The sequence below is a fragment of the Rhagoletis zephyria genome, unplaced genomic scaffold (genome assembly GCF_001687245.7).
Source record: "Rhagoletis zephyria isolate East Lansing unplaced genomic scaffold, Rhagoletis_zephyria_1.1 Rzeph_scaffold_00789, whole genome shotgun sequence".
NCBI lineage: Eukaryota > Metazoa > Arthropoda > Insecta > Diptera > Tephritidae > Rhagoletis > Rhagoletis zephyria.
Window position 1 is genome coordinate 1 of NW_016157873.1, and position 65887 is coordinate 65887.

The following is a 65887-nucleotide window of genomic DNA, read 5'->3' on the forward strand; positions in this document are numbered from 1 at the left end:
AAGCAATGTGGAATATATAAACATACTTATGTTTTCATGTGCATAGTGCCATATGTCCTTACTATATGAATTGGAATTTATATGCGATTAAATTACGATTTACTTGATTACAAAAATTCTGATCTATTTTGAAACTGGTTAAAAAATTATTGCATAGTCACTTCTAAAGAATCCTTTGGAATACAGAGAACTGAGATTTTTACCCCAACAGCTGGGCTCCTGAATATCTTTTTTGCATCTATTAGCTGAGGGGACGCCAATAGCTCTATGTCACTGCGGCTCCAGCTCCATTACTCTTCATCTCTGTTGACAAGAATTTCTATCTACATAAATTTCGGCATATCATTGATTCATTGATTTGGATATTTCCTTCATCATATGCTAAAAAAGACACACTAAAGGAAAATCTACATATTTCAGATTGGGATGCGACGAGAAGTACTTTACGAAAAAAAATCCTCTAGATGCCGCTAGAGTCGGAGATATTCATAAAATTTTTATTTACTGTCCGATTTTGATGCAATTAAAAACGTACTTTTCAGGCTTGTTAAGGAATAATTTTACGAACAATAGATCCGGTAGATGGCGCTAGGATCGCGTTATTTCGCAAATTTGTATTAATGGTCCGATTTTCATGTTATTCGAAACGTGTACAGGGGATGCGACGTGTAATAGTTTCACGAAAATTGAAACGCTAGGGGCACAGAAAATATGTATTTATGGTTCAAATCGACTGTTGAGTGGAAGATCGACCTATCTCGGCAGCCAGTTCGAAAAGAAAAGGCCCTATCTCAAAAAAGTCGATAGGTTCGGACCAAAGCGGGAGGGGAATTAGCTGAAAGATATTGAGCTGAAGAGGTGGTTGGTGTCGTGGCGTGAGTCTCCACATGCTGGGCGCTCATTGGGGATATTGGGGTCGAGTCTGGACAGGTAGCTGTGAAGATGGCTATAATATCCTGACCGTAACTCTCGTGGTAGTTGAAGCTCCAAGTCTGCGATTGGTGGTGACCGACTCCCTATGAATGCCGTTGAACACTCGTTGTTGTTGTTGTTGTTGTTGTAGCAGCATACAAGTTCTCCAAAGGGTTTTAGGGGAGTGTTGCTGGAGTGACAGTCCTTGGCCAAATATAAATCTGGGTCGTTTCGGTTACGTAGACCCGACTGTCGCGGGAACGTCGTCGGGTGCAGTGGTTGGTCGATGTATGTCAGGACCGCGTCCATGTACTCGAAGCGATGCCTTCTAACGTGACACAACGAAGGCTCTGTTGGGGTGCTCACGCCTGTGGCATCCCAACAGAAAATGCCTGCTGAGCATTTTGTTATGCTCCTTTACGGCAAGTATTTGGGCCTCACTGTATAGGTGGTACTCAGGCGACATCAGAAGGCATCATGTCGTTGTCCGCTATTCCCCGGCGATCAGGCAGGCTTAGCATAGTTCGGAACCGGACGGACTGAGTCGTGCGTATCAGCTAGTAAGGAATAAAAATAAAATAATTGCAGCGGAAGATCAATTAAAAGTCTCTAGATCTACCGGTTGTCTGGTTCCCTTACTTATCGACTCTTTTTAGCTGAAATAGGTATTCATTAAAAGCTTATGTAGTTATGTATGTATCTCCCCGCTAACTCCACATGAAGTTGTGCGAAGTTGCTTTTAATTTTTATTTTATTTTTTTATTTTTTTTTGCAAATGAGTTAGGCGTTTTCCAGCAAACTTTCAAACTAGAATTTAGACAGATTTAATTCTTGACCAAATATTAAGGGCTGCTCCAAAGTATTGACTCTTGTGATGTTCGGTAAACATATGTACTTCAATACACACTATCTTGGTAAAGTATATAAATACATTGTACATATGTATCTAAGCATGTACAGTGCGCTTTTACCTTACGCTTCAGCGTTTTTTTACGCTGCGCTTAAAACAAGTTTTCGGAATTTTCTGTTATCCATCAAAGCCTGCCGAGTGAGCGCAGCATGTGTGTGCGTCCTTTACGTACACACACACACTCAACATACTCGTACATGTGAATCTACATAAATTCAAAGCCAAAGGATAAACGGGCTCTAACTTGCCAACAGCCAACTGTGCAAGGCGTAACTTCTACTACTTTAGTAGATGTAGATGTAGGCAAATACCCTGCAGAAAAAATGATCAATTGATAAAAAATAACCAACTTAAAGTTAGCTTTTTTTGCGGGATATCGATAAATAACTAGCTTTTAATTAGCTATGTAGGAGTCATGCAGACGTTGCCGGGAGTTGGGTTTCTCTAAGCAAGCTTCTATTTAAATATCCTCATACAAATTTTACTTTGAATACACTTTTTTCTGCACTTTGAAGATGCTTTTTCGAATTCAGGATAAATAAAGTAAAGGTCGAAATTTTATATTATCATTTTGATGTTATGTCTGATGGAATTCAAATATGGGACTTACTAAAGCACATATGTAGTGAAAGTATGTAATGTTAAATAGAGTAAATAAATAAAAATGTAAAAAATTAAAAAAAAAAAAATTAAATATGTGTATATATATATATATATATTTTAAGTCCTAAAGTAGTTAGCTACAAGTTAGCCGGTGTCTAATGCAGAGGAAAAGTAGTTAGTTACGACCGAAGGAAATAAGAGATAAAAAGGTACAACTGACTGCTGGCTAGTTATAAGTTAGCTATAAACTAGCCCCGTTTCCTGCAGGGTATGTATGCATATAATATTACTTGAGTGTTTGAGTGTTACTGTTTGTGTGGTAAATGGAATTTGTGGTACGTGCTCTTTGCGCAATGCTTTTGTGGCCATGTGCACTTAGTATTTCCAGCCAGCCATTGCCACAGCAACAACAAAGACAAACCAGCATAGCATACCGTGTATTTTTGTTTGTGTGTCAATTATGGAAATTATTCTGTTTCATTTTCCAATTCTATTCTTTTGTTTGTTGTTGTCGGCGGTATTTTTTCTCTTATTAATTCCCTTTTCCTTTACTTTTCATAGTTGCATGTGTGTTGCCATCGATAAAATGGAAAATACGTGTTTTTCTTGCTGCTACTAGTAGAATTTGAATTTGAAATTTTAAACTCCACTCAGCTGTCGTAATTATCCTTGTTGAAGTGCGTCGTCCTTTCTGAGTAAGGTCTATGTATGCCCACAATTAGAACACTTGGCCTTCGTTTTTTCTCTAAATTTTTCTGATAATTACGGGTACAAACAAGATGCCGCGCACGCCACAACTACATAATTACTTGCAACATTTGAGGTGCGTTTGTAGTCTTGAAACGATTGCTTTTTGCGACAGGTGTTTCTAGCTTTTTGCGGGCAGTTGCTTAGATGGGAGTTAGCGTCGTAAATAACTGGCTATAAAGCGGTTAATAATTGTCTTGGAAAAGTGACCCAAAAGTTTTGGTATAAATTTTATAAAGTGGGAAAGTATCATGTCAAGCACGGATCTCTAACCTTTTTGTTTCCTTGGGCCACATTAGAAAAGACATGGTGTTTGGGCCGCGGATTGGAACAGGTTTGATGTAAATTTACCAAACTGTAAAAAAGTTGCTACTCATGGTGGAATTAATACAGGTGCAGTAAAAAGAGCTGGAAGAAATATTTTGACACTGCCTTGTTAGAGAATTTGCCTTTAAAATGTCAGAAAACAAAGCGAGAAAGCTGTTTTCTTATTTACCTCACTTGTTTATTGGGACCGTAAAAATGCTCAGCATTGGTTGAATCTTCTGCAAGACGAAGGTTTAAAAAATTTATGAATGTTGTTTTCTCCTTTTCCTCTTTTTGTGTTTTTTGCAGGGGCCGAAGTTTTGATCCCAAGAACGCTTAAAAACTCACCCGAAATCAGAACAAAACTTCAGAGAGTGTTTTTTTTTTCAAGAACAAACGTGAGAACAGAACTATCGAGAACGTTCTCAAAGGGAATTTTGTAAGAATAAAACTCTGGGGAACCTTCCTAAAGTGGAGAAAATGTGAACAATACTTTCGGGAACATTCTGGTACAGAATAAAACGGGAACAAAAGTCTCTGGAACGAACTGGCAAAGAACAAAAGGAGAACAAAAGTCTAAGGAACTTTCTCTCGAAGAACAATTTGGTAACTAAAGTAAGCAAAGTTCTGACAGGGAACGAAACGGGAAACGGGAATTTTCTCTGAACTAATCGCGAAGAATGGAGGCGAGAACACAATTTTTCCCAGCGCGCTGCATTAGCATACAATTTGTGAATATTGAAATAAATCAAAAAAGAACTGAAAGATAGTTTATACAAATTAATGGCCTTATTCATAAAAAATAATGTAGCTTTATAAAAGGTTTATTAATTGAAAAATGTATGAAAACGTCAATTTATAAAGCTCTTTAAACCTACTTTATTTTTTATGAATAAGGCCATAAGTCAACGAATTGTTCCATAAATGTACAGTTCACCCTAATGATAAACGATCTGGAAGTTAAAATGATCCAGATTTCGTCTGGCTTAGAATTAAAAATCGTGGTTCTCACTGAAAGCATTTTTCATCCCAACTCGCAGACGCCTCCCTCATACTTAACTTTAAGTTCTCAAAACTTTTGTTCTCTAGCAGACTTTTGTTCTTATTTGATCCTCCTTGAAAACGTTCTCGATACTTTCGTTCTCATTGGAAACGTTCATGAAGGTTTCGTTCTCATTTTGGTTTTCTTGAGAGATTGGTTCGCATTTTGTTCTTAACGGAAACGTTCCCGAACCGTTTGTGTTCATTTTGTTCTCGTACATACTGTTGTAAATAAGTTTGTTCGTGGTTTTTTGTGGTGTTCCGGTTTTTTTTTATATATTTTTTTTGTTTTTGGTTTTTTAGTTTTTTGTAACATATATTTTTTGTAGAATTTTTAAACTTTCGTTGATTTAATGTTTGTTCTTTTATCTTTACCTTTTTTTTTTGTTTTTTTAGTTTCTTTGTTACTTTTTTGCTCTTGTGTTATTTTTGTTGTTGTTTTTTATTTATTTTTTTATTATTATTTTATTTTTTTAATTGTTTTTTTTTTTAGATATTTTTAATTGTTTTATTTTTATTTTTTAATTTGCTTTATTTTTATTTTTTAATTTGTTTTAATTTTTTTATAGTTTTTTATATTTCTTATTTTTTAAATATTTTTTGTTGTTTTTTATGTTTTTTTTTGTTTTTTTTTTTGTTTTTTTTTTTAGTTTTTTATATTTTCTTGTTGATTTTTTACTGCGTATATAGTTCTTTTAATATTTGTATGCTTTTTTGAACTTTTCTTTATTAAAAATCCTTTAGTTAGGTATTAGTTTTTTGCTCAATTAACCATTCGGGCCAAATCCTTTAAAAACGAACGAATTTTACTTCCCAATTATTTTATAAACCAATTAGAATGCTGAAAGAATGTATCTTGAAACACTTAACCAATCGATTTAAATTGAGTGGTTAAGTTTTTTTCAGAATAAATTCTTTCGTCATTCTAATCGATACAAGATCGATTCACGTTCAAGTCATCTTTAAATCAAACCGAAATCTTAGTGGTTAGAGATGCACACTGCCACCCTGCATAGTGGGGTCCTGCTTCCTTTTCTTGTATAATAGCGGGCTCTCCTCTGCAGGCAATAACAAGCCTCCGAGTGTATTTCTGCCATAAAAAGCCTTCTTAAAAAATACCAACCCCCTTTCGAAGGCGGCGAATAACTCTAGCTTCCACCATTTACTTTATATTCGACCGTCTCAACAGCAACCGATTTGAAATTATGAAACCATGTTTGTGGTTCACGTAAGTTTGCGATATAAAAGTTGAATAGAAAAATGTTTACCATTTAGAAGATGGAGCCAGGCTAATAGTGCATACAATATGGCATCTCTAATTTTACTACGTTCCACCATTTTCATTTTATGTTTCTACCAAATAATTTGTGTAATATTTAATCTTCCTACCGAATCTAATCCAATTCCCCAATGTCTGCCATCTACTCATATTTGTCTAGCCAATCATTCAAGCATTTAATGTGAGTAGTTAATGTTCTTGCTTCTTTCTTCTTTCCACTGCACATTAAGCAAAATCCCATAATTTCACTAAATCATCAACTGTGGCAGACAATCAGCGATGCTGCAACAACGCCATTATTGTAATACGTTTTATTCCTATATTTTTTTGTATTCATATATGTATTGTGATTGTTATCCGTTTTTTCATCCAACAATTAATATTATACTATTTTTTATGACGCTTTCATTTTGCTATCTTCGAACTATCACAAGTCCGTGCTAAAATGTTATACGCTCCTGAATTCATCACGGTGGATATGGTTTTCGCAGGCATGCAAAGGAAAACCAAATAATTGTATTACATGTGCATATACATACATACATATAACACACATACATATATCTTCTCTATTCAGACTCTGCACGAGTCACTTGCCGAACTAATGTCTGGAAGAACAAATAGCATTAAAAATGCATAGACTTTGTATGTGTATGTATTTACTACTTAATGCCGCTTGTATATAGATGCTGAAATATTTTTGGCCACTCTGCTTCGCCTGCTAATGCAAAAATCAAATTAAATCAGGTAAACGTATTAGGATATGTGTATTTGTGCATTCGATGGAAAACGGGAAAGGCAAACACATTAACAAATACACCTAAATGAAAGCAATATGTATGTATATTTGTAAAATTTATACAAAAGTATGTAGGCATGTAACCTTTATGCACCACCCCGTTGTTTGTGGCAACTGCAAAATTCGGTTCGGCAAATGTCTGACTGACGTCGGTACACTACAAGTTGGGCACTTCCTGCAAATACACGTGCAAAAATCCTTATAAGTGTTGGAAAGGACCTTGCATGCTTGTTTTGAGTTTCTTCAGCTGAATTTCATTGCCTGCAATTGCAATGAGTGATATATTGGCGTTGTGATTTTGATTCTCGCAGCAGCTTGAATACTTAGTATTAATATTTTCGTGAATAATAGTACGGCGCAAAAAAAAAAAAAATGGTTGCATGTACTGTTTATGTATGTCTTGTAGGAGAGATGGTAGAATAGATCTAACAAATAATTTTGGCATTAGTAGAATCTCAAATATGTACACCGTCAAAATCAAAACTGATTATCGGGATGTTGGGTCAAAAACTGGTTATGAATTGGACAGTTTTCAACGGATTCTCATAACATCGTGCGACAGTAAATTTTACACACGAAAAAAAATCAATATGTTCATGTTTACAACGATACCAATTTTTAAAAAATCAGTTCAAAATTGTTTGAAATATAAGGTTTTAAATTTTTTGAAGACCCGATTTTTGACTCCTTGTATCACCTATAATATAAGTTTGCACCATAAAAGTTATAAACCATTTAAATAGTACTACGTCAAACAATTTTTGTCATCTACTACATTAGTGTAGGTGCATTCGCACAGTAAGTGCCTGATGGTCTCATGATGGTGTCATTATGGGGCACTCCCGACCGCTGTGGTTCTCTCAAGAGTATGCGGCTAGTAAGTATTCCCTTGCCTAACGATATTTTTCTGCTTTTCAAGCATAGAAGCTCTCGCGATTCGCTCATGTCCAACTCTGGCCACATGGTTGTGTTATATGTTCTTGATTTTTCCGCCTTGTACACGCTTCTTTTAGGATATATTCTCTAATCATGAGCTTGGTTTTCGTTATAAAAAAACACAATCCCCGAGTCTGTTGTCAAGTTTGGAGCCATCCGTACAAGTTAAAAAAAGAAAGGGACTTATCAAACGTTTGAACACAAGTGAAGTTCATTGGAACCTGAACTGAAGTAATTTCGCAAAGGAAAAAATATATCTGCATTGGGGTACTAGAAATCGCCACGCTAAATTTCTATCGCTAAGAAGCTCTAAATGATCAAGGCTTTTGATTTTAAAATACAATGCTTACGATTTTATATTGAACCCCTTCCGATTTCGCGTCAAATATTTTTAGGCTCCTACGTTTCATTTAGAGATTTAGAGAGAGTGATAGAAATTAAGCATATCGATTTTTATAAACCCACTAATGGTTTAGTTTTTTGGTCTCGAATGTCGAAGAGTCGCATATAAAAATAATAGAATGGAGGTCTATACGTACTTTCACAAGGTTTTACATGCAGAGGCTGGAAGAAACATTTACTGCGTCATTAACGTTCAACACCATTTCTAAATTTTTCTATTATTCTATATTTATTTTTCTGCTGACCCAACTTGCTTGAGTAAACTTCTCTAACGTATGTACATATGTATGTCTTTATGTAGCAAACAAGCTGAATCAGTGTGACGCCGCTTTAGTCACGACTCACTCGCACGTTTTATTGGTTTACCTCGTTGGTTGGGTGACAGCAACCTTTGGCAAAGGATTAGGTGTTTGAAATCAAATTGGCAACCGGATGCTGCTTTGCCATTGGCAACCAATTTTTTATTTTTTTTTTGGTTTGTTTGTTTGCTCTTTATTGCCTTCATTGTTTGATTTTGCATTACCAAGTGATCACTGCTTTATAAAGCGTTTTTTTTTTCGAAACTAAATTTGCATTTTTTGTGTGGTATGCAACCTTACGTCTGCTTTTAAATTCTTTCCGCTTTATTTATTTAGTCTCTTTTTTCATGTAATTAATTTTTGTTTGCTCTTCAAAACTCCTATGTGCATACATACATATTAACATAAATACATAGTAAGTATGTACTCGTAAGTATTGTATGCACTTAAGTTCGTTGCAATGTCGGGGACCTATCGTTCATTATTCCTCACTTCCCTTACATACATATTTATTTATCACACATTTTCTGTTTATATTCTTTTATATACATATCTGATGCTTTTTGTGTATGTAGAGCGCTTGTTTGTCGGCGTTTCTATTTGATTTCAGATGCTCGTAATTTTCGCACACATTTTCTGCTTTCTATCCGTAGGCCATATTTTCGTATTCCTGTTCGTTTAGCATTATCCGTATGTATGCTTTGTCAATATTCATTGTGCTGCTCGGCAGAAGGACATTGCTTCCTTGCCGACTCTTGTTTCACTCATTTCGCATATTCCATTGAGTCGTTGCTCGACCGTGCTCCGCTTGGTTTCGTTTCCACTTTGCTTGCTTCGCTCGGTAATTGTGTATGCGTGTGTGTGTGTGTGTCGTTTTCCTGTTTGCATATCCGCCGCCTCCTTTAAACTGTTACATTGCGCGTCTCCGCTCTGATCCTGTGTTTCGTTCTACCGTCGTTCACTCGATTTGGGTTTCGACCGCTTCAGCAACCCCAGCTCGTTTTAGTTTACTCGCTGATCTCAAACACGCCAGAGCCTTACAGACCAGTACTCGTAGTGGGCTTCTAGGCTGCGGGCGTTTGGAACAAAAGAAATAATAAGAATACAAGCGACCGAAATGAAAAAGCACATTCAATTGTGAAAAAAGTGTATGGCAAAAAAATTTGCATAAAAAGAATTTCTAATTGAATTATATGTGGAGTTACGGGCTGTAACGAAAAAAAAGTGAAGTTCAATCAAAGTTTCGCATTTTTAGTGCGCATAAATTTTTACTTGCTATATCTATTAGTATATAGTATGCATGTATGCATTCTGCTTAAAAATCTGTGTATGACTAAATCAAGCTCAATCTTTTTGGGCGACGTTTTGCGCATTTGAAAAAGGTTTGCGGTTTTTACAACTTCAGGAACTACAAGAAAATGTTTTAAAAAATTGTATAACAGTTTTGAAACTTAAAAACAGCAACGTTGCAGCTTTGGAATATCTCGAAAGTGCAAACTCTTGGTGTGTCGTGCAATAGTCTCGCCGAAAACTAAAGCGAAAATTGCAATTTGTGAAAAAAATTAAAAATAAAAATCAACAAAAGGGAAAATTGCACGCAATGCGCTGCACTTGAGCTTCCTCCCACACAGTCATTGGCGCCTACTCAAATCAAAGCGTTGTGCATCATACACACAAAACAATACCAAACCCTACCGTTTGCTGGCGCATACATATCATGCAAAAGTTTTAGTGAAGAAAGCAAAAAAAAAAACAAATTTTTGAAAAAAATGTGCAATAAGCAGCAACAATTGCGCTATTAATATCGGTAGTCGCAGCCAACCAGGCAGCAAGTTTTTAGTTGCAAACAATCACAGCAAGGATTTTTCGCGAAAGCCAGAGCGCGCAGTACTGCAAAAGGATTAACGGAAAAGATTTGCGCAAATTGGAATTGAGTCGATCGCAGCACAAAATTTGCAATATTCGACGCCTGTGAATATGCATTAAAAGTGAGTTTCATAATAAACATTATTTTCTTAGTACTTATATGTATGTTTGAAATCCATGGAGGAAAAATTTGTAAATGAAATAGTTTTTTTTTTGGTGCTGGCCAGATACACGCTCGTCAAAATGTAACTAAAGGTGAAAACCCTACTGGAAAAAAAAATAAAAAAAATTACACCGCCTGGTCTCTGAAATAATCCTGTCATAAATATTCTAAACAAATAAGTTCGCATTTCCAAAAATAAATTACACCCATCCCCACGGAGACGACTTCCTTCTCCCTACTGACATATGTACTACGTATGTCCCATGTGTGTATATTTTAAGTATCCGCCTCATTGGCCCTCTATTAGAACTCGACAACTTGCTTCTCGTTCAGCTCACAGCCCAAATAGCGTTCTCTTTCTCATTGTATAACTCTCCTTTTCTTGCGTATATCTCTATGCTCTCATTTTTTACGTCCGCTCTCGCACACATTGCTATATACACCTATGGCCAAAATGATAGAAACACGACATACATTTTTTTTCCTTGATTAATGCTTGTTAATTTTTTATCAAAGTGTTGCTTATTATTACATGACATATACATAATATACAAATAAAAAATTTCAAAATTTATGCGAAAATTACAAAAGTTTAACAAATTTGCATGTTCAAACATTTTAAAGGGTATTTTTAGAAAAATTCTTGGTATGCAGTTTTATAGCCCATAAAATTTTAGTAAAGTTAAAGTGCAAGTTTAAAGTATCTAAAAAATCCTATTGATTTTTGATTTATTTTCCTGATAGTGTTGTGAAGTTTCTTCCATATAAAAAAAAATAGACGAGCATACTTTGTTTGGAAGAAAACACTGCTAACCAAAAAAAAACTAAAAAATAAAGAATTGCATAAAAGCAACGGGTTATCAAACAGCATTCCAAAGATTATTCTAAAAATTTGTATTAAAAAGTTTGAAGTTTTGATGAAACTTTGTTGAGCATTTTTAATTTTCCTATAAAATTTGATATTTGAATTTTTAAGTTATTTATTTTAAAATGAGCTAAACTTTTATAAAAAATTTACGATCATTAAACAAATAGATAGCTCAAACTGTTCAAAAATAGTTTCCGACCGAGCGTTCTGTTTCGGTTACCGAACGGTTTGGCCATGAAGTTAGGGTTCGGATTCGGTTCGAATTTTGGCCATAATTGGCCGAGAAATTTGGAGACAATTTTTACAAACTATGACTTCTATTTATTTATTTTTTAATGCCTCTGTAGCGTTTCTGGATTTTAATTTTTTTTTTACTTAATTTTTATGGCAATTTTTCATTTTTTCTTGTCGCTTTTAATTACTGCCCGAAGTTTTGATGCCCGATGCAACTTTTGGCTAGTTAAATTTTCAAAATTGTATTGATTAAAGCAATTTGAAAACTTTACTTTTACATTCTTCGCATTGCAGTGAATAAAAGTACCGATTTTTCCATGCTATGTAATTTTTACTCTAAAAAGTTCGGGTTCAGTTCGGTTTCGGCCGAACTTTAAGAAAAAAGTCGAGTGTTTGGTTCGGGTTCGGATTCGGCCAAAAATTAGAGTTCTGTCGGACACTAACCAAAATGTGATCTTATTATTTTGACGACTGTTGTATTCATGCTGCTTCCTCTCTCGTTTGTTTTATTCTCCAATTCCATTTCTTCACATATCCTTTTTTAAATCTATTCACATCCTTCATGAGTATATTTCTTTTTCAAGTAGTGTTTCTGCCGCCACTCGCCATTTCATATTCCCTCTTTGCTTTATTCGTTCTTGGGCTGGCTCTTCTAAGTACAACACTTTTTGTAACGAATTGTTGGCATTGTATCCTTGTTGTTCTTACTGCTGACTGCTGTGAGCACGAGATGACTATGAGCGTGAGCAATTGGGAGCATGATGACGATTCGATATTCACGATGCTTTGAAAACTTGCCAGTTTTTTTTTATTATTATTGAATTTCATCTGAACCTTCTATGCTGGTTAGCATTGTTCTCGTTGTCGTAACTTTTGTTGTAGTTGTTGCCTCCAGTGTTATTGTTGTTTTTGCTCGCCAATCTCATTGGGTGGTTGGTACAGTTTTCTTGGTAAGCTATTTGTCGTTCAATCTGCCTCCTCTATTCATAATTGTCTTCTGCAAACTGCAGTTGCTTGCGCGCGTATGTGTGCGTGTGAATGGCCTGCAAGCAGGTCCAACTTATCAAAAAGGATATGCTTTATGCTTTTATTTTTGATGGCAGTTTGATCAATTTCAGTGCAAAAAAAAAAAAAAAATGTGCGCATTTTTTAATTTTGTGCATTTTTAAGTTTTGGTTAACTGGCAAACGGGAACTTATTCACATAGACTATGAAATCAAAACTCTGTAAATTCTGTGTATCCAAAAACGTTGAAATTATGAAATCTTTTTTGGTTACCCCTCTTCGTTTCTTTTCAAATGTTTAAATTAAATGGAGCGTTGAGAGAGTCATGCAAATCAGATAAAATAATTTAATATATGTACATATACGTACATATGTATGTAGTTGAAAGTTCCAGGGCTCTTAAAGAATCCTTAGTTCTATCTTTGATCATTGGGCCGAAAGTCCAAAAATCTAATATATTTTGAACTTCGAACATACAGATAAAAGTCTAGTTAGTCTAGACTTAACTTAATTTACGTAAGAAATCGTCAATGATTACTCAACACGTCAAATTAGCCAGAAGCGAAAATATTTTGTTTTTGTATTTATCTTTTCAGCTGATGATCACTTTGCCGCCTATAAGCCACATCAAAAAATTCCTAAACAAAAATATATTGCGTTGGCTAATATATTAGGTTAGGTTACGTAAATTAAGTCTAGACTCACTGGGACTTAAAACTAATCAAACGAATATTTCGAAATTTTCGAACATAAAAATATTGCTAAAAATTGTGGTTTTTGCTTGTTTTTAAAATTATGGAATGCATAGCCAGAGTATTTCGTATGCGATTTGCGCTTTTATCTTGTGTCTCAATAATTTATACTACATTATAGAGATGGGCGCTGGATATCGGGACCTGCGGAACCCACGTTACTGATTTCAAATTGGCCGGGATAGGCGGTATTGGGAAGGTCTTAAAATTTTGTGGACGGAACGAGACCAAAATCCTTTCCCGACACTCCCGATAAAACCTCAAGCTCAGAAAATCTTCCTTAGAAACGATGTATGAAATATGCACTTTTTTATGTTTTATTGAGACGAACACGAACAGTAAAGCAAAACAAAATAATCTTAGCTCTAACCCAGCGAACAATTACATAGGAACTTGGACCAAACCAAACAAAAACAAAATAATCGGAAGATGGCAAATCTCTCATTATATTTTATTAACATGTAAAATTAATTTGAAAGACATGTGAATTTTTCTTAGTGATAGATTTCGGGCCCACAGAACCCGCGGTATTTAGTCCCGTGCCCATCTCTACTACATTACCGCCTATTCTTCTTCTTCTGTATTGGCCACTCTTGTCTCCCATATAACGGTAGTTTTCTTTAGGCGGAAAATTAGAATATTATAAATTTTTGGGAAATAGGTGTAGCCAGGCCCACTTATGATTACATGTGTATATCTCGGTAACCGCTTCATCAATTTCTCCTAAATTTGGCACAGTTGTAGATCCTGAAAAAACATACCAACCATCTGAAAAGTTTTAAATTCGGACAATAACCTCGCCCTCTTCCCATATAACAGTAAATAAGAGAAGTACGAAATCTTCTATAGCTCAGTAAATACTGTAGCTAATTTAATCAACAAAGATGTTTGCAATAATTCTTTAGCAAAAATACGTTTATAACAAAATTTTGAAAAATGGGCGTGGCACCGCCTACTTGTAACTATGAATATACGTTTATGTTTATCTCATTAAGTCTAACTGAACTTACTAGCGAAGATGTGTGAAATAGGGATAAAACCACCCCGCTTACCATGTGACGGTAGTTTTCGGAAGCTGAAACAACTTTTTTACTCGTTCAACAAGCTTTGTTACTTTTTCATGTTGTTTATTTTTAAGTTCCTTTACCTTTCATTTAGAGAATTTTGGTGACGAAAATTCATCAAAAAAAGTGTTTTTTTTTCAAAAGCGGTTGCCATCGGCAGACAATGGCAAACCGCCGAGTGTACTTTCCGAGCTTTCTTCGGATATGGGGTAAAAATGTAGATCTCTCCATTTGTGTCACAGCATCAAGGAGCAGAACACGAACTGGAGGAGAAGCTCTCGCAAACACGTAGAAATCGTTCAAGCGCCAAACATAAATTTGTTGGAATCAAATATGAAATATTTTTCATTCCCAAATAACCTGGGATATAATTTTAAAATTAGTCAGGGTTTTCCCTTAGACGGCTGTTTCCAGCTCTCGAGAAAAACGAAAAATTCATATAAAATGACGCACAAGAAAGAAATTTTCTTCTATCAAAATTTCTGAAATCAGTTTGCAGCTCTCAAGAAAAAATTTCTCCTATATTTTTTTTTCAAGCAACAGAAATAATGAAAAATATTTCTGCATTCTAAGCTTAAACTGAAAAAGCCTAGAAAACTTCGAACAACTCAAAAAATTCATTGAGTGGTCAAGATTTTTATGAAATGAAAAAAAAAACGATTTTCGATATTCGAAAAATCAAGATTAAAAAAAACGCCTATAAATATCAAAAAAAATAAAAATTAAAAAATAAAAATAAATAAAAAACCACGGGCGAAACCGGTTTGGAAAACCCGAGTCAATCGCCCTTGTTGAAACGGTAATTTGTTGATATAATTTTTGGCTACAAAATATAGAATATACTGATAATAATTGAACACGTTTTCGAAATATTTCGAGAATCATAAGTTTCTCAAATATTTTTTTATTCGAATACCCTAAGCCGGCTAAAAATAAAGTAAAAAATAAACATTCAGCGCATGCACTTTTGCTAAGTTTTTACCCCAGCTTTTTCTTCAAATTGTGGTCGGCGCCTTAATAAATAAACAAAGTATTTTAAAACGGTCAAATTGCTTCCTTTCCTTGCGTTCAGATACTTTTCAACAATTGAATTAATTTTTCTACTTTTAAATTATATTTTTTTCGCGCATAAATATTGCTTCAAGCAAAATTTTCAAACCTTGTGGCTGGCTGGTTGCACAATACAGATTAACTTAAATTGTTTACTGAAAATCTTTAGTTAGCTGCCGATTGCGAGTTAACTTGTCAGTGTACTTAAGTCGAACAGTTTTTGAACGAAAAACAATTAAAATTTAGCAGCTAGACTTTATATGAAAAGAAGAAATCAAGTATTTAGCTATCGCATACCTGATTACACCTTTTGTATTTTATGAAATAATTCCTCGTATTTAGGAATTCTCCAAAATGTATAGTAGTACACTCGTGAATTCCTCGCAAATTAGTAACCGTTGAACGATTAAGATTATGCCAGCTGACTGGTTTGATGGCTGCATCAATCATTATTAACATAGAAAATAATAGCCGACATGGAACTCTCCTGGTAGGCACTCAAGAAAGAAAGCGGCTGCAGCCAGCTATGTTCGTAGGTAGACGAAGGACTGGGCTGCCATGCACGCCAATAGAGCCTGCTTGGCTGAACTAAAATGTACACATCGTGAGGCACTACGGGCCGTCGTCGAGGAGTGCTTCGCTCTAGTGCGCAGACAATCGCAACACGAATAACAATAACAAATCATGAAAGTACTAACCAGCGTTGCCGCTTTGGTAATTTTTAACCAAAATTGGTAACTTTTTTCTTTATTTATCAAGTTTGGTAATTTGGTAATTTATTTTTCAGTTTGGTAACTTTTTCTATTCGGACTTATGTACATGTCAAATAGGTCAATATAGGATCTGATTCCACATTAGGAAGTGGTCCGTAAGCGTTTCCTTTTATATAAATAACGAGTAATCCCGAAAGTTTCGCAAGACGAAAAGTTGATCCAGCGTTCCTTGGCTGCTAGAATGGTGTGTTCTTTAACAAATCCACCGTGTCCTTTCCTGAAAGATTTTGGGTGGTCCTACCATTCCTTGTCAGTTCGTCAGCTTTTCATTTATCATAATTTTTCCGGCGTACCCGGCAATCATATATATGAATAGAGAATTTTTTTGGTTAAAGGTGTTTCACGTTTTTTCCATACAAAGTATGTCGACAATTTTCTTTTATATGGAGGACACTGCCAGCAAAAAAATTGCCAAAAATCAACGGAATTTTTTAGCCGCTTGAAACTTGCACTTCTTCAGACTAGAATTGAATGTGCTACAAAACTGCATACCAGAATTTTTTCTAAAGATTCTGATTAAAAAGTTTGAAATTTGGGTGAAAAATTGCAAAATTTTTATAATTTTTATACAAAGTTTAAAATCTGAATTTATATGGTGTTTGTTGTATAGCCAGCTAGGCTTTTATAAAAAAATAATAAACATTAAATAAACAAAAGACAAATAGCCAAAACTGGTCAAAATATCGCACTCCTATTATTTTGTGGACAACTGTGTGTACAGGCATAAGCCCTAACTGCCAAAATAACGTAAGCGACATTTTTTCAAATTTTGTTTTTGATGCAGAAAGGCATCTAGATGCTCTAGGGATATTTCTGCATAAAAAGAAAATAAAAATAAAAAATAAGTTGAGTGATTTTTTGTTGAATTTGGTAACTTTTTCAGGTGATTTTGGTAAACAATAAAAAGATTTTGTGGCAACACTGGTACTAACACACCGGTGCAGAACTCATTGGATGAATAATGGTCGGCGAAGGCAACGACACGGTTGGCGGTGGCTTGCAGCTGCTGCTATTATTTTTGGCGATTTTGGTTTTACTTTTTCGACAGTCGAAATACTGCGATGCGATTAGGGCAATGCGGTGCACAAATGTGAAGTGCTCTCCTTTTTCGACAAGAATGTGAATGCGCGCGTGTGTGTGTGTGTGTGTGTGTGTGTGCATGTATTTGGTGTGTCCTTTTTGTAACTGTATTTGGGATGTAGTCCTCGTTTTTATTTCTTTTGTTGCTTCTGTCATAGCTGATTTTCCAGCTGCATACCTACCTAGTATATACAGTATATACATATCTACATACATACATAAGTCATGCACTTGATAAGGTTTTTCCATTTTCAAACAACGAACAGCCAGCGATTCGAGTGAATTGTTGTGTTTTGTTTTTTTTCGTATGCTAGTTGCTATTGCTTCTACAATTTATGTAGGTACTCGTATTTGTGTGTGTGTTTTGAAGTGCGCCTGACCCAGTGTGCATGTGCGCACGGTATGCCCACTTCGTTGGCTTCTTTTACCAATATTTTGAAACAAACTTGTAAGGCTGATTCATATACATACATACATATATAAAATGCGAACAAACGGTTTGACGTTGAAAAAGGTGCCGAAAAAGAAATGTTTTCCTTACCTTTTTCTCTTACCATTTTTCTATTGCAGCTCTTTAAATAGATCAAAACATAACAAAATAACCGTTTTTATAACGGTTATAGCACTTGTTCGAAAAGTATTGCCCTAAGTTCAAACGCAACGCAGCGAAAACAAAATGTCCTCCTCCAATACAGATGTGCCCCGTATTATGGTCTTTCGACCAACTTGGGAAGAGTTCAAAAATTTTCCCAAATACGTGGCCTTCATGGAATCTCAGGGCGCACACAAAGCTGGTTTGGCGAAAGTGGTGCCACCACCAGAATGGGTACCACGTCGAAGTGGTTATGAGGATTTGGATGCGCTCAAAATTACTATACCGGCGCCGATTTGTCAGGTTGTCACCGGCAAACAGGGTCTCTACCAACAAATCAATATACAAAAGAAGCCGCTCACAGTGAAGCAATTCAGTGAGCTAGCATCCACGGAGCGCTATCAAACGCCCAAACATTTTGATTATGAAGATCTCGAGCGTAAATATTGGAAAAATATTACGTATGTGGCGCCGATCTATGGTGCGGATGTTAGTGGTAGCATCACAGATACGGATCAGGATGTAAGTATGCTTAAAAAATTAATAATAATTTGGATCTTCTTATCAACTCATACACAAATGTATGTCACTCACTTATACTCCAAAGAGCTGGAATATAAATCGCCTTGGCACAATTCTCGACTTTGTCAACGAAGATTATGGCATACAAATTGATGGTGTGAATACAGCGTATTTATATTTTGGCATGTGGAAGACCACATTCGCCTGGCATACTGAAGATATGGATCTCTATTCAATAAACTATTTGCACTTTGGCGCACCGAAAACGTGGTATGTCGTGCCACCCGAACACGGTCGCAAATTGGAGAAGGTCGCGAATCAATACTTTCCAGCGAGCTATCAAAATTGCAATGCTTATTTACGGCATAAAATGACATTGATAAGCCCGCAAGTGTTGAAGCAGCACGATGTGCCAGTGAGTAAAGTAAGTGATTTCGCGTGAGATTTTGTTTTTGGTAAAAAACTGGCTTAACTGGAGAAAGGGTGAAAGTGAAAAATTTCATATGTTAAAAAAGTATTTTACTTGAAATATTGATGGAAGTGAAAAAATTTAGATGAATTCAATAATAAAACTAAAATAACCTAAATTCTTAAATTTCCGGTTTACTAGAATCTGAGATATCCAAATTTCCATAAGCTCTAAATGTACTGTTTCGGTAATTCCCTTAAACTGGAAAAAGTGAAAACATTAAAAATATTTTCTATAAATTTTGATAGTACAATAACATTTTCATGTCTTTCCAGGATTTTCATAGTTAGAAGGAAAATTTTGCTTACATTCGGAATAAGTACATTTCAAACTTTTTTCGTTTATGTGAATATGTATGAAACAACTTAAAATACATATAATCCCGAAATATATCCAATTTCGAATATAAAAAGAATTAAAAATTTTTTCGAACATTCAATTATACTAATTTTTTTTTGCGAAAATAATTGCACAATATGTAAAACTGGNGTATTTTACTTGAAATATTGATGGAAGTGAAAAAATTTAGATGAATTCAAAAATAAAACTAAAATAACCTAAATTCTTAAATTTCCGGTTTACTAGAATCTGACATATCCAAATTTCCATAAGCTCTAAATGTGCTGTTTCGGTAATTCCCTTAAACTGGAAAAAGTGAAAACATTAAAAATATTTTCTATAAATTTTGATAGTACAATAACATTTTCGTGTCTTTCCAGGACTTTCATAGTTAGAAGGAAATTTTTGCTTACATTCGGAATAAGTACATTTCAAACCTTTTTCGTTTATGTGAATATGTATGAAACAACTTAAAATACATATAATCCCGAAATATATCCAATTTCGAATATAAAAAGAATTACGAATTTTTTCGAACATTCAATTATACTAATTTTTTTTTTGCGAATTAATTGCACAATATTTAAAACTCATAAACACAATTGCTAAAACGAATTTTCCCAATTAACCTAAGTTCGAAAATTTTCGTATAACTGCTTAAAATTATTTCGAACGTCGAAAAATATTTGAAGCTTAATTCGTTCTTATTTAGAATATATCAACTTAAATTAACAAAAGAAAAATGCTTGTGAACGCTAATTCGAAAGTTTTCGAACATACAAAAATTTCAATATTCTATGCGAAAATATTTGAACAATTTCTGAGAAACGATATCCACAATTGTGAAAACGAACGCAAATTACGAATAAATAGAAGTTCGAAAAATGTCGAACATACAAATACATACGTGAATAGTTGAAGAATAAGTGAAATATGATATCCACAANTAAACACAATTGCTAAAACGAATTTTCCCAATTAACCTAAGTTCGAAAATTTTCGTATAACTGCTTAAAATTATTTCGAACGTCGAAAAATATTTGAAACTTAATTCGTTCTTATTTAGAATACATCAACTTAAATTAACAAAAGAAAAATGCTTGTGAACGCTAATTCGAAAATTTTCGAACATACAAAAATGTCAATATTCTATGCGAAAATATTTGAAAAATTTCTGGGAAACGATATCCACAATTGTGAAAACGAACGCAAATTACGAATAAATAGAAGTTCGAAAAATGTCGAACATACAAATACATACGTGAATAGTTGAAGAATAAGTGAAATATGATATCCACAATTGCCAATAAGTAAATTTAATACCTGCATAGTTGCAAACATAACACAAATTTACAATACATTTTAACAAGACGCTTCCCTTGCTCCAGTTACGTATGCCGTTTTCTATCGAAAAATACATTTATATGTAACTAAGTAAAAAAGAATATACCCATTCTATACACATCCAACTTCATATATGTATGTACAGATAACACAAGAGGCTGGTGAGATAATGATCACATTTCCTTTCGGCTATCATGCGGGCTTCAATCATGGTTTCAATTGTGCCGAATCAACGAATTTTGCCATGGAACGATGGATAGAATATGGAAAACGTGCCGTTCAATGTACCTGCAGGTACGAATTCGCCCACACGCATGCATACATACATAAATACATAAATGAAGTACATAAAAATATAATTAAAAAAAAAAAAATATTTTCCATACAGCAACGACATGGTTAAGATCTCCATGGATACATTTGTGAAACGCTTCCAGCCCGAACGCTATCAGGCGTGGTTGGAGGGCAACGATGTTGGCAGACATCCCGAAGATCCGCCTAGTGTTATAACCGCCGCACCATTGCCCTCACATGTAGATGTTATTTGCAATAAGAAGTAAGTGTATCAGACGCTCATCAAGGCGCATTTCGTGCTTTCGTTCCCTTGCTGTTGGCGCTTTCTAACATTTTTCTCTCTTTTTCAACAACAATCACTGCCAATCGCGGCCCTCAGTTATGGGGCTGACAATTTACCTATGCACGTATTACAAAGAATGAAGAAACAATGCAATCCGACAAAGAAGAAGTCCTTCAAGGAGCGTAATCCAGATTTGAATTTAGAAGAGATCCAACAGAATCCTAATATACCCGATGAAGTTAAGGCTGTGCTAAAAGAGAGTGTACTAACACTGGAAGCTGAGGACGAGGAGCCAGCCATAATCGGCGATGGCGAAGCTGAGGTGTTGAGTCAATTAAGCCCAGCCAATTTGAAAACGAAAAAGGAATTGTTAGACTACATCGATGATGGTACAGGTGGGTGCCATAACTACATATACAATGGCATACAGTTTTTTATATTATTATTTTTTCCCCATAATTATTTCTATTTAGACGAAGACGAGGAGGAGGAGTTCCGTAAACGTCGTCATAAGCGCAAATATCATTCCGACTATGATGACGATTGGTTTGCCAGCAAGAGGCGTGCAAATTCGCGCAATAGCAGCAAAGGTCGCAGTCCGCGCAATAGCAATAAGGATGATCGGTCCATATCCCCGGCGTCATCATCATCGTCATCGTCGCGCGCACGCCGTCAACCATGCACGACGCCCGGCAAAACGCCGCGTAAGACGCCAAATCGTAGAAAGAAAGACAATGGTGCTGCATCCGCCGCAACAACACCTAAAGCCGCTGCAACAACGCCTAAAGCCGCTGCAACTACGCCTAAAGCCGCTGCAACGCCGCCTAAGGGCACTGCAACAACGCCTAAAGCCACCGTAGCAGCGGCTTCTGCAATAGCAGCAGCACCAGAAGCAGTAGCGAACCTGCTAAAGACCGCTGCTGCAGTTTCACAGNAAAGACAATGGTGCTGCATCCGCCGCAACAACACCTAAAGCCGCTGCAACAACGCCTAAAGCCGCTGCAACTACGCCTAAAGCCGCTGCAACGCCGCCTAAGGGCACTGCAACAACGCCTAAAGCCACCGTAGCAGCGGCTTCTGCAGTAGCAGCAGCACCAGAAGCAGTAGCGAACCTGCTAAAGACCGCTGCTGCAGTTTCACAAGCACTGCGCAGTGGGCGAAGTAATGGTATTAATGGCGTCGGCGATGGCAATAGCAACGGCGATGGCGATGGTGATGGCGGCAGCGTGGGCGTGGGCGTCAGTGTCATTGGCAACATCTGCACCAGTGACAACATCAGCGAGAGTTCACCTACGAGTACAACTACTATCAATGAAACGGCAGCTGATGAGGCGCCATCTGTGGCCGTACNAGCACTGCGCAGTGGGCGAAGTAATGGTATTAATGGCGTCGGCGATGGCAATAGCAACGGCGATGGCGATGGTGATGGCGGCAGCGTGGGCGTGGGCGTCAGTGTCATTGGCAACATCTGCACCAGTGACAACATCAGCGAGAGTTCACCTACGAGTACAACTACTATCAATGAAACGGCAGCTGATGAGGCGCCATCTGTGGCCGTACCTGTGGCAGCCGTAGTAGCTGCTGCTGATGAGGCGCCATCTGTGGCCGTACCCGTGGCAGCCGTAGTAGCTGCTGCTGATGCGGCGGGAGGTGAGGCAATTAGCGAGCTAAAGGAGCATACAATATTTATCTCACCTGCAAATGGCTACAGCAGCAAATGAACAAATTCCATCTCTCTCCCATTAAAATGACACAAATCATGCTTTTGTTTTTAACTGCTTTTTATGACTACAATCACATTTATCTATATTTATTGCTTTTTTTTTAATTTTAACAAGCATACATACATACTAGCTAACAANTGCTTTTGTTTTTAACTGCTTTTTATGACTACAATCACATTTATCTATATATTGCTTTTTTTTTAATTTTAACAAGCATACATACATACTAGCTAACAAACATACATACATACATGCGAACAAGGCAAAAAATGATGCGAACGAAACCAGGATATTTGCGCATTTTCGGCTGTATTACAACAAACGCGGCCGAGCATGCGCAACTATTTTTTAATGCAATTTTTTGAAGTCACCACATGCATATGCAGCTTTTCACAACATTTTATTAATTTATTTTTTAATACATTTTATTATATTTTAATGTTTATTTTATATGAGCAATTTTAGAAAATTCATTCTTTATTTTATCTAACGTTTTATCATTTCAAAATAATGTGTACGCTGTAAATATACATACATACGAGCCTTACACATACATACATACACACGAGTGAAATCATATATGAAGAAATTTAATGCCATTATATTAAAATATTTGCAAATGACGCTAGTTCAAAGGCAATTGCGCCAGAAAAAAAGAAGATGAAGAAAGCATATTTTTTATAATTATGAGAAGTTTCCCGTTTCTCTGTTTTGTATCCTATTTTCATTTTTCTGCTTTTATTTTTTTTACATTATCCTAATGGTTTATTAATTTTTTTGGAAACATAATTTTCCACTTTATGATTTTNCGTTTCTCTGTTTTGTATCCTATTTTCATTTTTCTGCTTTTATTTTTTTTTTACATTATCCTAATGGGTTATTAATTTTTTTGGAAACATAATTTTCCACTTTATGATTTTTTTAAGTGATCTCCAATCGAACATATGATTCTCATTTTTTTTTTTGTTGGGTCGCCCACATTTCCTTATAACTCTATAATTCTTAGCAAATTTAGTATGTACTACATATATGTTTGTATCTGCTGTGCATTGTAGCGCGATTGTGTGTTGCGCGCATATGTAGATTTTTCNTTTTTTTTTTTGGGTCGCCCACACTTCCTTATAACTCTATAATTCTTAGCAAATTTAGAATGTACTACATATATGTTTGTATCTGCTGTGCATTGTAGCGCGATTGTGCGCATATGTAGATTTTTTTTTGTAGAACTGATTTGATGATGAATTTGTCAACTTTCTAATTTGTTGATCTCATATGCTCGTCGGAAAAATATACTTTAAGTGTAAGCGAAAACCTTGTTGTTTGGTCTTTTTCTTTCCTATGTGGCCCTTTGGAAGATTTGGCAAAATTTGTTGTTTTTTTTTTTTTTTGGTAATGGATATTTGACAAAATTTCTGCTCATTTCGTTGTTGTTCTAGTTGTGGTTACTTTGTTTGTGGGCCGAAATAGTGATTCGATTCCTTGAACTGACTTCCTCAGCGCTTTCGACCAGAAGTTGTAAATATAACGCCTGTTAGGTTTTGAATATTTAAAGTGACAACATCTACTTAATATGGCTTTGTGTCTTACGCAAATGTTGGTATGAATTCCAATTCGTTGGGCACTTAGTGTATGTACATAAATATAGCAACCGTGTAGTAGCAGTGCGTCTTCGTTATTTAAATTACAGCAATTTCTACACTAAGCAGTTCCCTTTTGAAGGAAACCTGTATTATGTGGATCTTTGCTTGAAATCATATTGGGCTTGTGGATGTGTTGTTGATTGGCAACAGTGTATAAGACGAAAAGTAAATAACACCTAGAATTTCTTCCTCCTTCCACTATACCACTTTTCCTACCCCATCACCATTGCACCCTCATCCTCACTCAATATACATTTCGACTTGCCACGTTTATGAGCGTGTATCTAACCAGCAACAAAAAAAAAACGAGTAAATTAGCAACAGAAAAAAAACATTTTTCATTACATCATTCGAAACCAATAAAATAAAAACAAAAACCAGAATCCTTGTACAAAATTTTACAAACGAAAAAATATAGCGAGATTGTAAAAATTGTACAAAGTAAAATATCCGCTTGAAAATGTGAGTCTTCATGACTTTATCTGCCGATTGTCAAAATTGATTGCATATTTTTGAACGCTTTTTACAGGTAACAGCAACGCAACAGCAACAGCAATTGATTACACTAAAAAATACAAGTCAATACCAGCATCCGTCATACAAGTGGTGCCCCAGCTAAGCAATCAGTTGTATATCGGCAACACAATAACCACCCACAGTTATAACAACAACGATCTACGCTCGTTGCAACCGCCAGTGTTGCATTTTTTGCAACAAACACGTAAATTCGAGGGTAAAATACCAAAAATCAGTCAGCAGCAAGTAAATTTGCAACACTCAGACCTGATCATAATGCCGCCAACAACGAACGCTGCCGCTGGCGCCGCCTCCCCAGCTGTTGCTAACACAACCATAAACGCTACAACAACAGCGACAACATCTAGTCAACAACAACAGCAACAGCTGGATCACGAACAGCAGCAGCATCAGCATCAGCAGCGACCGCAACAGCAGCAGCAAACAATCGTTTATACGACAATGTTACCTGCGGCGAGTACCCTAAATGGCATTGTTGCTGGGCAACAGCAACCACAACAGCAAACACAATACATTACTATACCCGCTTCGTCGGTAGCATCAGGTGGCAACACTACAGACGGCGCTGTCTATCAGCTGCAAAGCGAAATTGTTTGTGATGCGGCAACATATCAACAGCATCAACAGCATCAGCAACAGCAGCAACAACAACAGCGACAGCAACAGCAACAACAGCAGCAGCATGAGCAACAGCAGCAACAACAACAACAACAACAACCGCAGCAATTGACTGCTCAAAGCATCAATGGCAATACAATTGCTGTCACTTCGTCAGCTGCAGCGCAAGGTAGGTCCTGCCACACGCTTTGCCGTGTTGTCGATTTGCGTATCTTCTAATTAGCTAGTTGTGTGTGTGTAGATTAGTTTAAGTTTTTAACATTTTAATTTTGTATTTTTGAAATGTAGTGATTATGCTTTGAGTAATATTTTTTCAAACTTCATTTACATACGTTTGGCATTTCTTTGGTTTAAATTAATCAATTTACTAACACTGCATATCGCACGACATTATATTTATTTCTTTTTGTTTCAAAGACAGTTGGTTTGAGATTAGAAATAGGGTCATATGCGACTTCCCATTTTGTTAATTCAAAGAACTCTTAGAGAAAAAAAATTACTTAAAGAAAAAAATATGCTTAGCAAAAAAAAATTGTACATATTTTCACCAAAAACAATATCCTTGATAAAGAGTAATTTGTAAACAAAAAATAATAATCAAAAGCAATTTGTAGTTAGAGCCAAAAGAAATTGCGCATTTTTCTTACGTCTTCAAAGTCATTTGTTCATATAAAGTACAAAGAGTACCTATCTATGTATTATCGTTCTCATCCTTCGGTGAATTTCATAATTTCGCGTTCGTACAGAGCCCACTCAACAAGGTATTAGTTTCAAGGCCAAAATTATTCCACGCAAGAAGTTTTGATGTGAGCCAAACAAGTGGAAATTTCCCGATTCAAAGTCAGGTAAGTAGTATGTTGATGTTGGGTATGGATTGCAGCACATACCATTTCAAATCCAAGAACTTTGAACGGGAACATAATTCCTTAACGATGGACCAGCTCCGAACGTGTCTGGATGACAGTTCATTCTAACTATCAAGTTACCGATAGTTCTTATCCGAATAGATTATTGGAGTTCAATAAAAACCAAACCCTTCCAATACCACCGCATTAAGAACATAATTTCCCTTTGAGGCAGTTCTGCTTTTGAAGTCGTTTGAAGCAATTCATCACGTCTAGATCAAGGTAGTTGCAAAGTATAATCAAATTATATATGCATTGTAAAATGTGTAAAACCAACTGTCATTGAATTAGGAAATTAAAAAAAAAAATGGGTTAATTCGGTGCATCATTTAATTCCTAAATGCCTTCTTTTGGTTTTTCAATTTAAATTTTTCTATTATGTATTCAATTTAATTTTTATATAGAGAACAAAGTTCCTACTAAAGTCCACTCCATTTTTTTCAATTACTTTCATAAGCAAATCCATGCTGCAAAATAACTTACTGTTTCTTAAATGTTTTCAATTCATTACACTCTTTCTAATAGGAAAAATTCTTATAAATTCTGCGTTAAAAAAATTGTTTTCGAAGAATTTCATAACTAACCTTAAAATATTTATTTGTATAACATATTTGCTAGTTTAAAGTTCACATTTTTAATAGTTTTTTATACGCAACAATTTTATTTATCTTGAGGCCGTTATTAAATGAAAAGTGTTGTGGAAAAGAACAGTTATTTATAAATATATAATTTATAATTATTTATAATTATAATTATTGATTTTTTTCCACATTACTTTGAATTTGTTGTTATAAGGCCATAAATAGCAAAAAAAAATAAAGTTTTTTATACGTTTATGAGCTTCCGCTACAACATTCTTTAAATTCTTTTCTCACGGTTTTCCTCATTTTAAGTATAAAATTTCGCAAACAACGTAAAAAATTATAAATTTTGTAAAATGTTTTTTTTTTTTATCTCCCTTTTGCGCATTCTATATTCCATTTACTTTCATTTTCTAAAAAAAAATAATTTTAAATAAAGCTTTAATCCGACAGCTGATCAGTTGCAGAAATTCGTAAGTTAAATAGTTACAAAAATACACGATTTTTTAATTTGCGTCAATAAAATCAAAAATCATAGCAACTGAGTTAATTTAATATTAGCCGGCTGCTGTCACACTTTTTTAAACAGTAGTACAAAGACTTTTATATCATAAAATCTGAAATTACATGCATACTACACACAGCAGTTTTCATGAAAATAACAGCCTACATATTGACAAGTTTTTACAACTTTTATTTAATTATTATTTTTTTTGTATACAAAAACATAGATAATTCTACAAAAAAAAAGCCGATTTGTAAGTTTCAATCTTTCTAAGAAAATTAAAAAAAATCCACAAATCTTTACCAAACTTCGACATTTTTACCAAAATTTAAAAATTATTAGAAAAACTTTAGGTATACAGAATCCGCTTTGATTCTTAATAGATATATATATATATATATTTTTTTTTTGCTGAGAGTGCAAGCTGTATTCTTGCATATAAAAAAATTATTATATGGGAAAAAAGCGCGAGACCTTCAACAAAAAAAGAATTCTCAAAATTTAAGGCGGATTCTGATAAAAAGTTGAACTTTTATAAATTTTGTTGAAAGTGTGATACTTTTGATTTGCATGGTTTTTGTTGTATTAACTGTATTTTATTAAAAAAATTATTAAAATAAAACTGTCAAAACTTGTCAATACGTTGCGCTGCTATTTTCGGGAACACTGCTATATCTATTATAGCAACAGTTATAAACAAGCACTAAGAAAACACCTTTGAAGACTGAAAAAACATAGAGAAATATTTTTTTTTTTTTGTATATATCGAAGACCTGACACATCCACCGCACCTAAAAGTAGTTTGAAATTGTATGCATTATTTTGCGACTATTTAGTCTACTTTTGGGCTGCCTTCGAAACAAACTTTGATATTGAGCAGCAACTTTATAACAACAAAAATAAATGAATGGACATTCGTTATATTTTTAAATTAGTTGTAATTCACTATATTTTAGTTTAATTTGTTTTTAGCAGTGCAAATAGTTTTTGTGCATTATTATTTAGTTGTAAAGTTTTCTATTTGATTTAGAACATTTTAGTTTAAGTAATTTTTGGTTAAACTTTAGACCAGCCTTATGTTTTAAGTAGATTTCGAATTGCCAAACGTTTTGCTCTTTCACTTTCTATTATTCAAACTTTCCTTTTTATATTTAGTAAATTTCAATGCAACGAAAGCAACTTATTGTCAAGCTACTAGTATTCCTTTTATTTACCAACAATCAATGAAAAGAAAATTCACAAAGAGTACTAAGAGAAGGAGATTTTAAAATAAATTACACTAATTGTGGTTTCTAATTCACATCGGGAATTATGTGATCCTTTTATTTGAAAAACGCCGGCACACCAATCAAAGAAGAAATGAAGAAAAGCGGAAATAGCCAGAAATGTAAAAAAAAACTATCAGAAATAACAATGAACAAAAGAAGTAAAGAAGCACCCAAATTTCCTTAACGTTTTTGAGGAAGAGGTAAAAAAGTAGCAAATACCTAGGAATCAGCAAACAACTATATGAACGTAATATTCAGAAGTTGAAGAAAGATGGTAAATGAAGAAAGTCATATGATGCAAGAAAGTCATAATTCGTTTCGGTTTGGTCGCCCCGTCTTTGGCACTTTTTTATGTGGAAAAACTTCTTAAATAAAAGAAATAAAAATATAACTTAACCAATAGTTAAATAATATAAAAAATTGGTAAATTCGTCATTGGACAATATTATCAAAATGTGTTAATGTGCATATAAACCGAATAAAAATGACCTGAATAGCAGGTATAATCCAAAAGTTTTAATATCTGCTATGCTAAATACCGCTGAACGTTTCAATTATAAATTGTCGAGCAAAGGTGTATTTTCAAACGCATTAATGCAAATGCATCTCTTTTACATCTAAACCACAGACAATGTGAAAGTATCCAATTATTAGGGTTAGATCGCCGAAATAAAGGTCCTTAATCGGGTAAAACCCGAGTCATTACTACGACAAAGCAATATACCTACTAACTCCGCAGGACCAAAACAGGATCCTCCCCTTAGCTGAAAAAGACGACAACGTTGATGAGTGAACCGACCCGAGCGGGGTTTAGTAGCCGCTACAACAACAACAACCAACACGGGATGCCTTTTGATGTCGCTCGAACCCCGTATGTATAGAGCGGCCTGAATGCTCGCCGTCAGGGAACATAAGCTTAAGCTCAGCCAACATAACAAACAGAACCAGTGCCACCTCCTATGCACGTCAAAAACATCTCTATGAACTCCTGGACGAGATTTAGGCTTACATCGCACAACCTCTGGGCCCGACGTAGCACATACAGGTCATAAACGACAATCACCGAAAGGCAATCACCACATTTTCCGACTCTCGCCCCATTAATGCGGTCATCAGAATATAGCCACCAATTAAGGTCCGATTAATATAGCAGATTAAACTCTTACTTATCCAGATCCGAACCCGAATTCACCTTCAATTAAGCCCACTTAGCTAACAGCCGCTTCCCTTTGGTTGGACCGCGTCGCAGCAGCACGTTTCCTTGGCCTACTGTTAGTTGAGTTAGACGATAGAAATTGTAGACTAATCGATTTAGGTAGAGCTTAGTGGTGCCGCCTCAGCACCGACCATCAACCAGTTTAATCTTAATTTTTTTTTTTTGCCTCTGAACTGTTTATTGGGACAGCAAGAAAAAGGACAAGTCACTGACGGCAAGATCTGATGAATAGGCTGAGTATGCAAGCCGCCAATATAAATTCTGCAAAGGGATGTTTGATGATCATTGTTCGTTTCAAAACGATTCCCAACACCAAGTTTTTCTATTTATATGTTTTTTACGAACAATAGAGGTTTAAAAAGTTTCTTATAGTTATAAATTCGGATAGCCAGTTATCAATAGAGCGTATGAGAACATTTTAAGGGCTGAACATTTTTTACGATTATATTGTAAACTTCGTTATACTGTGGATACTACATATATACATTTGAATACTATCCAAAGTTGCTCGTTGCTATTGAAATTATTCACTGTCCTTACAATTATACTATACCTATTTTAAGTTATTTCTGTACCTCTACTGACTTATTTGATTTGCCTGTTTTGATTATTTCAATTATCGTCTTATTTTAATTAAAAAATCTCTTTATGCTTGTTTAAAATTAAAAAAAAAAACGTTGATAAGTACACAATTGTTTATGCGAAATATCAGTTCTTAAAGTAATTTCTATTATTTTATGTGACAAAAAAAACATTCAAACAAACTTCCCAAAAACTGGAAACGAAAAAGATTATTTACATTTATACACATTTGAAACCAATTTTTAAAAATTAAGACAATGTGGTCACCACTATTAGTTCGTCCCCAATACTGCTCACCTCCACCGCCGCCGCCGCTAGCAACAACCATCATCACCCACACCTCCTTCAGCAACAACACCAACACCACCAAAATTCTGCTGCCGCTGCCACATCCACCTACACCACAACAACCACCACTGCCACACCGCTCACCAGCATCAAATCCGAGCCTGATGACGAGACGACGAAGCACATTATCGTCAATGGCGATGGCACCACAACAACGCTGCAGACGCAGCCGCAGTCTCAGCCACAGTACCATTACATCACCACCACTGGTGAAGATGGACAAACGCCGACGACGATCGTCTTCGAGAACTACAATGGTGAGGTCACCGAAGTCAATGGTGGTGGTGCCACAACGATAATTAAATTCGAGGGCGACGACCATGAGTACCAAGAGTTCCAAGTGATAAAACATGAGCAGGAGGAGGGCTTAAATGGCATAAATACTGATCGATCGTTATTGGAACAACAACCACAACAACAAAACCAACAACAGCTTGAGCAACAGCACCAGCAACAACCGCAATTCACCTACAAAACCATAATAAAACAAGAAGAGGATATGAATCAAACTATAACTGAAACGATTACGGTGCCCGCCGGCGGTGTGCCAGCGATACCACCACAAAAACAGAAGCGCAAGCGAAAAACGCGTTTGATTTCGCCGGACGAGCAGGGTGAATATTTGGAGAAGATGTCGGTGCGCGGCTTGGACATACAGCGCTATGAGCATATCATTGATGGTGTCTCATATTGTTTGGTTTGTGCCAAGAATGACGTTTACAAGACATTCAAGAACAAGTACAGTTTTCAACGTCACGCCTATCTATTCCACGAGGGTGATAACCGTAAAATTTTTGCATGCCCCGTTTGCAATAAGGAGTTCTCACGCCCTGACAAGATGAAAATGCATAAAAAGGATAAACACGGCGATGCGCAGGTTCCCGATGGCACACTCACTCCAGTGGCCACACCAGTCAAGCAAGAACCCGACGGGCCGCCCGGTAGGCGCTCGCGTTCCACAACCACGCGCACACCACGATCACGCAAACCACGCACCAGCGTCGCCAATACGCCAGTCGCCAACTGCAGCGGTAGCGAAGAGAACGCAGTTGAGGCGAAACGAAAGCGGCTTGCTCAGATTGATAGCGTTTTAGATGTGGTACAGCAACAGGCTGGCGGAGTGCACGATTCGCACGCGCAAACTGCAACTGTTAATATACAACTGCAGCAGCAGTCAGCCACCACGCAACAGCAAGCGCCACAACAAGTGCATATATCACAGCAGCAGACAATGCCACCCATCGATTTGAGTGGTATGATATTGCCAGGTGGCGCGCAATTGGCGCTAGCCCATCCCACTGCCACTTCTGCGCTACTACAACAGCAACGTGGCACGCATCAACAACAGCAGCAGCAACAGCCACACGCACCACAGCAACATATCGCTTTGTCCGCGTCCGCAGCACAGGTGCTACAGCCGTCAGCAACAGCCGCCACTGGTGCTGGCGCTGCCGGCACCACACTCATCTATTCCAATCAAATTGATTTACAGCAGGCGCTGCTGCAGCAACAGCTGCATGGCCAGAGCATAATGATACAAGATCAGGCTGGCAATTTGGTGCCACTACAATCGCTGCAGGCGCTTAATGCGCTCGATGGCACGCAAACAATTTACACCACACAGCCAGCGCGACACGCGCCACCAACACAACAGCTGCTGCAGCCGGCACAGCAGACATCTGTGGGCGCGTCGGCGAGCGCTTATCAGACAGCACCACAACAGCACATACAGTTGCAAGCGCTGCCGACCGCTTCGCCGCAAGAGACTATCATTGCAGCAACTTCACCCGCCGGTCAGCAACAGCAGCAGCAGTTGAAAGCAACAACGCAACAACATACAAGCAATGTCGCTACGCAGCAACAGCAGCAGCAGCAACAACAACAGCATCACTATGAGCTTGAAAATGTGGCATACTTGTCATCGACAGCTGCGACACCGGCGCCGTCAGAACAACAACAGCAGCAGCAGCAGCAACAACATCATGTTATTGGCACTGTACAAAGCTATCAGATACTAACGCCCGACGGCTTGCAGAGCTATCCTACTGCCACAGCGACCACAACTAAGCTGGAACCAGGCGATTTAGCTGAGCTCTGTCCCTACACTTCGATGTCAAACACTACACCACATTACACATTCACGACGCATGCGGGTCACCACGGCGCGACTGCGGACAGCCACCAATTGCATCAGCAGGTGGCCGGTGCTACAACTAGTCATACCCAGCAGCAGCAGCAGCACCAGTTGACGGCGGTTGGAGGAGGCGGTGGCCAGCAACAGCAGCAGCAGTCACAACAACATCATGTACAGCAGCAGCATCATTTCATGGAGCTGAAGAATGATTTGCTCATTAAGAGTGCGGCGGATGCATACGCGTTGGACGCAAGCTCCATGTATCACCTGCCTTTCTCGCCTTCGTCGATGATAAGTTCGGTGAACGAAGTAAATGGATCGTCGCTGCTAGAAACCAAAGAAATTAGGTAACAAAGAAGTCTATACATTTTTTGACTGTTGTGTTTGATTTTTGTAAAAGTAAAATTTGCGTTTTTCGTAGGAAGATAACAGTAAAGTATGTATGTATGTGCATATGTAGTTATTCTAGCGTAAACCAACTGATTTTAATAAAACTTTTTTAGATTGTTGTTATTGATTTACAGCGCTGCGATTGCCTGACTGCCTGCCAAAACAATCGCCGGCATGTGTGCCAACGCTATCATGAGAAAGAAAAAGAAAGCAAATGTGTTGTAATGAACAACTTTAGAACACGTTTTTAATTTTGTTGTATTAATTTATTACTGTTACGTGCTAACCAAATATAAATATAAAAATATGAATAAAAGTACAAAAAACGCTTTGTATTCTATTTAGATTAATAATGGCATTGTTTTTAAAGTTATTATTTATATATGTATGTTATGTTGATTTTGAAAATAAGTAAATAATTTCTTTAGTTTTCGAAAGTTGTAATTATATTAGATTTATTATTGTTTATTTGTAACTTTGTATTTACAATGTACAATCAAAAAAGCTGTTAACCTCAAGCGGCATACATACAACTATGCCTACTATTGATGCATTGTACTGTTGCTGCTAATTTTTGTACTACTTACACTCTATCACACTACACCTTAACTCACAACAACTCTACACTAGAAGAGAAATCGTACTGCTATCTGATTCTGAATATATAAAAGTAGAAATTTTAGTTTTTATATACTTAATAATATATTTATTATAGCAATAAAACCACTAAGTGAATATTACCTTTAGGTCGCTCGAAGATCAGATAAGAGGTGCGTACTTCCATTCAGTTGAACCGCAGGGTTCGATCGTTGTCGTCGTGCAACATCGAAAATCGTCCAAAATAGTTTTTTATTCTGAAGACGCTCGGCCAATCGGGCTTTTATGCTTCTTATAGCCAGTTTCAATTCAATGAAAAACTTGTATTTTTTTTTTAATTAATATGAAAACTTACAAGGAAAAAATCATACTTAACTTAAATTTTTGGAGAAGCCAGCGTTGAGGCAGTATAATTTTAAATTTTTATCCCAAACTCTTATTTCAAAAGTACTATTTTTGAAAACCATTTGTTTTCTTAAACTCAAATCCAGAAAACCCTTTTTTCTAAGTTTACAATTCACGTTATTTCTATTTTCACTGTTTTTAAAAACAACTATTTTTAAACCACACCCGTTTTTAAAACCTGTATTGCAAAGAACGCTATATACGAAAGCCAGGCATTTCTAAAATCCATATTTTAAAGAAACACGCTTCTTTGGAAATTTCAGAAATTTTAAAAATATGTTTTAAATAAATATTNCAGAAAACCCTTTTTTCTAAGTTTACAATTCACGTTATTTCTATTTTCACTGTTTTTAAAAACAACTATTTTTAAACCACATTCGTTTTAAAAACCTGTATTGCAAAGAACGCTATATACGAAAGCCAGGCATTTCTAAAATCCATATTTTAAAGAAACACGCTTCTTTGGAAATTTCAGAAATTTTAAAAATATGTTTTAAATAAATATTTTGTTTTTAGGAAAAAGACCTGCAATCCCCTTTATAATTGGTAAAAAAAAACACTTCAAAAAAACACCCAGTTGCACCCAGTTTAAAAAAAGGATCTGCGGAATACGTAACGTTAAATTTTTTATGCTCTAGAGAGTGAACTTATTTTTAACTTTGAATCTGATTTAAAAAAATGCATTTTGAAGCCTCCTATATGCTGCAAAATATCGCTTTTTTATGATGTTTGGCTTTCTTTTCTCTAATAACTATTTTCTAACAAAATATGTTTGTTATAAATATCCGTTAATTTTTATATTTTTTGACATAGCAAGTTCCTGGTTTGAATTTAATGGGCCGTATGAATACAAACTTAGCTATTGCTTTTTGTTAAAATGTCAGACATTTTACTCGAATTATTCAAATAAATTGAAGTGAAATGTCTGAAATTTAAAANATTTTTTGACATAGCAAGTTCCTGGTTTGAATTTAATGGGCCGTATGAATGCAAACTTAGCTATTGCTTTTTGTTAAAATGTCAGACATTTTACTCGAATTATTCAAATAAATTGAAGTGAAATGTCTGAAATTTAAAAAGCAATTGTTTAGTTTTTGTTCATACGGCCCAATGTATTATGGGTATATTGATGACTAAATTTCCATAATAACGCTTGTAATTTTATTGTTTGTTTTAGTTTTATTTTGTTGGTATAATCGTTGATTTTTTTTGTATTTTTCTTTTGGGTACAATTATGCTTAAAATTTTACTGAAAATCGAGTTAGTGACACCAAAAAATTGCCAGGTACAGCCTGTAACCGACCAAGTATTTGTTAAACAAAATATTTTGACATCCCCCAGTAATTGATTTTTAGTTTGAAATTTGAATACTTTATTTTTATTAATTATTTTAGTTTCACAGTTGTAATTGACAAACAAAATGTAGTTTTTTTTTAATTTTGTAATTATATTTAGTTGTTGGTTTACTTTGTTTTTTTTTTATGTTCTAATTCAATATTTGTGTTTTATTTGTATGCTACATGCAATTTAAATTTTCTTACAATGATTAATTTAATTATATATTTTGTTTGGTTTTTTTCTTCTCTTTTTTTCTCGATTTCATTTATGTACTTTGCAAAAAAAAAAAAATAAAAAAAATGTAACTGTATGTAACTACCGATTTCAACAAATCATTCACGGCTGTGATCAATCAACCAACAAACATCTCCTGTTACCACACTACGTACGCACCCACACACAAATGAATACATAACAAATCGAATGAAACATATGTACATATATACAGTTATGATATCACCGAGGCGGTTCTGTTAGCGTTGTAATAAAGCGCGTATTAAATGCCGCAAATGGAGTGTTTATCTATCTATAAAAAACGGACTCGTGATTGAAGAAAAAGTATGAACTGGAAAAAAATCTATATATTTTATGCCAAAAAGAAGTAAAAAAAGTAAGAGTGCAGGCCATTATGCGCCCGTACATATAATGGATAATAAAAAAACATCGTTCTAAACTTGCGAAATGCTGCGTTTGCTACATTTCAATATGCACGCGCCGCTTAACATTTTAGTTTATATTAAATTTCTTATGAAATTTCTGTCAAGATTTTCTGCATACTACTACACTACTTAGACAAAAAAAATAGTTTACCAAAGGTATGTGTTTACTTAAAAAAAAAAAAAAAAAAAAAAAAAATGTTAACTTTCGTGTCTTTGTATTTTGTTTGTATTTTCGCTAGAAGCTTTTTCACTTTCCAGTGCCACTGTTTGGTATTGTTTTGCCTACAATTTACCGAGTTGTCTCACTATTTGGTTTTGATTGTGATTTGGATGTGAGAAAATGTTGTGCTTGGGAATTATGTGTATTTCCACTATCATATTTACGCAAGCGAAATGCGCTTGAAAATAACTAAGTTCGGTATCGAATCACTTTTGTGCAAATGGCCGTCGTATACTTCGAATCCCTAACAAAGCCTTTGCGTTCCCCAATTGTCAGCACTTTCCCGCGAAATGCGTAAACTTTTTGAATTGTCTTTAGTTTATATGATTCGCGTCAGCACCAGGGATGTATTCGCGATTTTCTTATTAATTTTTTAATTTACTTTGAAGTTATATGAAATATTTGAAACCATATGATTTCATATAAGGGGCTGTTGCTGGAACCGCTGATTTAATTCACCTCGGTACACGTGTCAAAATTTCTGATGAGTGAGACCACCTTATATGGATTCGCCTTGGTTGAAACTCAATTAATTTTGTACCAAATCCCCATAATTCATCGCTACCACCTTATATAAATTCGCCTTGGTGACAAATTCCTATAATTCTTCGTTTGTAAGCTTTGTCGTTTTCCGCATAGGGCTGTATTTTATTTTCATACAACTTTTGGAAATTTTTTAATGAGCATATCGTCTCTTAAAATCCTATTAAAACTGCGTTTTATTTGGGGTATTCGCAAGGGTGTCGTATTTTTTAAATATATTTAAGAGGTTCGCAAGGTACCATAAAAGTCATACTATGGAAGGTTTTGCAATTCACTTCCGAATGAATTTCAACCTCATTCAATTTGAATTCACTTTGGTTGAAGTTCACCTGCAAGTGAATTGCAGACCATACCTAATTATGAATTTATCTAACCGTTGAAAAATTATGACATAAGACAATGCGAACTTATGACATCCTGCGAACTTACTAATTGCATATTCGTATGTATTGTTTATTTTGGTGGGCTTCATTCCGAAATTTTTTGCTTGCATTTCTCATGCATATGTATGTTCATATTAAAAGGGTTTTCCAGTTTTTTTAGTTGTTTTCATATTGTATATGCTGCTTTTTTTAATTAAAAGAATCATGTCTTTATTTTTCGCATTTTTTTTTACATAAACCTAACAATTCATGCTAGGGAATGCGCATTATCATTTTCACTTATCGATGCAAAACACGGTCGGTTTTTGCTAGTATGTATGTACGTTTGCAAGAAAAAAAACTAAACTGCACTTTTAACATTTTTTTTTTATTTTAATTCTTTCCTACACAACACTTACAAAATTTATAAAAAGTATATATATGTAATTTATGCGGCATTTTTGGAGGAAAAATAAATTTTCTTAAATTTCTTTGGAAAGCAAAAAATATGTCAATCATAATCTTAAAATATCGAGTGTTTTTTCTTTTGCTCCAATGCCACTAAAGTTGCATATTACAAACAATCATATAATAAATAATACGTTTATTAAATTTTTTGTTACATGTACATATATACACTATTTATGTATGTATGTATGTAAACATAAAATATTCTAATTCCTTTTTTATCCAACACTGTCAAATCTAATAAATTGGGGCTGATGATTGATGAACAATTGTTTGTCTGAACAACAACAACGGCCATGTTTTCCTCATCTTGTTAAATAAAATTCGATTTTAAAAACTCTTTTTTTTTTTTATAAAAATAACAGTTTCATGAAATATATACTAGTTGCAATGTTCACAATAACCAGTTAATAGAAATAACGTTTGATTGAAATCTCAACTTGACATAATATCAATTAATTGAAGTGCCTTTTAATCATATTGTGCATTAATAAAGCTGTTTATTGAAGTATCAATTAAGCCATCACTACTCAGCCCCGGTTTGAAAATCATCCCATTCTCATAAGTTCCTAAATTAGTATATAACTTTATTCTAAATATAAGCTTTTATTTTTTCCTAAAAAAATAATCGAAATGGCTTACAGTAAACTAATTTATTTTTATTGTCTTTTTTCTTATTTTTTACATGATAATTAATTTCTACGCCTGTGTTTATATTGTGTCTGTATTGTTGTGTCTACCTCTTGTGTTTCGTCCACGAAAAAATGTATAGGTTTTACTAAAAACCAAACAATAAGCAATACCAACAACCAAAACGAATACAAACAGAACAACAAAAACAAAAATAACAAGAACAAAAACAACCAAATCAGTAACGATCTTATTGACAACATNAAACCAAACAATAAGCAATACCAACAACCAAAACGAATACAAACAGAACATTAAAAACAAAAATAACAAGAACAAAAACAACCAAATCAGTAACGATCTTATTGACAACACGAATTTTCCCTTCCAACAACCAACACTACCACCACCAACCCCCATAAAACGAAAAGTTGGCAGACCACCAAAATATCCAGTAAAAACACTCGATTCATCAGAGACCCCAACTAGGCCAAAACCTATTAGAAAACCAAGAAAAACAAAATCTGCACAAACACCAGCATCAATTCCCAAACCCTCAGCAACATCACCATTACCATCATCATTGCTCGCATCTCCCACAATCAGTGAGAACGCCATAGATTATTCCAGTCCAACTACAACAACGCCATATTCATTATCAGCCACATCAACAACAACAACAACTGATAATACACAAATAAAGACCGCTACACAAGCCATACACAGCACACCACCACCACCAAAAATAACCACACCTACCACAGAGCCACAATGTAGCAACAGCAACAACAACAATAGTTTAGCAACCAACTGGCCTCCAATGCCTCCACCATCATCCATGAATAAGCCTATCAATATGGGCATCATTGGTGGCAGTGGTGGCGGAGGCGGCGGCGGTAGCTGTGGTAGCTTTGGTGACAAGTACAACAACAAGAGTCAAGTGGGCGCAGTCACCAGTACAGGCAATGGCGGCGTTAATTTCACCCTCAACAACAACAATAATTCTGCGAATAATTTCGTTGATGAATTTACTGATTTTGTTTTGAGTGATCGCTTTTCCGGTAAACTAACCACTACAAATTGCTTTTCCTCCTTTCAAACACCAACACCGAAATCTGCTTCTGTTACATTACCATTACAACCACCACAACCACCACCACCACCACCACTATCATCATTGCAACCGCCATTGAAAACACGTGGACCCTCCACGCAACGTAGGACTATCACCGCCGGAGGTGAGGCAGGCGGCACGATCGTGAGGAATGGCAACAATACGGTCATCACCAGCGCCGCCAAAAAGAAATCGGCGATACAGCCGCGCACAGTGCAACTGCTGGTAACGCGTCGTCCCATCATCACCACCGCCAGCAATAGTAATACACAAATCTTTGCTGCCACCAATACCAACGCAGCTGCCACACAAACAGCTACTATTGTTGCGCCCGGCATGCTAAAGATTACATCAGCGGGGCAAACAAACCAAAACAACAACAACAGTCACATTTTACATACCTCTGCCGGTACCGAAACCGTGGTCATTGAGGAGGAGGATGACGAGCTAATAACAGCTGCAGTAGAGGCAAGTGGTGACGATGACTCGAATTCAGTCAGCTCAATTGCTATGTCGACGACTACCGCGCAAATTTTACGCAAGTTCCGCATACCCAAAGGCACCGCGCTCACGGCAAAAATGAGCGCCGCCGAAGTGGCAGACAACTCGTCAGAGGCGATGATCTACAGCGCATCAACATCACCGGCGCCATCACCATTACATTCCACTACCCGTTCGCCACCACCGCCAGCGGATACACCGAGCTCGGTCGATTTGGTTGAGGAAGTAATCGAAACAGATGAGAACTCAACATGTCAATCAACCGATGCGCTAATGGTGGCAGACACCACCACTACTACAACCGATACCATGAACGATGACTGCAATGCGGAAGTCGTGGATGACACTGATGCCGGCACAACCACCACAGTTTTAGTGCCAGTGAGTAGTAGTGGTGGCGCGTTGACAGCAGCGACCGCAACAGCGCTGCCACAAATCCAGCTGCAAACAGTGCAACCAAATGGCACTGTTACCTGCATTAATTTGCCACCTAATACGATTTTACTCACCGCTCCGGATGGTTCTACTATACTTGCTACAGCGACGCCGCAACAGCTGAGCAAACTGACGCAGCAGCAACAACCGCAGCCACAAGCCCAGCAGCAGCAGCAGCAGCAACAAATTATTGCGATACAAGATTGGAATGGTAATGGCGGTGGCGCTAACGGCGATAGTGCAAGCGGTGTTGGTGGCAATACCGCCACTGTGTTGCAAGCGGTACAAGCGGCCGCATCACATCACCATCAAGCAACTGCTACAGCGCAAACGTTGCTGCTTACCGCCGATGGCACTGCAATACCATTAATTCAATCTGCACCCAACGCTGTCACGAGCGCTGCCAGTGGAACGTCGAACTCAGCGGCGGCAGCAGCGGCGGCCGCAGCGCAAATTGTCGCTGCTCAGCAGGCCGAGGCGCTGAAGGCTCAAGTGCTGGCGTAGGGTTTGGCCGGTGGCCAATTAGGGCGATTTTTGAACAATGCAACAATTTTACCGACGACGTACTTTTTCTAAAAGCAAAGCCGCTAGCAAGGTAATGTTAGAAAGAGTTTATAAGTATTTTGTAATTTTAACTTACATAGATATGTGTGTAAATAGTTCTAGTTTTATGTGCGAGTATGTTAAGTATACGAAATTGGTTTGGCATTGAAGTCCTTTGTGTTGTTTGTCTTCATTAAAATTAGCAATTCACCAATGTATGTTTTAATTGATTTTCTTAACATTCGAGAATTAAATTTTCATGAAAAATTCAAAATCAACAGCTGAAAATATATTTGTAAATCAAAAATTGCTCCAATTAGCCGCTGAATGAGCGATTCTGGAACGTTGGAGAAATAATATTCAGAGCCTACGCTACTTGTAAAAAAAAATTAACCGCTCAATAGTTACTTATTTATCGTACAAACATTAATACGTGCAAGGCAGTGGAAGGATACGTTGGTCGCGTTTGGTAAAACTCGAAACGAAATTGAAGTTATTAATTTAGTGCATTCTAAAATTCGGCTTGTGCTAAGGATCGTAAATTTTACAAATTTAAGTTTACAAAAATGGAATCGAACTTTTTTACTAAAGGTTTAATCAGTGTAGACTTAACGTAACATAACTTAAAACCCGCATATTATGTGGAAAATATGTAGAAACAATTTTAAACGGAAAAAATTTCATAGTTTGAGTTTATTAGTTTTTTGGTTGTTGGTCTTTCCGACAGGTTCGTCATCCTTGGTTAAAGTTACGTTAATTCTTCTCTAATTGCCCCTTAATAGCTACATTCATAAACATTTTAATTGATTTGAAATTCTTCCTGAATAGACAAAAATTTATGAACATGTTACCTTACAACTTTTTTAAACCTTTTTACTTTTTTATGAGTAGATCCATTAAGATATTTTATAAATATAAAGATGTATTGGAAATGCCATTTTCGAAGACCCCGTAAATCATTTTTTCAGAGTATTCTGAATTGTAGAGAAATTTTAAAATATACGCAAAAATCTCATCCGATTTATAGCCGAATTTTCTAAAATCAAAATAAACTGTGCACACTTAGATTCTTTTACGAAATTTCGAAAGAAAATCGGTTAGGCAAAGAGATAAATGCTGCTATGTAAAGAATTTCTTGCAAATTTTTTTCAGAATTTTCTTAATTTTTCGTACAGAAATAAGATGCCCCTAAAGATTTCGTTAAGATTTCGGGAACTTTGGTTTCCAGGGGAGTTCTAAGCAATTTTTTTTCGAATAAGGATTCACTTAAAAACGGCATATTCAAGCGTTTTGAAATTTATGTTGCATTAAAATGGCTACAAATATGATCCACCGAACAAGGCGTTTTCTACGAAAAATGTAATGGGGCAGAAATTTCAGAGTTGAAAGCCAATTTGATTTTAACTGAATAATTATAGTTTCCGAATCTTGCTAAAAGCGTTTTGTATGTGGAGCGATGTTTCCTTTCGAGCAGCCGAAAAAAATATTGAAACTAAAAAGGGGACTCCATAGTATAGTTTCAGTGAAATTTATTAATTTTTGATTTTTTTTTTAAGGAAACTAAAGAGAAAACATTTTGTTGTTTGGCGATAAATGTGTTCAAAGTTTCAATTATTTATGCATTCAGACTAACCATTCATAATCTGCTAAAAAGACTATAGAACATAAAATACCGTTTTATACATATTTTCAAAACACTATCAGGCAGGTTTCGCAATTCACATCCGAGTGTATTTCAAACAAAATCATTTTCCAGTTAAAATTTAATGGGGTTGAAATTCACTCGGAAGTGAATTGCAGAACCTCCCTGTATACTTTAGAAAATTCAAAAGAAGTTGATTTTTTTGAAACTCTGAGCCTCCTCGTCTCCTTAAGACCCGTTCTACACTTTTCGCAAAAAAATGGTTCATTATGAATATGCATTTGTTTTTTGTTTTTTTTTAATTATCTCTATCAAAAATTTGATAAACTTAAAAACTAAGTTAGGTATATTTTCCACGACTTATGTATGTACATATGCCAGAAACATGAATGTGTAAAAAGGAAAATTTTGGGAAATCAAGTTTGAACTTTTTTTTACGAGTCTTAACTCTACATTTATACAATTGAAATTGTAAAATATGTCGTTTCCTTATGCGTATGGTATTCTGGGTTTTGCTATAACATAGAACATCCAAAGGTTTATCAAGTCAACCCAATAACTCAAAACTGATAAATTTGCACATTCATGCTGCTGGCGGCATAAGGGTGACCATATATTTTCGATTTGATTTTATCATTTTATTTTTTAATTAAAATTGAGTATAATTTTATGCCTTCTTCACAAAAGTTTTTGTGACGTCAAAAACTGCCACATACTACTTTTGTAAATAATTGCATAAAATAGTAAATTAATAATTTTTTAAACGTTTTTATTTTAGTGTAAACACATATTTTTGTATATATTACATATCATACCAATTATTCAAAGATATGGCTCCCAAAAACCTTATATGTATACAAGTTTTCCCATAAATGAAGTTGTTACTTTTCAAGTATTTTGCAGACGTGACTACATATCCTTTCAATTAGTTCGACGTTTTTGTATACTAAGAAAAAACAACAAATATACCACGTTGTAAATTTTAAGGGTGTACTCTTGAATACAGATTTCAAACGAAATCGCCACAAATTAGCCAAATTAGTTTTTGCTCCATCAAACAAACAAACTAGTTGGACTAAAAGCAAACAATATCACTATTTATGAAGACTTCATACGAAATCTGAAGGAGGAAAACAAATTTATAATACCATACTCGTTACATAACTAAATTACAAAGTTAAATGATTAGTGATAGAGCTATATTATACATGTATAGGAATGATTATCAATATTGTTTAAATAATATTACATAATACGAAAGAATGCAATTCAATTCATAAAATGAGTTACTGATATTTAAGTATAAAGGAAAATGTAAGAAAAAATATAAAACAGTTACTAAAAATACGTCGATTCGACGTATAGATGAGTGCATACACTACATTATTTATTTAATTATTGTGTTCCAAATGTATACATATGGTCCATGTATTTTATTGTGTATGTACTTTCGCAAATGCCATACAAAAAAAAGTTGCATATTAAACATTTTTCATATGAAGCATTAATGTAGCAGCTTGTCGGATAATAGAGTTCTTTCTATAGCAGTCGAATATATAGAAAAAGCTGTCTTCCTTTCAGTTTGCTGCTTTAGTGACTTTTCACATTAAGTGGTCGATGTTTTCATTGATGCGATATACAATTTCGATCACTTTTTAAGTGTTAAATCTCAATAGCTGACACACTAGTTTGTTCCGCAATTTACATACCAAACTATAACAAATAAACGTAATCTTATTTAAATTTTTTTTTATTGAGAGAATTCTCCTAAAAGTCAGCTGCCGTGGTCGAGTGGCTAGAAGTGCGCACGACCACTCGGTAGGTCCAGGGCCGAGCAACATCAAAAAACCCTCGGCAAGCCATGGCAATCCTTCGAGTGTATTTCTTCCATGAAAACAAGCTTCTCAATTAAACCATTTGCCGTTCGGAGGTGGCGTAAAACTGTAGGTCCCTGTCCTTTGTGTGACAACATCACGGAGGCTCCTCCAAGCACTAGCAAATGTGTTAGCGCCAAATATATATCCCTAAAGTTGAAAAAGCTTAACATCAAATTTATATGCAAATTTTACTTTATAAGGATTTTTTAAAACATTTTTTTTTGTGGATAAGACCATAGAATCCCATTGAGCTTTCAAAATTTCTATGGAAAATAGGTTAGTTTGGAGTTTAAGGGACGTCATATTCTAAATTGCCTGTTAAACAAATTTTATTTTGCCGGGCTTGCGCATCCTTCCGGCATGTTCTCATTTAGTATCGCTTTTGTTTCAATAAACTCACGTTTGCGGAACCATATTTTTTTGGTATTCATATCCGTTGGCGTACATTAATTAAATTTTATTATATTTTAATACATGTTTTTATGTATTAACTTATAACATACATATATTTTATTTATTCTACTTAAAAAAAAAAAACACCAACCAGCCAAATTAATATTTGAAGCTAGTTTTTTATTGAAAAGTTTTGTTTGACAACAATTAAATATAGCGATTTCTCTCGGCTTAAACCCCCTAAACTTGCTGCGGGCTATTTTTGCCTACCCAGAAGCTGCATATGACCTGCAAGCTCCAGTATCCGTGTTTTGGGCGTAGCATATTTTTAGGTGTACGCTTTATTTGGTTCGAAAAATTTTACGCTGTGTGTACATAAATCCATAAAAGGTGGTGTTTGAAAAGCTAAACCTTGCGCAGCTTGATGAAAAAAGTCAGAAAATAACGAAGAAATACAGACTACCTAACTTTTGTTGGTGTTTGAAAAAATAAAAATAAAAATTTGCAGAAAAAATTACAAAAATTTATTATTTGGAAAAGATAAATATAAAAAATCAATTAAGGCAAAAATTCAAAAAATCACCCATTTCGCTATTAAATTAATCCATTAGCAGCCGATATCACCAGCAATTTAAATGGAAAATGATTTTTTATTTTCTGTCATATAAAATTCAAAAAATTAAAATCATTTTTCACTTAAATTGCTTTCGTGAAATTGGCTGTAAGGTATACATATATATGCATGTAAATGCATATTTATATTTAGTTATATTAGTTATACTAACACTATATTTATGTGTATGTAATACTTAGACATGTGTCGTACACAAATCAAGTACGTCCAGTTACAGGTATTTTTTTCTGTTTTTCTCTTGTAGATGCTTAGTGATGGGTTTACACTGAAGAAATGATATTAATATTTAATGAGTTATTCAAATTTTTGATTTGTGCATACAAAAGAAAAACAAAAAATACATTAAAATGTTTAATTTGTATTTAAACAACATTTTTTTTTTTAGAACTAACCAAATACAGTATAAGTAAGCAAACTCAGTTATGTTGAAGCAAGCAAAACAAACAAACCGAGAAGTAAATGCGAGACGCAACTATTTTAAGGCAGTTGATGAATTAGAAGCGAGGAAATTAATTTATATTTAGTTTCAATTTGTATTTTTCTGCGCTACAGTTTTATTAAAAATTTAAGGCATTTTAATTTAAATTAATTTGAAATTTTAAACAATGAAAAAATAAAATAAAAATATATGTAAAAACTTAGACATACTATAACTCCTTAAAAAAAGCGTCCGCGCAAAGGACGCTTAAATTATTATCTAAAAAATAACATACAATTAAATTAAAATAAGCTATCGTAAAAAATTACCGACAAACAAACCAATGATTGATGATTAGTTTAACGTAAATTCAATTATAAATTAACAAAAATATTCGCAAGTTTATTATGCGAAAATGTAAGGTTATTAATTTCAAGAACAAAATTTTTAAAGTACATAAAAATAATAAAAAACAACAACAAACAATTCAATTACATGGGAAACTAAAAAGAAACTAACTTAAAACAAAAATTAAGGCGTAAGAATCTGTAAAATATTTGTAGTTGTAAACATTTGAATAACCCTAAAAATATGTTTGTATGTATGTAGCTCATTCAGCTACGAACTATTTACTGTAATACTTTTAATGGTTACACTGTGCTAGCCAGTAAACTGGGAGTATCTGGGCTTGCTAAGCTGGTAGTGTGGCTATACCCTTCTACTGACCAAGTGCCGCTGATTGCTCCAAAAATGAAAATTATTAAAATAATAATTAAAAAAAAAAAAACAAAAGATCCCGCTTCAAGCACAGTGTAATAATCCATACATGGAAGTTAATATTGCTCCAATAATATTACACATTACATACATGCAAGTACATATATAAAATAAAATAAAGACGAAAATTTATTTCATAATTTTATTGTATTTCCTTCTTTTTTTACTTTTTAGTGTGGAAATTATTAGGAATAATTCCGAATTTCTACTAGGTATTGGAAGGACAAAAAATTTTATGCTATTTAAAAAATGCAACGTGGAAACAGATATAATGACTATTTTTATGAATTATTATCTACGTTATAGTATTTTTTATTGCCCAACATTGTCATTAGAAACTTTGTCATTCAATGCCTAGTGTAAATTCAGTTTTAGAAATATGTAAGCTCAGCTAAGGTGTAGTAGTTAAGTTGTTGAAATAACAAATCGTTGCCTTTAAAAAGTGCTGCTTAGGTCAACCGAAAGATGCACCTTGAGCTCGCGGAAGAAATTATTGGAATAATTTTCGACTTACAAAAAAAAAAAAAAAACAATTATGGGCAACCGAACTTCGGTTGCGTTGCCAGTGGTTGGAATGGCATTACCGATAGCTACTAGCAATTGTAAGCCGGCAACAGATTTGCTATACTGGCAACTGAATTTTTGTGGCTGCCGCGGAATTTTTGATTGAGCATTTTTTTCCAACTGTGCAGCTTGCTTTCATTCAGCCTTGATTGCTTTTACCTGAATTATCTTCTACCTCAGAGCAGTTAACGATATCGCTATCCATAATATACATTTTCATTTCAGTGGCGTAGCCCATCGGCAACCCAACTGAGATTGCGTTGCTATCCATAATCGACCCATTATTCTTACGCTGAATTTCAATAAGACCCATTTTGCTAAGACCTCTGAAATTACAAGAAAACGGTTTGAGTGTTTTTTTTTTTAATTTTAATGGGTCTCAAAAAAAAAAGTGTTTGGACGAAAAACGAAAACAGTTTATAATAGAATTTAGATGGACATTTTTCTTATGGATCCGAATGAATTAAAGAAAAACTAGTTTTCCATAGAGTGAGAAGAATTCTCAGCCGCGAGGCTAAATAGGTTGGTTATTATTTGAGCAAAAGTAGCAAACAAAACAAAAACGATTCCAGACCCTCTCAGTGTCGTTCCCTTGTTCCACTTTTCGTTTAACCGGCAGCTGGTTTGCCGCCACAAATTGCAAGTGTAGGCTGTGTTCAGAAACGCATCAACTTAAAGCAGCAGTCTTTCATTTCTAAACTATAATTGATGGAAATGCATTATTTGCGCAACTACATTATTAGGGGTTTCCTCGATTCCGCGCCCGGTGTAGATAACATTTTATACCATTAAGCGGCCTGCCGATTTTCTGACAATGCGAACGTATGAAACGGCAGTGAGACCCTGTGCTGACATGGAATTTTTCGATTTGCAGCTAATCTCGGCCACACAGTGCAGTGAAACCTTGATAAAACGACCAACTTAATATAACAAAATTTTTGCTGAGCCCCTGAAAAACCTCGATCCCAGCCAGTAGAGAAATGTGTAAATTTCGCCGACAGCGCGGTCTAGTACAATTTTTCGTATCCGGAAACAAACAAAAATACTACAATCATTAATTTTCCGTACCCGGAAAACGTTCGAAAAAGATAATCAGCCTCATTGCGGGAGTCGTATCGAATGCAAGTAGTTTTTCGAGAGTCGAATCGTATCGAAAATTGCATGTCATTACCTAAAATTTCGACTCGACTAGTGTATTAAAACGGAAAAACTTGGCAACACTGTATAGTTTTCGACGATTTTCGTCGTTTACTTATTTCGGCACGACAGTAGGCAATGCCAATGTTGTCGAGTCGTACAATTCAGCCTAATTTACGACTTACGCAATGAGGATGAATGTTGTTTGCTAGTGTTTGTTAGCTTTCAGAAGATCTCGGCTTCGAATGCCGTTAGGCGCTTCCTTAACTTATTTTTTGAAAAATCATCTGTGAAATGCATAAGGAAAAAGTTTAGAAAAACTGCCTAAACAGTATACGTTTCACGATAATTTTCGGTACTTTTCTGTGCATACGTTTCTGCCGGATCGTCAAAGTATCCGAAAACGGAATCGGTAAACGGACAAAAATCCTGATTACATCCACTTTTTTCCTTTTTCTGATTTTTGCTGGCTGGGTTGTTGCGAAACAAAAATGCTCCATAGATACTTATGGGTCATTCCATACAATATGTACACCTCAATATTCTTGTTTGGGGTGAAATATATTTTTTTACATTCTTTATCGAAAAAGCAGAAGACACCCATTTTTTTATTTCGTCATGATATTCGAAAATCTCGAAAAAAAAAATCCCGAAAATTTTAACTCACGGAAAAGTATATTTTTTTAATTGTTTGCAGTTAATAAACTATTTGGCGGAGCAAATCAGTTAAGGTATCAAAATGTGCGTAATTGCCTCCGCTTTCTATGAGAGTGTGAAATAGATTAAAATAAAAATAAAATTTGCATTAAAAATCGCATTTTTTATTTATTTTTATTAACTTCATCTTGTTTGATTTTTTATTTTTATTTTTTCAACCTGAATAGTTATCAAGCTTTATGGAGTAAGCTGTAAAAATCTGAGAAAGGAAACTCCAAAACTGTAGAAGTTACGAGTTTTTTGCATACCTGCGTACATAAAGTTCATACTAAAGTCGACACTTTTTGGAGATCGATGCCCCTGACCACGGCGTTTTAAAAATAGGCTTATTTTGAAACTTTTCTTAAAAATCAAGTGACTTTTGCCCCTTTTCTTTAATTTGAAATTCTATATACACAATTGACAATATTTTCATAAATTCTCCGTTGAAAACTATGTCAAAAAGTTATAACTAACCTTAGAGTCGATTTCATTTCGACTATGAATATCCCCAATAAATTTCGAAAGGTAAAATAAGCGGTATGTATCGGTTGAGAGTCTGGGTTGGCAAAGGGGGGCAATAAAGAGAGCGCAGTAAACGCACACAAATGCAAATTTCGCGGTGGTGCTTTTTAGTTGTCCCCAATGCTTTCGAACAGCTGTTTGGTGCGTTGTCTCAGGCGCCCCTTTGCTGTGACATTCGCTGTGCTATGTAAGTTGTTATTGTGCTTTTGCACCGCAGAGCTTTTCATATGTGAACCGAGTCAGTTGGCGTCCAAACATTTAGCGGTCGGATCGTATTCAGAACGAAAAATTTGCTGTAGTATACAAGTGCATACGCAATCAGCGAGTGATAGTATTAGCAGTGGCGCAGAAGGCACAGAAAAATTATTTCTACATTTTAACTTCTTGTTTGGCTGTGAAATAAATTCCAAAAGATGGACCCAATGAAAGTCGAAGTTAAACATATTGATGAACTCTTCAGATTAGATGGATATTTGAAGCCATTCGAACGGGAAGTACGACGCAGGTGAGTGGTGGAACTATGCCGATTAGGCTGCTGAAATAAAAAAAATGTAAAAGCGAGTGCATTACTGCGACGCTGCTGCAAGCTGATGCGCGCTGATATGGCGTTCCTATTGTCAAAGTTCTTGGCCGGCACTGATAAGTGTATCCACGTTGTTTCAAAGCTGTCCAAAGTGGTTAAATTTATTTGCGTAAATTTTGTTTATTGGTACGCAGACTTGGCAGTCTTTTTTTACGCTGTGATGCAAACAAATTGTGCGCATAGTTTTCAAAGTCAATTGAAGGTTAAAGTGCTGAGCGCAGAGCACCGGCATTTTAGCCTCGCCACCCTTTGACATTTGTGTGCGTATGTATGGGTTGTGATTATAAACAAAAGGTGTTATCAAAGTAAATTTTTGTAGCGAATGCAATGCTAAAAGCAAATGATGTTAATGTAAAACCTAACTAAAAATTAAAAAAGAAAATGAATATAAGAATTTATTTTAGTTTAAAATTTAATGTGTACATTGCTGCAGCTTTTCTTATTAAATTATTATACTAGGTATTCTTGCATTTTTGTCTGATTAATCGCGAATTTATTTTTACATACAATCGAACCGGCAATACGTCAGAGATTATTTTCGTAGCCAAATGTATTGCCAAGGTTGATAGCGTCACTTACGTGCATCAGCTGCTGCCACACGCCACATGCCAACGCAATTAATCCCAGCATCGTATGGGATAGAAAATGTTCATATCGCACATTTGCTGCAAGAGAGCCATCATAAAAAAATATAAAAATAAAAATAATTGAGTTAGATTCAGAAATGACGGCTACCTGTTCTTCTATGTTGTATAAAGATTTCTAAACATTAAGGATTCCCAGTAGTTCACTAAAACAAAATTTATATTGATTTTTACTATATAAGTATAAGTATGTAAATTCACAACTTTAAAGCCGTTCTTCTTGAGTTGATTTTTTGGATTATGACACTTTGCAGCTACAAGTCAAGATTCAAATCGCCAATACATAGCTTCTATAATGTGTGGTGGTCTGGGGGCAAAAACTTGTACTTAAGTATAACAAACAAAATAAAACATATGTGAAAAAATACTTAAATACAGAATGGCATTGTGCGTCTCTTGAATTAAAAAATATATACTTTACTTGTACACATAATGGGCCGTATGAATAAAAACTGATTTCTCTCGAAATTTCATTCCTTTTACTACGGCCCAATGAAGCCTTTTTACTGAGATTTAAATTTATTTATAAATATGCATACTACATACACTCATGGACAAAAAAATAAAATAAAAATTAATGTGCGGTAGTTTGACTCGTTTCGACTATTTTTATTCTTTTTTTATTAAGAGTTTTTAATAAAAGTCTAGCTCGTTATGTAACAAACACCTTATAAATCCACATATCTATCAAACTTTGTACAAATAGTAAAATTATATAAAATATAAATGAAGTAAACCAGAAGAAAGATTTAACACTATCTTATTTGAAAATTTGCCTTTAAAATTGCTTTAAGGTAGCTGAATGCGAAAAAGCTATTTATTACATCACCTGGGGTCTAATCGTAACATCCATTCACGGATCGAAAACCATACGTATGTATAAGCTTAAAGAGATAAAGAGTACGTTCACGTATGTCATAATCCGAAACATGATTTTTTATGTGACGAGTAATACGATATCGTAAGTGACGATTCGAGCCCTGTTTATAATTTCGCCATGCATCATATGTTACAAAAGTGCATATCAAAAAATTTTATAAAAATTGTGAAAATTTATTTTTGCTCGATATTTACTTTTATTGAACTTGCAAATAATATTGATATAGTAATATTGAAAAAAATTGAAAAATAAAATTGTTGACTATAAAATTTAGAAAATTTGTTTTACAAAAGTTCTAAATGTGGATTTATGTATTTATGTTTGTTTAATAAGGGCTAGACTTTTTTTATTTATATATAAGCCTTAAATAAAAATAATCAAAACTGGTCAAAACGTCTCGCATACCTTTTATTTTGTCCATGAGTGTATTAATGTATGTATGCACTTATGGCAATTTTATTCTAGATGCTTATGTTTCTTCGTGCGATGTGAATGTACATATGAAATTAGCGGCATGTCTGAAGCGATTTTGATTTTTTCTTGTATTCATTCATACATTTGTAAGTACATATTTATGTTTGTATGTATTTTTGGTTTGATATTTTTCATAACTGTTCCATGGGCGCGTAGCATTTTATCCACAAAAATTTTACGAATTGTGATGTGCTAGTCAAGGGAAAATACATATTTACACTAAAATTGAATCGGCTTTTAACTGTATACCTAAAGTGAATAAAAGGTTTGAAATTTTGGTGACAACTTTTTGAATTTTTATAATATTTGTATAAAGTTAGAAATGCGCACTTATTACACTGTGCGATAGTAAATTTTACTCACCAAAAACTCAATACACTCGCAATAGAAGCGGCCAAATATAAGAAAACTGCGGTTTCGGTTTTTCTCTCTGACATCAGGATTTTTTTTGTTCAATTTCTAAGATTTGATCAACTCAATAAATGATTAAACAAATTTAGTTAGTTGTGGCTTTTTTGCTTTTTACACGACCACTTCCTCGAATTTCATCCATCTAACTTATTAACTTAAAAAAAATAAAAATTATTCAAAAGGCTTTTTTTTCAATACCTATTTTTCCTTATGACTCGAAAAATTTGATTCTACAGAATAGTTATTCTCTTTTATTTGGTGCCCATATTGTTATTCTACATTGCACTGAATTTTTAGTTAATCATATCTTTGAAATTTGAAAGTCCTTTAAAAGAAAATCCTGGTCCCGCATGGCGCAATTCGTGGTCGAGTGATTACTCGTTTCTTATCGAACCAAACAAAATGACGGCCGTTTTATCCACAATACGATTTAAATAGGAAAAGTACACTCGTTGTCGAATGCCGTGATCTCAAAATCAAATTTAGATTTCAGTTACGTTCGATATCGAATGCGGGAAAAAAGCTAAAAACGCAGATATATAATGAGCAAGACTTCTTTCAAATATATTAAACATTGAATAAACAAAAGAAATATAGCCAGAACTGGTCAAAAACTAATGCGGGTATATTATTTCTGCCACCAGTGTATACATATAAATAAGTATGTATACGTAAGTTTTTGTTTTTTCTGATAAAACCAAAAAACTACTTAAATTGAATGTGTTAAAACTATTTTCCAATAAATTTTTGGAAAATTATACAAAATAAAATTGTTTAATACAAAAATGTAACAACTGTGTTTCATTAAAATCATATTTTCTCCCGTATTTTTTTTCTTTAAGGAGGTGAAGAAGGTAAAAATCGAATTTGCGCAAAAAAATTTTTCAAATTCAATTTCTTCTACATACATGAACATNATCGAATTTGCGCAAAAAAATTTTTCAAATTCAATTTCTTCTACATACATTAAAATATTCAGCCTCATTGCGAGAGTCGTGCCGCNTGTATACGTAAGTTTTTGTTTTTTCTGATAAAACCAAAAAACTACTTAAATTGAATGTGTTAAAACTATTTTCCAATAAATTTTTGGAAAATTATACAAAATAAAATTGTTTAATACAAAAATGTAACAACTGTGTTTCATTAAAATCATATTTTCTCCCGTATTTTTTTTCTTTAAGGAGGTGAAGAAGGTAAAAATCGAATTTGCGCAAAAAAATTTTTCAAATTCAATTTCTTCTACATACATGAACAGATTGCTAAGGCACGCAAAAATGCACTGTAGGTAATTACACTGCGCATGCCGGAAATTTAAGTTGACCCACTTCCGCAAAGATTGCGTTGCATACTTTAAGGCGCCGGAAGTGTGAAATTTTGCCTACGTGACACCCTGTTTCCACAAAATCTCTGCCGCTTTCTGGACACTTCTGTGCGCCTGGTGCAATCGGGGAATTTAGCGATTTCGCAGCGCAACCGAGGTGACCAGATGCAAAAAATAACAATTTAAGAAATGGCAAGAACCAATACGAAAATTGAAAAGCAGCTTTTGCAAATAAATTAAATTTTATTTTTTTATAAATATATTTTAAATATAAATATTTTGCTTAAAGGTGCTTATTATTACTTTTATTTATATTTTATCGCCTGCGTCACACAGACATGGTGTGCTCAAGGAATGGATCGCTAAAATCGATAAACTGGAGGGCGGCATGGATACATTCTCACAGGGCTANATTGCTAAGGCACGCAAAAATGCACTGTAGGTAATTACACTGCGCATGCCGGAAATTTAAGTTGACCCACTTCCGCAAAGATTGCGTTGCATACTTTAAGGCGCCGGATGTGTGAAATTTTGCCTACCTGACACCCTGTGTCCACAAAATCTCTGCCGCTTTCTGGACACTTCTGCGCGCCTGGTGCAATCGGGGAATTTAGCGATTTCGCAGCGAAACCGAGGTGACCAGATGCAAAAAATAACAATTTAAGAAATGGCAAGAACCAATACGAAAATTAAAAAGCAGCTTTTGCAAATAAATTAAATTTTATTTTTTTATAAATATATTTTAAATGAATATAAATATTTTGCTTAAAGGTATTTATTATTATTTTTAATTATATTTTATCGCCTGCGTCACACAGACATGGTGTGCTCAAGGAATGGATCGCTAAAATCGATAAACTGGAGGGCGGCATGGATACATTCTCACAGGGCTACAAACACTATGGCCTACACTTTCAGCCCGATAACTCGGTGATTGCGCGCGAATGGGCGCCAGGTGCGCAGCAAGTTTATCTCACTGGCGATTTTAGTGAGTTGTTGCGGTTGTAGCATTCCGTCACGTTCTGTTTTTGAATTTTCTGTATTCTTTCCCGCTTTTCCATCTTCTCTCCCGCAGACGATTGGCAATGGGAGGCGCATCCTTACAAGAAGCTCGAATTTGGCAAATGGGAATTGCATTTGCCCGCCAATGCCGATGGCAGCGCGCCTATCAAGCACCTTAGCGAAGTAAAGGTGATCATACGCAACCAGGCCGGCCAGCTGTTGGATCGCCTCTCACCATGGGCCACTTATGTGCGGCAGCCACCCAAGGAGGCCAATCAAGGCGTCAACTACAAGCAGTATGTATGGAATCCACCGCCAGCAGAGCGTTACTTCTGCAAGCAGCCCCGACCTAAGCGTCCCAAATCATTGCGCATCTATGAGTGCCATGTGGGCATTGCTTCGCAGGAGCCGCGCGTCGGTTCATATCTAAATTTCGCCGAGAACATAATACCGCGCATCAAGCGTCAAGGTTACAACGCCATACAGGTCATGGCCATCATGGAGCATGCGTACTATGCTAGTTTTGGCTATCAAGTGACAAGTTTCTTTGCCGCCTCCAGCCGCTTTGGCACGCCTGAGGAGCTGAAGCGCATGATCGATGTAGCGCATGAACATGGCTTATATGTACTGTTGGATGTGGTGCATTCTCATGCAAGCAAAAATGTACAGGATGGCTTGAATCAATTTGATGGAACCAATTCGTGTTACTTCCATGATGGCGCGCGCGGCGAGCATGCGCTTTGGGATAGTAGGCTCTTCAATTACGTGGAGTATGAAGTATTGCGCTTTTTGTTATCAAATTTGCGTTGGTGGCATGACGAGTACTTCTTTGATGGCTATCGGTGAGTAGGGGATGAAGAAAGAAACTGTATTTAATTTTAATGCATGCCTGATTTTATGTTGTCTAAATACTTAACTAGTTTTGATGGCGTCACCTCAATGTTGTATCATTCGCGCGGCATTGGTGAAGGCTTCAGCGGAGACTACAATGAATATTTTGGCCTGAATGTTGACACAGATGCGTTGAACTACCTGGCATTAGCCAATTATATGCTGCGCACACAAAATTCAGAGGTCATCACCATAGCAGAGGTAAGTTTTCGCTTTTGGATATAAATGCTTTGTTAATAAAAGAACTTATATTTTTGGCGCGCCACGATAGGACGTCTCCGGCATGCCTACACTCTGCCGACCGATCGAGGAAGGTGGCATCGGCTTCGATTACCGTCTAGCCATGGCCATACCTGACAAGTGGATTGAACTGCTGAAAGAGCACACCGATGACACCTGGAATATCGGCAACCTTGTGCATACGCTGACCAATCGCCGCTGGAAGGAGAACACAGTCGCCTATGCGGAGTCGCACGATCAGGCGCTGGTGGGTGACAAAACGATCGCTTTCTGGCTGATGGACAAGGAAATGTACACGCACATGTCTACCTTATCGGAGCCGTCATTGATCGTCGATCGCGGTATTGCGCTGCACAAAATGATACGTTTAATAACTCACTCACTGGGCGGCGAAGCATATCTGAATTTCATGGGCAATGAGTTTGGCCATCCGGAGTGGCTGGATTTCCCACGTAAGGGCAACAATGATTCCTATCATTACGCCCGTCGCCAATGGAATTTAGTTGATGACCCTTTACTGAAGTACAAATTTTTAAATGAATTTGATCGTGCGATGAACGAGCTGGAAGAGCGTTTTGGCTGGCTGCATTCAGACCCGGCCTATGTGAGCTGGAAGCACGAAGGTGATAAGGTGATCGCATTTGAGCGTGCTGGCTTGGTGTTCGTATTCAACTTCCATCCGACGCAAAGCTTCACGGGATATCGCGTCGGCACAAATTGGGCGGGCACATATCAAGCGGTTTTGAGCTCGGATGATGACCTCTTTGGTGGACACAACCGCATCGACAAGAATTGCAAGCATTTTACGCGACCTGAAGGCTACGCCGGACGAGAGAATTTCTTTGAGGTGAGTAATAAGGCGATGGCTACCTTTAAAAAGATCAAGAAAATTTTTTATGAAATATTGGAAAAAGATGCGAAATTAAATAAGAAAATTGGTAAAATATAAAATATAAAAATTTAACTTTGATATGCCCGTATACAGGAAAGAGACAAAAAAGCCTCATAAATATTTATGAGATTTATAAATGTAATATTTAATTGAATTATAAAAAAACCTGACGTATTAATTTACCTGTAAATTTCTCATAACTTCTTGCAGGTTTATACACCATCTCGTACAGCAGTGGTCTACGCACATGCCAGTGACTAGGTACCAGCAGTCTGACGCCTTATGATAAGCCATGCGCCATACTCATATTTTAGTAGTTGTGCTAAGTTACAATACAATTTGTTTTAGTGAAAAAAATTGTACAATAAGCGAGAAAAGTGAATACAAATTTTCTATTAAAGGTAGAGATTATGAAAATATCCACAGAAAATCAATTCTTTCATTTATATGAATCATACGTACACAAAAATGCACAAAAGTTAGAATTTAGATACCGATTTTACGAGTTAAATATTTATTAATTTTTTTTGCGAGTGTTAAAGTTAAGGCGTGTCGTAGCATCTTATTATANTATATGAATCATACGTACACAAAAATGCACAAAAGTTAGAATTTAGATACAGATTTTACGAGTTAAATATTTATTAAATTTTTTTTGCGAGTGTTAAAGTTAAGGCGTGTCGTAGCTTCTTATTATACACAAATAATAGATTTTTTAATACATAACGATCACTTAAACTTTAAGTCTTAAAGCGATGAACTTGTTCTAGCAAGTATTTACGACTGAATGTACAAAATGCACATTTTATTTCGAAGCGCTACCAAACAATAAAAAATAAATTATTTTTGGCTTATATAACTTGAACACATACATATGTTTTCATTAGGCATATGTATGTATAAAGGATATGTTGCATCTGGCTTTGGTTCTTGAACATGATTCTTTCCTGTTAGTATGTATATTCCAGGTGTGGAATGTGCATGAGCTTATAATATAGAGATATTTTAACATTAAGAATTTTATAAAAATGACAAAAAAGGATTATATTTTATACTATAGTAGAGAACAATGAAATTTGGTATTAAAAATTAAACAATTTATAGAATTTATAGTTGGCTGAGTTTTAAAGTTTACTGTTCTATTTTTCAAAAGTGTGAATGCACATTCCAATTGTTTCATAAGAGAATAGAAAATATACAAATAAAGAGGAAGTACTTCCTTAGTCACAAATTTTCGTAACGTCATTCCTGGATGACAATAATTTCAAATACTTATCTGCTTTATAAATTAATAGTTGTAGTAGTAGTTTTCACCTTAATACAAATCAGTTTAACATATTAAAACAAATATACTGAAACATTCTGCTGCCTTAAAACGTAACCATTTGATTCTAAGTACCCCTAAGGCCCTTGGCGTACTCATTTGTTCACTAATGGACTAAAAAAAAGAGAGCAATTTACAGAANTTTAACATATTAAAACAAATATACTGAAACATTCTGCTGCCTTAAAACGTGTCCATTTGATTCTAAGTACCCCTAAGGCCCTTGGCGTACTCATTTGTTCACTAATGGACTAAAAAAAAGAGAGCAATTTACAGTACCTCATTAGTCACACTTTCGATAACATCAAACGCATGGTTGATATCATTATCGGTAAGCAAACGATTCACGGTAATACGAATACTATGACGTATAGTGTGCTTTTCCAAATTCTCCAGATAACGCGACTCAATGACTGCAACACCACGGGTAATGCACTAATGATAAATTCCAAAAAAGATTGGTTCAAGAACTAGTAGGTAAAATAACATCCAGAGCTTATATTCAATATCCTCTATATGTAATTTTCCCACTGACAGTAAATATGACCTTGCAATTTATTAGTAAATTTTTCTGTCAGCGTTATACAAAGTCACCGATAACAGTTAAGCAGTGGATTTTTATACATATCAGAATCTAATTTTTGTGAAAAGTGCACATAGAGGGTATTGAATATAAGTCCTCGATATTGATGTGTGAAAATACCTTATTGGCTATTTCGGTAAGCAACTCGCGTTCCATATCCGCATTCTCACGTTGTTCGGCGATGTACAAATGCTTGACAGGTGAAAGTTCGCTACCGTGCAATTTTAATTTTGATAATTTACCAAATACTTCCTGCACTTTGCCCGATATTACCTGTAGCTCTGTAAACATTTTTGGCTGACTTTCGAAGCGATCCAGTGCTGAGATTGCTGCTTGTGTTAATAATGGTGGCAGTGAAGCAGAGAAGCAATAACCAAGGCCGGAGAGCCGCTGATGTTCTACAATGAAGTGAGACCCCACGCAGAAGCCGCCGATTGTTGCTAGAGAATTTTCCATGCCGGCCATAATTAGGTCGACTTCTATTAGCTGTAAAAGAAGAGAGAAAGCGCTTACAAAAGAAACGAGTTTATGTTCGCGCTTTACTTACATCGACATTAAAGTGCTCCGTGAGACCGTGACCAGTTTTGCCAAGCGTGCCAAAGGAAATACTTTCGTCAAGAAACAAGCGTAACTTATATTTGGCACGCAGCGCAACTAAAGTGGGAAGAGGGCATATTTCGCCAGTGTTCATGTAAATACCTTCGGCAACCAGGAAACGGCGAGTCTTAGCGGCTTTCTTTGGATTCTGCACTTAAAAAAAACCACTAGATATCAATACGTCATTTGAGTATTATATCAACTAGCAAACCTTTACATCACGCCTTTGCTGTTCGATTAGCAAGCGCTCCAAATCGGTCATATCATTGTGTTTGTAGTAATATATTGTGCTACGCGATGCATCCAAACCTTTTTGTATAGAAAAATTAACTTTTTCATCGCTTTAAAATGCATAAAAGTGTTAGAGAAATATAGCTTAATTTTTAGCTCAATTTTTCTTACGCAAAAATTACATCCCCACGCTTTGAATACGCTGGTATAGCACTTGCTATAGTAGAAAATCCATAAGAATATACCACCGCCTCTTCCATACCCATAAACTTTGCCAAACGATCCTCCAAATCCAAATGCACGTCCATTGTTCCGTAAAAACCACGTGGTCCACAAGAGCCCACACCATACTTCTTTATAGCCTTACAGGCATCATCTAATATTTTTTCGTCTTCCAGTAAACCTAAATAATTATGTGTTGCCAAATTAAGACAATCGTGCCCATCAACGACTACACGTTTGCCAACTTTTGATTGTACCAAGCGTGTTTTCAGCAGCGGATGAGTTGGATCGGTCTCAGCTACGAGCGGCTCCGGTTGGTATTTAGATATAATTTCTTCTTCTTCCTCTTTGCTATAACGTTTATCACGCCCATTGCGTTTGACAAGCAACAACCATATAACCGAAAGTAGTAAAAAAGCTTCCAATACAATTACAAAGAGTGGTGTCTGAAAACAGAGGATACATTTATGAAAATGTAGTTTACATAAAGTATGCATATGAGCTTACATTTTGGAAAATTAGCTCGATTTCGTTAAATAAATAAGGTATAGCCACCATGTTGCCGATGCTATCAGGCGAAAATTTTTAATAATTGAAAAATCGATTTAAACTTTTCCGCCCAATAAACATTAGTTTCCTTGTATGATGAATGCGTCATGCACCTGACGACGGAAAGTGTATATCGAAAAGCAATTTCCACACTTGTTCGAGTGATAAGATTAATTTATGGGTTTCTTTCAACTCAACTGCCAATCCCAAGTCCCGATCAACATTGAGATGGTACACTCGTGGCACATTTACGCACCTGCTACTAATAACTGACTTTAAATTGTGGTACTTGCGCAGTTTTACTTAACTATTAAATTAAATTAGCACACTTTTCCTCTAAAATACCAAGAAAATAAATACAACACATGTAAATTCACGGCGTGCAAAGATAAATGGCTAATTGTAAAATATCGTAACGCCAGAATGAAATGTCAGATCATGTCAGGTGTTTTTTTGCCAACACCTACAAAGTGCTGCCCTCCTGTTTCAAATTTTTAATTGACTTTAAGAACCTGACACCCGGTTTACATGATGTGAAGTACTTGAAGCAATTCTTGCTTTCTCTTTTGTGTTCTTGATTTCACACGCTTCAATTCAGTAAATTAAAGTTTTTGGTTCTTTTAAATGGGAAACAACGAAAATGTCGAGAGCAAGCAAATTATTTTCAATAGTCGAAATACACCGAACAGCTGCTTACTTGCTGGTTTCTGCAAGTTTTGCGTTTCTTTACTTTTTCTTTAATTCACTCTGTGTGAGCGTAATTCCCTAAATTTTGCCATTCTTCTTCTTTCTGATAAGCAGGGTGTCCAGAGTGTTTAAAAAGAAAAGTGCCTTTACAGAAAAAATGGCCAATTTTTTCTTTTGATAAAATTCATGAAATCGGTTTAAAAAATCTTTTTTTTTAAAAATGAGATCTTGTTAACATAGTTTTTAAAACCAAAAAAAAAAAACNTCAGGTGTTTTTTTGCCAACACCTACAAAGTGCTGCCCTCCTGTTTCAAATTTTTAATTGACTTTAAGAACCTGACACCCGGTTTACATGATGTGAAGTACTTGAAGCAATTCTTGCTTTCTCTTTTGTGTTCTTGATTTCACACGCTTCAATTCAGTAAATTAAAGTTTTTGGTTCTTTTAAATGGGAAACAACGAAAATGTCGAGAGCAAGCAAATTATTTTCAATAGTCGAAATACACCGAACAGCTGCTTACTTGCTGGTTTCTGCAAGTTTTGCGTTTCTTTACTTTTTCTTTAATTCACTCTGTGTGAGCGTAATTCCCTAAATTTTGCCATTCTTCTTCTTCCTGATAAGCAGGGTGTCCAGAGTGTTTAAAAAGAAAAGAGCCTTTACAGAAAAAATGGCCAATTTTTTCTTTTGATAAAATTCATGAAATCGGTTTAAAAAATCTTTTTTTTTTAAATGAGATCTTGTTAAAACATAGTTTTTAAAACCAAAAAAAAAAAATAAATATAATGCCTTCAAGGTAATAGTAAATAACACAAATCACAGTATACAGTAAACCAGCAGTTGACAATATGCTTATTTGAAAATTAATACATGAAATATTGTGCATGTATAGGATTATTTTGTCATTAACCCATAGGAAATGACTGGTGCAAAAGTACCCCAAAATGTTTGTTGATATATTTGAAATGTAAACTTTAACAACGACNGGATTATTTTGTCATTAACCCATAGGAAATGACTGGTGCAAAAGTACCCCCAAATGTTTGTTGATATATTTGGAATGTAAACTTTAACAANTAGACAGATTTCACCAAAATTTAATACTAACCTAAATTATACCAAAGGCATCTTCGGCACCGATTCTCGTTAAAATATCTAAATTTTGTTCGAGTTAGCGTGTTTACAAACAGACACAACTGAACTGAATATTTTGATAAATATGTATTTAAGAATATGTGTATATACATTTTATACCGTTGAAAAACGGCCTTGCTTATCTGCATAAACCTTTCCTGCATTAGTTCAAGCGTCGATATATAACTTTGGGTACATATTTCATAAAAACTTTATAGGTCGCCACTATAAGAGTGGTATATTTGAAAATTAGAGAGTTCTACCTTTAAGCTAAGTAATACTTGTTTTACCCCCTAATTTATGGGTTCATTTTCCAAAATCAGTCCACCATTATTCACTCAAAGTTGTGTTTGGAACCAGATATGACTTATGTAGGAACTGCATAATCGCTTACGCTGCAAGCCTGATTTGCTAGGAATTTTGTTTTTCTCGTTGTTTTATTTTATGTGACTTGAAAATATTTTCCACTATAAGAAAATATTGAAATTGGACTTCATTTGGGTTAACGAAAACGACAACTGTGAAAAAATATCAACCAATACATTCAAATAAATTGTCAAATAAGCATATTTACAATTTTTGTTTTGCCTATCTGGATTACTGTATACTGTGAACACAAATAACTTATTCCCCTTTCAGACACGTCAAGTCTTGCTTTCATGTCTGCTCGTTCGTAGGCGAAGGAGGTGAGAAGAGAGGGGAACACTACAGATACCTCCGTACCGTCAATTCGTTTCAAGTTTTCTTGTCTCGTTTGATCTTTTCGTTGCTTCCCATTTAAAGACCCAAGGACTTGAATTCAATTAAAGTTGACGCGTGTGGAAGCAAATAGAAAACACAAAAGAGAATGCGAAAAAAATTGCTTTAAAGACTTGACGTGTCTGAAAGGGGACTTATATGATAGTGATGTACTCATGATTCAATCATGAACGAAAGACACAAGATCACGCCTTCCCGAAAGAAAGAAAAAAGTTATTTTCTAGCTGTTGAAATCTCGACGCCATCTTTGTTGTAAGAAGTAAACGAAGAGAACAAAAAAAAAAACCGCGTTATTGTTGAACGCATGAATAAGCATTTTTATTATGCAAATTCTTCTATAAATCATGTCGTTGTGTTAAATTATTTTTTACCTTATGTGTGCACACGTTGTCACAAGCGAAAATTAAGAAAGTTGCAGTAAAAAGTAACCACCAAAATGTAAACAACGAACAAATGTAAACAAACGGCTAATGTCAAAGTCGCCCAACTTTTTTCCTAAATGCGATTATAACGGGCCACTAAGAAGAAGGCGTGATCTTGTATTTTTGGTTCATGTGATTCAATAATTAAAGGTTTGCTCATTAGAGACATTCGAGTTTTGACACTCCCTTACAAAAGGTTGCACACACACACGCACCCACACGCTAAGAGAGCCGAATTTGTCAAGAGGGAGCGAGAAAACTGATGTGCAAACAATTTTCTTAAAAAATATTCATACTTTTAAAAAATATTTGTATTAACACATTTCCCAATAGGACTGCGCAATTAATTAATTTATTATAACTCATATTAATTGATTAATCGCACAAAATAAAATAAATGCTATAATGAGGCGAGATTAGTGTTGTTCCGATACGAGTAACTACAAGTAACCCTGTCGGAAACAACAACAACCAAAAAGGAAATAATTACTCGATACTTTCTTCAAGTACTGAGTACTTTTTGTACTCGAATCCTTCCCGCAAGTACTTAGGTGGGTATCGAGTACGCGATTAAAGTATTACTTGCTTTTCCAAAAATTCTGAATTTCGGTTCTGACAATATATGAATCATGCTGTTGTGGTTTTTGCACCATGTTAAGTTGGCTAATAAAGAAAGTGTAAATTCCTGCTTTCCCGTACTAGTCAATTATTAAAATTTTGCAAGATACAAACTTGTGGCTACCTTTTCGGTAAGTTTTGGTCGGAGAGTACTCGAACCGATTCTGTTTTTCTTCACATGACATAAGTATTTACAATGAGTTCGATATGAGTAAGTATCGAGTACTTCTCTCCGATACATTTGTGGCATCGATACTTTTCTTCAATATTTTTGAAGAGTACAGGTATCGAGTAAAGGTCGTATCGGAACAACACTAGGCGAGATCGGCAATTTCCACTTTGAAATTGCAAATTCCGCATCCAGCGGGAGTTTTCAGAAATGGTGGTTTAATTGAGCCCTTGATTTTGAAAGTGGTATAAGTCACTTCGCTCCTCTTGTACTTTAATGACCGTTTACCTGTATTTGGACGCGTCGGTTTGTTGTTCAATTTCATCAACCAAAAGTAAGAAGGTTTTATCATTAGTTTATGACGATAGAAAGGTTTGCACATGCATTCGGTTACAAGTAAGCGGTCATTTAGTTACAAAAGGTATGAAGTGACTTATATCACTTTCAAAATCAAGGGTTCAATTGGCAAATGTTCGATATGCTACAACAAAATCGATAACAATTAAGTGTTGCCACATCAAAATTATGTTATTATATTATGTACTTAGCTATGAAGTGCCATATTGAGGATGAAAAAGTGCCAAAGTGTGCCTAATAGAAAAATAAAAGTGCCACAAAAGGTGCTAATCTTTTTAACTCCTCCCATTTAGCATTAAAATTAGAAACACATTCTTAAAACAAAAGTCCAATACCAAGGTAAGATAAGCCAGTTGCATACACTTTAGAAATTAGAAAATTTTAGTTGAGAAAAAGGAGTACACGCAAATGTATTGAAATATTACTATTTTTCAAAAGTGCCATTTTGGCACTTTTTGCCAAATTGAAAAATTAAGTGCCATTTACAGGTCTATTCTGCGCTGGTAATAAAAAGTTTGTAACCGGTAAATAAAGTTCCTGTCAATTTCTAAACCCTTTTCGCATTCTGTGTACTCTTATAGCCGGTAAATTTTGTTACGATCTCATAAGCTGGTAACAAAGTATTGCCCCGTGAAATATGCAATGCTAGAATTTGCACAATTCTTCATAGCTGAATTGCTGAAAACTTTAACTGCATTACCAACGTTCCTAGAATCGCGGTGACAAAAACTGGTAAAATTTTTTGGTAATAAAAATTTCCGGTTACAAAATTTTCGGTAACGTGCAGAATAGACCTGTTAAGGTAAAATAGGGCCAACTATGACACGGTTTGGGCTAAGTTGGCAGCCCTGATGGTGAGAACCCGCTTTTTTAGGTATAGCACATGATTCAATAATAAAAGGTTCCACGATTGAGAGAATACAAAGGTTGCGCCGATCTCGGACCGCTATTCCTCTCTTAACGAATTTGACAGAATCGTTGTTTGCATGACGTCACACTGGTGCAACTTGTTGTCTCTGTTGACAGTTGTCTCTCTCGAAT

The 65887-nt window shown here is 35.4% G+C and overlaps 3 protein-coding genes across 5 annotated transcripts; 2 read left to right on the plus strand and 1 right to left on the minus strand.

Moving 5' to 3' along the window:
* The first annotated feature begins 9227 nt into the window (after positions 1 to 9227).
* LOC108361549 (uncharacterized) lies at positions 9228 to 41437 on the plus strand. Its single transcript, XM_017614184.1, has 12 exons — positions 9228 to 10222; positions 17660 to 18203; positions 18289 to 18627; positions 20501 to 20649; positions 20744 to 20911; positions 21029 to 21327; positions 21406 to 21701; positions 21970 to 22164; positions 22525 to 22582; positions 24826 to 25620; positions 30763 to 33337; positions 39824 to 41437. The coding sequence occupies exons 2-12, from the start codon at positions 17766 to 17768 to the stop codon at positions 41154 to 41156; spliced, it is 6645 nt and encodes a 2214-aa protein (XP_017469673.1). The 5' UTR covers positions 9228 to 10222; positions 17660 to 17765; the 3' UTR covers positions 41157 to 41437.
* Positions 41438 to 49976: 8539 nt separating this feature from the next.
* On the plus strand, positions 49977 to 57626 carry AGBE (1,4-alpha-glucan-branching enzyme). Of its 2 annotated transcripts, XM_017614186.1 has the most exons (7): positions 49977 to 50363; positions 54508 to 54567; positions 55050 to 55159; positions 55247 to 56015; positions 56094 to 56265; positions 56336 to 57151; positions 57407 to 57626. In XM_017614186.1, the coding sequence occupies exons 1-7, from the start codon at positions 50272 to 50274 to the stop codon at positions 57455 to 57457; spliced, it is 2070 nt and encodes a 689-aa protein (XP_017469675.1). In that variant the 5' UTR covers positions 49977 to 50271; the 3' UTR covers positions 57458 to 57626. The 2 variants fall into 2 exon arrangements, with proteins under 2 accessions (XP_017469675.1, XP_017469676.1); XM_017614187.1 differs by lacking the exon at positions 54508 to 54567 and having other exon boundaries at positions 50057 to 50363; positions 54990 to 55159.
* A 1077-nt stretch (positions 57627 to 58703) lies between these two features.
* Spt-I (serine palmitoyltransferase subunit I) lies at positions 58704 to 61472 on the minus strand. Of its 2 annotated transcripts, XM_017614189.1 has the most exons (7): positions 60661 to 61472; positions 60103 to 60599; positions 59912 to 60041; positions 59651 to 59848; positions 59377 to 59589; positions 59224 to 59314; positions 58769 to 58955 (listed from the first exon to the last, which is right to left on the minus strand). In XM_017614189.1, exons 1-6 carry the CDS (start codon positions 60709 to 60711, stop codon positions 59270 to 59272), a joined length of 1134 nt encoding a protein of 377 aa, XP_017469678.1. In that variant the 5' UTR covers positions 60712 to 61472; the 3' UTR covers positions 58769 to 58955; positions 59224 to 59269. The 2 variants fall into 2 exon arrangements, with proteins under 2 accessions (XP_017469677.1, XP_017469678.1); XM_017614188.1 differs by having other exon boundaries at positions 58704 to 58955; positions 59224 to 59589; positions 60661 to 61470.
* Positions 61473 to 65887: the final 4415 nt, after the last annotated feature.

Bases quoted from the DNA above. Each gene is read 5' to 3' on its own strand.
- AGBE (XM_017614186.1), top strand. From the start codon at position 50,272: ATGGACCCAATGAAAGTCGAAGTTAAACATATTGATGAACTCTTCAGA. The intron at 54,568-55,049 runs ATTCTCACAGGG...CGGCATGGATAC, and splicing joins CTGGAGGGCGGCATGGATAC to ATTCTCACAGGGCTACAAAC. The intron at 55,160-55,246 runs GTGAGTTGTTGC...TCTCTCCCGCAG, and splicing joins TTATCTCACTGGCGATTTTA to ACGATTGGCAATGGGAGGCG.
- LOC108361549 (XM_017614184.1), top strand. From the start codon at position 17,766: ATGTCCTCCTCCAATACAGATGTGCCCCGTATTATGGTCTTTCGACCA. The intron at 20,650-20,743 runs GTACGAATTCGC...TTTTCCATACAG, and splicing joins GCCGTTCAATGTACCTGCAG to CAACGACATGGTTAAGATCT. The intron at 22,165-22,524 runs GTGGGCGTCAGT...GCTGCTGATGAG, and splicing joins GTGATGGCGGCAGCGTGGGC to GCGCCATCTGTGGCCGTACC.
- Spt-I (XM_017614188.1), bottom strand. From the start codon at position 60,711: ATGGTGGCTATACCTTATTTATTTAACGAAATCGAGCTAATTTTCCAA. The intron at 60,600-60,660 runs GTAAGCTCATAT...CTCTGTTTTCAG, and splicing joins TCGAGCTAATTTTCCAAAAT to ACACCACTCTTTGTAATTGT. The intron at 58,956-59,223 runs GTATTTTCACAC...ATTTATCATTAG, and splicing joins TTACCGAAATAGCCAATAAG to TGCATTACCCGTGGTGTTGC.